The 72,089-nt window shown below is 41.9% G+C and overlaps 1 long non-coding RNA gene across 1 annotated transcript; it reads left to right on the top strand.

Annotated features, from left to right (window-relative positions):
• Positions 1–22,639: 22,639 nt before the first annotated feature.
• Positions 22,640–63,924, top strand: LOC135971955 (uncharacterized). Its single transcript, XR_010588399.2, has 3 exons — positions 22,640–23,371; positions 32,116–32,197; positions 63,789–63,924. It is a non-coding gene; the product is annotated as an uncharacterized lncRNA (long non-coding RNA).
• Positions 63,925–72,089: the final 8,165 nt, after the last annotated feature.

Here is a 72,089-nt window from a genome sequence, read left to right as displayed (position 1 = left end):
AGATGACTTAGCATTAGGGATGTCATAGATGTTGTAGAAGGGATTCCCGTATCAAATGGTAAACTGGAAGTTATCTTCTGCGTCAGTTAGGATTAGATTCAGTGGTGAGTGATGGAACTCCAAAATAACACAGACTTAAACAACATGGAAGTTTGTATTTGAAGTAAGAGTCTAGAAGGTAATCAATCCAAGATTTGTGAGAGTCTGCCACAATTCTCAGAGATTTCTTCCGTCTTGCCACTCATGTCATGAGCTCCACCTCATAGTTTAATCAAGTTGCTTAAGCTTCAGCCATCATGTTTGCATTCCATTTAGCAAGACAGGCAGATTAGCACATGCCCCCTGCCTTTCAGGACACTTTCTAGAAGGTGCTACTTCTACTTCTACTCCTAGTTACACAGAAACACCGAGCTTCTCAAGAGGCTGGCATATGCTTTATTCTATGTGGCCATGTGCCCAGCTACAAACTGGTGATTCTATTACCAAGGAAATAGGTGAAAATGAATACTGGGGAGCAATTCACATTCTCTGCCAATGTTTTCACTTTGTGATTTTAAATTTAATAATAGCTGCTACTTACTGAGCTTCCGCTGTGGACTAAGTCCTGGGCTAAGTGCTTCATGTGTTATCTTGTTGAATACTCACCTGTCTGTGAGTACTGATGGGTGCAGCCATATCCCAGGCCTGGCCCCAGCCATAAGGGAAGATGGGAAACTCAGTACAGATGGAGTATCCCTAACTCAGATATTCAAAATCCAAAATGCTCTCATGAGTGTTTCCTTTGAGCTTTATGTCAACACTCCAAAATTTTAGAATTTCTGAGCATTTTGAATTTTGAATTTTTAAATTAGGGGTACTAAACTTGGTGCAAATATTCCAAAATCCCTAAAAGAAGCCCAAAATGTGAAACACTTCTGGTCCCAAGCATTTCAGATAAAGAATACTCAACTTGTATCTAGTATGTTTGTTCCCTATGAGGAAAAGCTGTCCTCATTCCAACCAAAACTCCTAAGGTGGGAATTTTCCATACTCGGATAGGGGTTTAAATGCTGACATATGACCACCCCACTATTCAATTTCTGTATTGCCCTCATTTGAGGCTTAAAAAACTTGAGAAATGGAATTTGAACTGGATTATTTTCAAAAGCTTTGAAATCTTTGGTTCTCCTTCTATGTCTTTTCGTTTTAGAAATTCCTTTGAAAGCAATAGCATATTGATCCCTGGCCTCCATAACAGGGTTGTGTGGTAGGCATAGTAATGCCTTCTTCCGACAAGGTTTCCACGCCCTAGTCCCTGGAACCTGGGAATATGTTACCTTATATGGCAAAAAGAACTTTGTAGGTGTGATTAAATTAAGCATCTTGAGATGAGAGAGAATCCTGGATTAGCTAGGTGGGTCCTATAGAATCACAGGGTTATAAGGGAAAGAGGGAGGCAGGAAAGTAAGAGTCAGAGAGAGAAGCATGGTGACTGGAATTGGAAGTCGGGGTGATACAACTGCAGACTGGAATGAACCTGGGAATGTGGCAGCCTCTAAGGCTGGAAACAGCAAGGATGGGGCTTCTCCACTAGTGCTTCCAGGAGCAGTGTGGTCCTAGTGGCCCCTTGCTTTTAGCCCAGTGAAAGTCATTTTGGAGTTCTGACCTCTACAACTGTGAGATAATACATTCCAGTGTTTCTAATTTAATTGTAACACAGTATTTTTTGTTGTCTTACAAATGAACAGTTCAAATAAAATGTATCTAACAGTCTTACAAGTAAATGGTTCAAACAAAATTTATCTTCAGGCAGTGGTTTGCTGTCCTTGGCTATAAAACAGTATAATCTCCCACCTGTTCTTGTCATCACCTTAGGATGTTTTCCAATGGAGCTTTTCTTTCTTTTCTTTTCCTTTCCCTTCTCTTTCCTTCTTCCTTTCCTTCCTCCTCTCCTCTCCTTTCCTTTCTCTTTCCATTCTCTCTTTCCTTCCCCTCCCCTCTCCTCCCCTCCCCTTCGCTTCTCCTTCCTTCCTTCCTTCCTTCCTTCCTTCCTTCCTTCCTTCCTTCCTTCCTTCCTTCCTTCCTTCCTTCCTTCCTTCCTCCCTCCCTCCCTCCCTCCCTCCCTCCCTCCCTCCCTCCCTCCCTCCCTTCTTTTTGTACTCTTTTGTGCATGGAGTACCAGGCATTTCTCTCTTGCAGCCACCCTTGTTCCCCTCCCATCCAGTCACACATGATTGCATCATGAGGCTGATTTCATTTTTATCAGCATTCTCTTTCTCTCTCTCTTTAAACCATTTTACAAAGCATAAGCAGAAAAACTTCAGAAAGTCAGATTTCAAAAGTGGTGCACTGCCTAAAAAGTTATCTACACTTCTTATACTCTTTACTTGCTAGGACAATATTCAAAGAGATCTATAAGCATTCTATAAGTCTATAAACAAGTATTTATTGAGCATGTAGGAGGAATAGGGCTATACAGAATCTATGAGGACTACAAAAGGTAGGAGACAACAAATCCTTCTGAACATGCCACTCATATTGAAGGGACAGTGTGTCTTGGGGAGCAGCTGCCTGACTTGATACTTCTTGAGAAGTTGAGTCATACGTGAATCTCCTTGCCAGCAAGATATTTGCTCAGACAGACAAGCAAATCTAGTATTTACATCCCTTCTGCATCTTTCATTTTTGTGTTTTCCCTGTTGTTTTACCAGCAGCACTAGTAAATGCTGTCTTCAAGATAGGAGTCTGGAGTTAACTCTACTCGTGGCAAAATCACCACCTGTGCTTCAACTGGCCATGGCACCAAATTGACAATGAGCCCAATCTCCCTGTAGTTACGTGGAGTGACCAGGTGAACATGATTTTTTTGTGCCTTGGGGGTCCTCAGCTGCTGGAACAGGGCTCCAAGCTGTTAAAACTGTGCTGAGAGAAACCTCACTGGACAGTGTCTGTATTTTGAGTTCCAATTTAGCTGCCCAGTTCCCATGGTGCCTGGACCCATGCAGATAGTGGGCCTGAAGTTAATGTTAGATGAAAATGGTAACTATTATTATAGCTGAAATGTATTGAGTACTTACTGTGTGTCAGGTGCTATGCCAAGTTCTTTACATTGGTTAGCATTTTAGCCTCATAACAACTATTTACTCTTATTTTACAAACAAGAAGAATGAGGCTTAACATCACACTTCTGCTTATTTGCAGAGCCAAGATTTGAACCCAGGAATCCATTCACCAGTACATGCCACCTGGGTAAAAAAAAGTTTAATTAAAACCTATGGCATTAGATTTCAAAGAGTCCTAATGTGGTTTTGATGTTTATCAATACGCTCCTGAAACTTGAATTAGAAGATGGATATGAATATCCTAAGAGCATGGGACATGTCTTTATAACATCTACAGTACTTAGCACTGTGCCTTACACATAGAGGACTTGAAATAAACATTTGTTAAATGAATGGATGAAACAATTTGTAGAAGTTAATTTGAATTTTAAGTGTGGCCAGTAGACCAGTATTTGAAGGAACCTGCAGGTTTACTGAACAGAGTATCTTGGTTGATCCCATTTATTTAAAGTTACCTGTAAGTAGGCATTAATGCATAGAAGGATGACTGGATGGATGTCTGAAAAGCAGACTTTTACTTTATTTTTTGTACTTTTCTGCCTTGTTTTGAGTTATTAAAAATTGAGGATGCATGTGTCTTAGTTTGGGTCCCACTTTAAGCAGAGCCTCATAGACAGGAACTTGGTGTGGTTGATTTGGGATGTGATCTCAGGAAAAGAAGTGAGGAAGCAAAGAGATGGATGGAGATATCGAGGAGGAAAGTCAATGTCAGGGTGTATATAAGGCACTGGGAGTGGGTAAAGGGAGCTCCTTGCCACGGGGACTTGGCTAAAGGACAGGAGGCTGGAACACTAATCTACTGGGTCACAGCCTTCATTGGCGTGAACACCCTCAACTTTCCAGGCTGTTTTCAAAGGCCCAGTGGGTGCTTGCAGCATCAGAAAAGGCAGAAAGAAACTTGGCTCACAGCTAAGGTGGGAGGGACACTGGTGGCGCCAGGCGATCTGGGCTCCTGGAACTGCTTACCACAGTGGCTAAAAGCAGAGGTGAGTAAGAGTTGTGAAATAGGAGGCATCTGCCATTGTACCATTTTTCAAAAACCAACAAAACAATAGTGAAAGAAGTATCAAGCATTTTTTTGTGAAAACAAAAAATTGTTTGACTTTGCAAATCTGGACTTTCACAGATGAGGTTATTTTCAAAGAGATCCTCATGTGCACCATGTTGCAGGCCAGGTTCCCTCAGAAGCAGAACTCGAAGACCAAATATGTGCAGGAAGTATATTGGAGAGTGCTCTAGGGATCTGTGCTTAAAAAGGAAGCCCCACTGGGCATAGAGAGAAGCCATGCTGTGATGCAGCTACAAGACTTCGGCTGGCTCCAGAGGGAGCTCTGAAGCTGGGAAGGCCCTCTGGAAGGCAGAGTCATACTGAATTGGGCGAGGGGGCTGGGCCTTTAGACAGGAGCACCCTCTAGTCATTGCATGCCAGATGCCTCAGGAAGGGGATCCACCCTTGAGCGAAGCAGCTAGATGCAGTTTCAGGAGAGGGCTTAGAGCTGAAGCCTGCTCACTGGGGTAATGGGAATCTGGGCATCGCAGCATAGTAACTACTGTATGTGGCTTTTAGCAAACTCGCATTTGAACCTCAAGACCAATAAATAACATTGAAAAATTCAAAGCCAAGATAAAAAGCAAAACTTAATTTGACAACAAGTCTCCTTCCTTACTGTGTGGCAGGCCAAATCGAAAAGATACAAGGAATAGGACAAGGTTATTTTTTCACTTGTCAGATGAAGACTTTGGACTACATCAGGAATTACACACTAATGGTCCACAGGACAAATCTGTCTGAAAAGTCTGTTTTACTTGCATCAGTAGTTTTTCAAATCTGATTTCTGGTTTCTCTTAAAAATTTGGAATTCCTAGCATGTTGGGCCCACATTCTTTCATTGTAAGTGCCAGCCAGAGTGGAGTAGCAGGTGCCCTCCTTATGGGGGCATATCCTTTCCCTGTACCCCCCTTCCCTTCAGCCTGCTTCAGTCATTTTTGTTACTGGCTGGGACCTGCCACCATTTGAGTTTGTGAACTCCGATCTATGTATGAAGTTCTACTGGCTCCGAGGAGCTGTGATTCTGTGTGGTTAGTCTTGCATATTGCTAAAATAAGTTTTTACTTTCTAATGGCATAATGACAGCTAGAAACCTTTGGCTTTCTAGTCAAAGATATATCTCTTCCTGGAGTTCTCTTTGGGCAAGTCAGACCTTTTTTTTTTTTTTTCTTTTTTGTGGTCTAGTTTTGTGGCTTCACAAACAAGGATCTCAATGACCTTGATCTGGATCATGAGCATGAATTAAAATACTTTTGGTGGTTATGGTAGAGGCTGTGTGGGATTGTTTTAGCTTCTAGAATGTTATTTAAGATTCAGTGATTCCCATACCGGGCTGAATCTCAGAATTACCTGGGCTAGTATAGAAATAAAACTTTCAGATTCTTCTGGCCCCTCTGATTCACTAGATCTGGGTCTTATAGGTGGAGCCTAAGAATCTTTGTTTTTAATCAGTTTCTCAAGCAACCTCTAGGCATTAGGAGCCATACTGGCTTCTTCTAATTGCTCCTGGTATTCACTGCTTGGTTCATGTGCTATAAGCTTCTAAACTCCTGATGTGAAGGGTCCTTTCTTATCTTTTTGTTCATCCCATGGTTTTGTGCTGATACCTAGCACAGTGCTCTAGAAATCCTGCGCACTTAATGAATGTTCAGTGAATGAATGCTTGACGAAGTGAATGCACATTTCCAAATGCCTTTCTTCTTTAGGAAGTGAAGAGCACAAACTTCCAAGATAATATGTTGAAAATCACTGGATTTAGAGAAATTGACTTATAGATACGGTGTCAAATAAGGCAGAGATGGAAAGAGTCCTAACTTCATCTTAGGAGGTTTTCGCCTTGGGGATGTTAAGAAATAAATGACTCCTTCTAAAGATAACTTATACTTTTCATTGAAAGATAGATGATTTACCCCCCATGCAGTGTATGTGAGTTATTTGTATAATGTTTCAAAAATAGCAAACTGACTCAATAGAAAAGAAAACATTCTAAATTATGCCAAAATTTTGCCTTGAAATATAAATCTTGAAAGAATAAGATCAGGGGCTTGTTTTCATACTAGGAGATGGATGCCATGATAGAAATTTAATTTGTTGTGTTCTGGTTTATTTATCATGGACTTGCTTCCAAAGAGTTCAAAAAGCATGTGTCTGCAGAGCACCAAGGGGGAGGCGTGGCCAGCCCACGGTTAACTTGGATTGTAAATGGGAACAATCCAGAAAATTTTGGCTCAAAAATTTACATAGCCAAACAAGCACCAAGGCTTTTCTTTCCTAGAGGCCCTTGGTTTTAACCTCTAACTTCTGGGGTTAAGGTTTCAGAAAGGCTTCGGGTGGGTGAGATGGAGAATCTTTTTTTTTTTTTTTTTTTGAGACGGAGTCTCACTCTGTCACCCAGGCTGGAGTGCAGTGGTGCGATCTTGGCTCACTGTAACCTCTGCCTCCTGGATTCAAGCAATTCTCCTGCCTCAGGCTCCTGAGTAGCAGGGACTACAGGTGCATGCCACCATGGCTGGCTAATTTTTGTATTATTAGTAGAGACAGGGTTTCACCATGTTGGTCAGGCTGGTCTCAAACTCCTGATGTCGGGATTTGCCTGCCTTAGCCTCCCAAAGTGCTGGGATTACAGGTGTGATCCACCACTCCCGGCTGAGATGGAGAATCTGATTGGCTTGAGTGTGATTGACTGTGGTCTACCAGGTCTGAACCAGCAACCTTGGACAAGTGTGACACTCTGGCTAGAATGCACCAATTTTTCCCAAGTGCTCAGGAGTCTGTTAGTGAAGTTTGTGAGTTTATTTTTTGATACCCATAATGATTTCTGTCTTGAACTCAATTAGAATAAGTTTATAAAAATCTGTGTTTTGCCTCACTGGCACCTGCCCTTTGTTTTTCATTTTCTCCTTAAACAATAGGATTATAATGCAATAAACTACTCAAATTAATGTTGTACAGACAAAGATGGTAATGGTGCTGAAAGTAAACCATTGATGGGTTGCTGTAGCACTCTGCAGTATTTTGAAATGTTTGCTGCCAGCTGAAAGCCCAAAGATATGAAAAGATAAGAGAGAATGTCAATGTTTAAAAATACATATTGTGCAGAAGATACGTTTGCTGAAGTTAAGCTGGACTGTGCACTAATTGGGTTATAAATATCAGCATCAGCCCCATCGTTGTCTGTGAAGTTTGGACATCATAGGGCTTCTCATTTTGTGCCCTGATTTCTGTTAATAGATGTTATGACTGTTACTGCTACTTCCACCATTACTATTATCACTGTCCTTCTTGCTGGTATTGGCTAGTCCAGCCCAGCAGAAGTCTTTGAGGATCTGAGACCTTGAGAAAGCCTGAGATTTGCTGTGGTCATAGTCCCCAGAACTGTGACTAGATTTGGACAAAGTCATGAGAGATTCTATCACATGTTAATTTAATATTTGTGCAGTTTGTGCCGCTACCCAATAAGGATATTCAAATAAACTGATTCCATCTAGTTCAAAGGTTTCTAGAAATAGAGAAGATTTTAAAAAATCTTAAGGACCAAAGAAAAGCATGAGTGGGTAGGATAATACTAGAGTAGTGGTTGCAGACTTTGAGAAATGGAAGAATGCTTTGCTTCAATCTTAGACTTTCAGTGGTGAGACCTCTCCATTTTGAGAACAGTGATATGATAATATTTAATAGAGTTCAGGGTATCCCATTAAAGTTGTGGGCAAGAATGCAGTTGGTGTCCTGGCCAGGTTGCTCTCTGGTCATTAAGAAACCTTACTTTGCTGAGGAGATGTCTGCAAAATTCTTAGAGAAGAGAACCCAAAATAGTTTTGTGTGACATGTGATTTCTTTAGTGGGTAACCTTCTTTTTAACATTTGAAAAGATTCAGAATTAATTATAGAATTATTTAAGAAAATCAAACTTATGTTAATAAAATATTTTGTCTGTAAAGAATCAAGGACAACTGATCCAATGCAATCCCTATCAAAATATCAATGACATTCTTCACAGAAATAGAAAAAAAGTCTAAAATTTTTATGAAACCACAAAAGACCCAGACTAGCCAAAGCTATCCTGAGCAAAAAGAACACAACTGGAGGAATCTTGTTATCTGACTTCAAATTATACTACAGAGCTATAGTTACCAAAACAGCATGGTACTGGCATAAAAACAGACACATAGACCATTGGAACAGATTAGAGAACCCAGAAATAAATCCATATATCTACACTGATCTCATTTTGGACAAGCCTGGCAAGAACATACATTGGGGAAAGGACAGTCTCTTCCATCAACGGTGCTGGGAAAACTGGATATCCATATGCAGAAAAATGCAACTAGACTCCTATATCTGTCATATATAAAAATCAAATCAAAATGAACTAAAGACTTAAATCTAAGGCACCAAACTATGAATCACTGGGGAAACGTTGGGTAAACACTCCAGGACACTGGACTAGGCAAAGATTTATTGAATACCCCATAAGCACAGGCAACCAAAGCAAAACTGGAAAAATGGGATTGCAGGTTAAAAAGCTTCCACACAGCAAAGGAAACAATCAACAAAAGGAAGAGACAACCCATATAATGGGGGAACATATTTGCAAACTATCAGACGAGGGATTAATCATCATATTATATGAGGAGCTCAAACAACTCATTAAAAAAAAATATATAATCTGATTAAAAAGTGGGCAAATGATCTGAATAGACATTTCCCAAAAGACATACAAATGGCACACAGGTACATGAAAAGGTGCTCAACATCAATGATCATCAGAGAAATACAAATCAAAACTACAATGAGATATCATCTCACCCCAGTTACGACTTTCATCCAAAAGATGGGCAACAACAAATGCTGGCAAGTATGTGGAGAAAAGGGAACCTTCACATAATCTTGGTGGGAATGTGAATTAGTACAACCACCATGCAAAACAGTTTAGAGGTTCCTCAAAATCTGAAAATAGAACAGTCATATAATCCAGCAATCCTACTGCTAGGTATATACCCAAAAGAAAGGAAATCAGTATATTGAAAAAATATCTGTACTTTCATGTTTATTGCAACACTATTCACAATGGCCAAGATTTGGAGACATCCTAAGTGTCCATCAGCAGAAGAACGGATAAAGTAAATGTGGTACACGTATATAATGGAATACTATTCTGCCAAAAAAATGAATGAGATCTTGTCATTTGCAACAACATGGATGGAACTGGAGGTCATTATGTTACGTGAAATAACCCAGGCATGGCAATATAAACTTTGCATGTTCTCATTTATTTGTGGGATCTAAAAATTAAAACAATAGAACTCATGGAGATAGTAGAATGATGGTTACTGGAGGCTGGGGTGAGGTGGGGAGAGTGGGGCTGGTTAATGGGTATAAAAAAATATAGTTAGATAGAATGAATCAGATCTAGTATTTGACAGCACAATGGGGTAAATATAGTCAACAATTTATTGTACATTTAAAAATAACTAAGAGTACAAATGGATTATAACACAAAGAAAGGATAAATACTTGAGGTGATGGATACCGTATTTATTGTGATGTGATTATTATGCATTGTATGCCTGTATCAAAATATTTATGTACCCCATATGTACCCAATATTTACCCCATAAATACCCAATATTTACTATGTACCTGCAAATTATTCTATGTTTAGAAAAAAAATTTCTAAACAAAGAATCAAGGATATATTTTAAGCATTATCAAAATGATCAAAGAGTAACTTTCAGCCTGAAAGTGGCAGGACAGGAAATCTGACACAATGATGCTCAGGGTTTTCGGCTCCACCAGGGGCTTCCATCTTTGCCACCACTGTCTTGGTTATCACTGAGAGATACTTATTAAGGACTTATTTGTGTATAACAAAAATAAATAAAAAACTAATTAGCTCTGATCTCTTTCCTCTAAATCTAGGAGTTCATTTAGTTGATGAAAATTTTATAGGCAGAATGATATAATTTATACTATATGTAGTTAGAGTATATATACTAGTCATAATTATACAATTTAAGTTAACTATGCAAGTAACATTGCAGAGAAGCCAGGTAGAGATATGCTAGGGCACACCCTGAAAGACAACTTGATTGGTTTTTATCCAGGTGAGACATTCTCTGACCATTGAATTCGGCCTAGAATTCACAGCATCCTCTCTACAAATTAACAAATTATATGAACACATACTAATGATGTTTTGACATGTGCCACAGAAATTCCGAAAAGTAAAATATCGCATGAAATAATCTATTAGGCTTCAGGAGCTATTCATAAGACTCTAGCCTCTTCACTTTGTATCCTAGAAAGTTGCTGAATGGGACAAAATTGAGATATGATAACAAAATGAGTTAAGACACTCTTCACTGAGTTCTTTGGATATTTCACAATTCAAAGCAAGAGCTATCAATCTTTTCATTTTAGTTTTTGAAAGACTCAATTTTGTACATATGTTAGACAATGATAAGACACTAATCAAGCTGACTGTTCATCTTTCATTTAGTTAGTCAACCACATTTATTGGACATAAAAATGTGCTAAGCATCTTGGGAGATAAGAAAGGGAAGATGAGGTCTTACCCTGGACTGTAAGGAAATGGAGCTGTCTCTGGGCTTTTGTGACAGATGTTGGCCCATCCTGGGGTTCATGGTTGTAAAATACCTAGGAGTGAGAAGGACCTTTTCTTCCGTCTCTGCCAGTACTTATCTCGTGCTCTGTAGAATGCCACCTTCCCCAGGGGAGCCAAGCTATTCATTCTTTCTTCATTGAGGGTGGTGGCAGATTTGTTTGTCCCCATTTTGCTGATAGCAAAAGTGGAGCTAAGTAAATTATAAAGGTCACTTCACAAAAATGTATCTGATTCTATAATCTTCAGATTCCATGGCAAGGAACAGAAGGAAAAGTGTTATAAACGACGAGTCCAAGATTTGCCAGACATTAGGTCCTCTACTGTTCTGAGCTGTGCTTCCTGGAAGAGTGAGCATGCGCAGAGTGGAGTCTCTGTGCAGTTAGGAAAAAGAGAGATGTTAGAAAATTCGGTGCATTCACACCTCTCTCCTGCAACCAGAGTCCCCAGCCTTTCAGTGAGTTTTAAAGTGATGTACTTACTATGCGGAAAGCCACAGTAAAAGAAAAAGAAATCCCCTCGGACAATAGACATATTTGGTAGGATTCTTGAGAAGGATGTGGTAATTTCATAACGGAGAAAACAAACATAAATATTTAAGAAATGATAAGCTCTCCCAGCGGAAACCTCTTCCCCTCCCCAACGTGGTATGCGATCGCCTGCAGGCATTTCTAGTCAGAGAAGCCATCTCTGACTAGAAATTAACTCGCATCTCTCTCTCAGTGTGTCTGCTAATTTACGTCTGTGTGATTAAGATCTTTATTGAAAAATTGTGCAATATCAGGATCAATAGCCAGGCATTTGGAACAGTAGCATACACTCAGAAACCCCTCCGGTGGGATGGATGTGCACTGGAAAAGAACGCACTGCCTTCTGCCAGTTAGGTTTTTGGTTCATGGCCTGAGAAAACAATGAAATCAGTCAGGTATTTAGCAAGGAGGGGCATGATACAATAAAATGTCTCATAATGAATTTAACTCAATTCACTTGGAAAGCAAAGGGTAGGGGCCAAGAAAAAGAACGATTGCCTAGTTCGGACCACTCCAAGAAATAATAAATGGACTTATTTACTGTGTCTCAGAACAGCTACCTAGAATGTTTCATTCCAATTGTCCATAACCAAGTTATTAAAAAATAATTGAGAGCAGGATCTGGATGACAAAGGAAAAAAAAAAAACCCTACATTTATTTACATTACTTTTTCAGGGCATATTTTTGGCTCTTCACTTCTTATTTTTTGGCTTATCTTGTTCTCTGAGAAATCTATGCAGATCTCCAACTGGAAGATAGGGTGAAGGGAAACATGGAAAATGCTTTCATTCCTTTACACCTGAAGCTACACTGCCCTGAGACACATAGGATGGAAGAAAAACCCCTTAAACAGGACTTGTAGTCTAGACCTGGCCCCACCACCCTCTTCCACCCGCACTCAATCACTTCCCACCACCCACTTGCTCTGGTAGCTGCTGTAGGTCCTGATACGTTGCTACGGCCTGACATATATAGCAGTGTCCTTTTCATACAGTGGCTACAAAAGAAGTGGGGTAATGTTTGAAGGGCCACCGGGGAAAGCCAAACTTTCTATGAGAGGGCTGTGCAGGAGCCCTAGTTGTTGCTTCTCTGGTGTGTCCAGTTTATCAGTGCAGCGCAAAGGAAGCTTTCTTTGTGTTCAGGGAGTCTCAAGGTATTTTTTGCTTCTAGGTGTTAGGTTAGTATCGGCTTCCAGGCCGTAGGCTCAAGATCACCATGTAGCACACTGTGGATAGAAAGTCCGAAGACTTGCCTGGAAGTCTCTGGACTTGCCTGGAAGCACAGATGGTCGTATACCAACTGTCTATTCACAGTGGTAAATGGTTAGCTTGAGAAACAGGAAGGTGCTATGAGGAGGATCCGCAGTGGTGTCAGCTGCATGGGCTGGGCTGATGCTTAGTCTCTTTAGCCCAGAAGACTCAGCGGAGGTTGCTAAGCTGCCTTTTCCTTCACAGAAGGCAATATGAAGACTAGAGGTGGGCTGAAGAACTGCAAACAATATCCAGGGAATTGTAATACAGAAAAATTGGTCAACTTTCCTACTGTTCTGCTTAGGGAGTCAGCACCTTGGGTGTTGATACAGCCGATTTATTCTCTGTCAGCCCATTACCATCCCGAAAAGTACTGTTTAGGGGTTAATGAAACTGAGCTAAACCTATGTAATAGGTCTCAGGTGGATAGTTTTGTCCCCAGGATCTGTTTGAGCCAATTTGTACCTGTTCAGAAGAGCCAGTTTTGTGCACTGATATCATGTTGGTAGGTTGAAACTGGCCGTGGAGAGAGTATTTATGTGATGGAAATTGTCAAAGTTTACAAATCAGAGCCAGTTGTTAAACATTTACCAGCACACCGCTGCCTTGAGGCCTTCTGTTTTGGATAGTTTGGACAGAGAAATTCACTTTTCCCCGGGCAGACCTGCCTTGTGTCTCACAATTCTAGCTACTCACCTCTACCTCTAATGCCGCTCCTGGTCGGCTTGCCTCTGGTTGAAGTTCTCTGTCCCCTCTCGATTCCTCCAGCACTTTCTCTCTCTTTTTAAAAAAATTTCCATTTTTATTTTAGATTCAGGGGATACATGTGAAGGTTTGTTATAAGAGTATATTGTGTGGTGCTGAGGTTTGGGCTTCTATTGATCCTGTCACCCAGATAGTGAACATAGTACCCGATAGGAAGTTTTCCAGCCCTTGCCCCCCTCCTCTCCTCCCTCTCTCCTTTTTTCTTCAGCACTTTCTATTTGCAATACTCTTTGGACATTCATGCTTCATCTTATAGGATTGTGTGACTGTTGCTGTTTTGCTGTAATCCCTGTTTATATGTTCTTGTACCTTCAACTAGAACATGAGGATGGAGAGAGTGCATACTGTTTGGGGAATCAGCCATGGTGGTAACAATGGATGTATGGTAAAGGGTGTGTTAGTCCATTTTCACACTGGTGATAAAGACATACCTGAGACTGGGGAAATTATAAAGAAAAGGAGGTTTAATGGACTCACAGTTCCATATGGCTAGGGAAGCCTCACAATCATGGCAGAAGGCAAAAGGCACGTCTTACACGGCAGCAGGTAAGAGAGAGAATGACAGCCAAGTGAAAGCAGAAACCCTTTATAAAACCACCAGATTTCATGAGACTTAATCACTATGAGAACAGTATGGGGGAAACTGCCCCCATGATTCAATTATTTCCCACTGGGTCCCTCCCACAACACATGGGAATTATGAAAGCCACACCTTAAGATGAGATTTGAGTGGGGACACAGTCAAACCATATCAACAGGGGTGGTTCAACACAGGGCTTAGGCAGACTGGAAAGTGACTTGAAAGGCATATTGAAATATTTGAAGTCTGGGGCAGCACCCATTCAGTACAAATGACATGATGGAGAGGCTCATCACAGTTGGTTTTCAATCAAAGCCACTCAAGAATTAGCCTTGCCTATAGATAGGAGAAGAGATTGTGCAAGGAGTAAACTGGAGCAAGAAACTATGTTTATCCACATGCTGCACACACCAGGAGATCTTTCAGGAGAGTTCTGGAAGAGAAAGGAGGAGGGCGTATTAGCTAATAGTGTCTGCTGTTTACCTCCATGTGTCTGTTAGCAGGAAGTTTTTCCTTAGCTTCTTACACATCATTCTCTTCTCTCCCTTTCTCCTACAAGGATTTGGGGGTTTTATTCCCCTGGTGTCCGTAGAGTCCCAGCAGGGTCTAACTCTGCTTCTTCTGTTTCCAGAACCCATGATCTATCCCAAGAGGCCCTTCCACTGAAGATTCTAGATAAAAGTGACCTATCTGAGAAGATCCTCCATCCTCACTTTGAACAACTTCAAAGTTTGCCCTGGGGTCTTGAGTCTGTGATAGAGGAGGTCTGGGTGACTGTGGGATGAGGAACCTCCCTTCTGAGTTACACGGAGAGACGGTGTCAGAGTCAGGCTTTTCTGGGGGGCATATGAGCCTTTGGAGAGGCAGTTTGTATTAATGACTGTATCTCTGTGGGTTGAGAGTAGGTATGGAAAAGACAGCAGAGAGGAGGGGTGGTACAGGATCTGTAGGCCCCACTTTACCCTGGGGTTGCCAGTCTGTGCTCACCATGAGGTCTTATGCTCACTAAGAGTGCCACTTTTCCTCTGCTTCCCAGTCATCCTCGCTGGTTTCAACGACCCACTAATTCCACTAATACTTGAGAGACTCTCGAAGATAAGAAGATGAGTGAGAGAATAGAAATAATAAAAAGGTGAGGGCAAAGGAGCAGGTTTATCTTAAACACATTTTCCTTTCCCTGGAGGTGCCTTCCTGTCTACTTAGAGCATATGTTAGTGTCCTACACATGGGGCACTGGGGAGTTCATCTCTGGAAAAGCCTTTTGAGTTCTGGAGAGCAAGGATATCTGGAAAATAGGCTTCAGTGGTTACCCATCTGTAAATTTCTAGAACTCCTTTGTATGTATTTCCTTTGATGTTAACAAACTCCTTTGTGGTTCTACACCTCCATCCCTGTTTCATTTGCCTGCACTGCCCATCCCATCACTGCATCTGAGAAATCTGGCATCTGTTAAGACTTAGATGAAATGCCCCCATCTCATCAGTGTCAGCCACTTCATAGTTAAACTTCAGTTTCCCCATCAGGAAAAGAGAGACAATAGTATCTCCTTCATAGGGTTGTTGTGAAGGTTAAACCCATGTTAAGACATGTAGAACTTCTAGCAGATCTGCATTGTATGTGGCACTCAACCAAGGTTCTCGCTCCTTCCCCTCTCTTCTGCTAACCCTCTTCTGGGCTCCTGTACTCTTTGTTCATAGCTCCTAAGTTTACCATACTACCAGTTTCTGTCTCCATGTGTGTTTCTCCAGCTGTACCATCAACTCCTGAGGATAGAGGTTCTTTTCTTTTCTTTTCTCTTTTCCATTCCATTCCATTCCATTCCATTCCATTCCATTCCATTCCATTCCATTCCATTCCTTTCCTTTCCTTTCCTTTCTTTCCTTTCCTTTCCTTTCCTTTCCTTTTCTTTCCTTTCCTTTCATTTCCTTTCCTTTCCTTTCCTTTTCTCTTTTTCTTTTTCTTTTTTTGAGATGGAGTCTTGCTCTGTTGCCCAGGCTGGAGTGCAGTGGCGCGATCTCAGCTCACTGCAACCTCCATCTCCTGGGTTCAAGCAATTCTCTTGCCTCAGCCTCCCGAGTAGCTGGCACTACAGGCACCTGCCACCACACCCAGCTAATTTTTGTATTTTTAGTAGAGATGGGGTTTCACCATATTGGCCAGGCTGATTTCGAACACCTGATCCACCCACCTCAGCCTCCCAAAGTGCTGGGATTACAGGTGTGAGCCACCGCACCCAGCTTAGAGGTTCTTTCTTAATCATCTTTACAGCCTTAGAACCTAACACAAGTCCAGGTACATAGACGATCTGTAAATGTCTGTCAATTGAGTAAATAAAGGAAGGAATGTGTGAATAAACAAAGGCAGTCTGGTTCAGTGCAGGGGGATTAGTTGCCTGGGAGGCTAACCTAAAATAAGAATATAGTGCCAGTTAATTTAGGTTTTTTACAGATAACTCATGTCACTGGCAAAATGTCAATAAATGTTTTCATTTGGTAACTTTAATATTTATCACATAAAATTTGAACATTTGATAGAAAATAAAGATTTGTGGCCGAGTGTGGTAGCTCATGCTTGTAATTCTAGCACTGTGGGAGGCCAAAAAGAGCAGATTGCTTGAGCCCAGGAGTTCAAGACCAGCCTGGGCAAAATGGCAAGACCTTGTCTCCACAACAAATACAAAAAGTAGCAGGGTGTAGTGGCGAGCCCCTGTAATCCCAGCTACTCAGGAGGCTGAGGTGGGTAGATCGTTTGAACCCAGGAGGTGGAATTTGCAAAGAGCTGAGATCGTGCCAATGCACTCCAGCCTGGGTGACAGAGTGAGACCCTATCTCAAAAACAAACAAACAAACAAAAACAAAAAAAATTGTTATTTCTAACCTTCTTCTGCCTTCAAAGAAGAATGAATTCTTCTTATTAGAAGTTTTATGAAGCACAGAAAGGATCTCTTAAAAAAATACTTCTCACATGTCCAGAATTGGGTTAACTATACTCTGATTTATCACTGGCTCAAATATGGCCCTCTTTTATTTGATATATTTATTACACAATCAATACCTCGGAACCCTCTCACAACCCAAAGATGAGAACACTGACAATAAGGTAATCTGACCTGTGTGTTCTTCTCCCGTCCTGTACTGCTGTCTCCTCCACATTCTGCAACCATTAACCTGAAGTTTGTCTTTATCATTCCTTTCCTTTGTAAAAGGTTTATCACTGCTCTTTAAAGACGCCTTCATAAAGCTCAGTTTTTGTAGTGTTTGCTCTTTATTCATAGAGTATTGTGCTATATATGGTCTTCCAAGACTTGCTTTTGCCTTTCAGCATCATGTCACCTCTGATTCACCCACGTTGTTGCCTTTGACTGAAGTCATTCATTTTCACTATTGTATAATTCTCTGTAGAGTGAATGCACCATAATTTATCCTGTCGATGGGCCTTCGGTTTGTGTCCAGTTTTATGCTTTTACGAGAAGTATTGCTATGAGCATTCTGAAACATGTTAGCTAATGTATAGGTGCTGAATCAAAATCTTCATCTTCAGTAATAGGATTTCATAAATAATTAATGAAAATAAATACTCATCAGTAGTTGATGGAAAACATTCAAACGGATAGTAACTACGGCAGTGGGGCAGAGTGGGTGGGAAGTGAAAAGAAAGAGGGGAGAGAGAAGCATGGGGACAGGAAATGTTTGGTAGCTGCAAGGCCAAGAGGAGCCATTTGATAGGACAGACAAATCTAGGAGGTATTTTTCAAGTAACATACTGTCTGTTGTTCAATATAAATACCTTTCTATATCACCATTTCAAATGTGTCAGTAAATTACATTGCTCAGTTACACAAGTGGAGTTTTGCTTTGAAAATACAGGATGAGAGGATAGCTGACATGTGAGTTATAAACAAAGACATAATTCATCTTTTAGTACTATAAAATCAGCTTTTCTCACCCCGCTAAACAAATGTTGAACAAATAGTAAAGGAATATTGGTGTAAGAGATTCTAAACTATTAGCCTATTCAAGGTAACCACACGTTTTGACCTGACCTGAATGAATGAGTGAAGATACCTTGGAATGAACGTGACTTGGGTCAGCTATTCCAACACCAAACCCAGAGGGGTAAAATCTCTAGTCTTTGGATCAAGGAGGTAAAATGTGGGTGTGTAATGGATCTACATTCCAAAAATTTGCTCCTCTCTTAAACTTTGGAAACTCTGCTTAATTTTTATTTAGTCTTTTACATCTACTAGGGCTGCTATCACCTATGTAAGTGCCATGAAATTAAGATTTGGAGCAGCCCACTTCTCCACCAGCACAGATTCTGTACTTGAGAATTTTCCCTTCTGTCTTTAGGCAAAAGCAAATGCTGATATCAAGGCTGGTGGTTCTTTATTCAGGCATTTGGATCCTTAAACACCGTAAACTGAAGCATGCCCCGAAACATAGGGTATGATAAACACAAGTGTTTTTGCTATCAGGACGTGCAATCCTGTTCCTACATGCTCCACATAATTGGACAGCAAACAGTACTCCTTTTCTTCCTTATGATCCCCTGTATTGCTGTGGAAATTGGAGCAAAATGTGATAATTGGAATGATTGTGCACTTAACATTCCTGAACTCAGCAATGATAAGAAAAGGGTAGCAGTCTCTTTGTGATTTTTATGAACAGGAGTAAAACCTGGGATGTGTAGTGGCCAGTTTTAGTAGTTGGTACCAGGTGCTATACGGTTAGTTTTTTGAAAAAACACATTTACCAGTGAACTTCTACACTGACAAATTTCAAATAACAGTTTCATCTGCCTTTGTTGAAAAAGGGGCTTGTCAGTGCTCTTAGGGGCTCCATCGTGTGTGGCGTTCTAAGCGGGCAATGCACTACTTAGAAGAGTCCACAAGGCAAAGACACTGGCTGTTGAGTTTTTTGGCTGCCTCCCCCTGCCCTAGCCCTAAAGATGGAATCCAGGATCACCTATGTAATTTGTGAGGCTCCCTGCAAAATGAAAATGCAGGACTCCTTATTTTAAAGAAATTCAGAATTTCAAGACAACAACAGAACAAGGGTTGCTGGGAGGCTCCCTGTTCCCATGCTCATGAAGGCAGCCCTGGCTCTGATCTTAAATAAGAAGTGGGGTAAGAGAAGTTCCCTAATCTCTCTGGCATAGTTTACAGTATGTGCCAGATACTCATGGGGAAGAGGTGATGTTTCACTGAAGGCCCAGGGATACGTTCTTCCAGCCTCTGGTGAACAGGAGAGAGAAAAGCCCAAAGTGAATGACTGGGTCACCTTCAAGATACTTTCTGTTCCTCAGAGTCTGTAACTTAAAAGCCCTTATCCTGAAGGGACTCTAATTCTAAGAGGCTGTGCTTTTCTTCCCTACTCTTCACAAACTGAGAACTGCAGCTTTACCACTTATTAACTATCGTGACCTAGGGCTGGTGATTTGTCATCTCTGCCTCAGTTTCCTTATTTGTAAAATGGAGGCAACAGTACTTAACCCATGGAGTGGTTGTGAGGATTAAACTAAACAACTCATGTAAAGTGCTCAGTAGAGTCCAGGTGCGTGGTCAGCTTTCAGTAAAGAGTGATCATTATTGCTATTATTGTGATAAATCCTTGCTTTTGGAAAAGCTTGTATATGAGAAAAAGGCCCTGGGGTGACAATTCGGTTGAAGGCATATGCTACCCCAACAGACCTTTCCTAATTCCTTTTTCTCCAGCTTAACTCCTTTTAAATGTAGAGTCTTTTGAATATGATGAAAGTCCACACACTAACAAAGCCACTGCTGCCAGCAAGGTCACCCAAGGAGAAGCAGCCTTGTCCTGTGGGCGTGCAGAATTGTATGCATTTATGCATACACTCTGGAGGCTTGTACTGCTGTGCTGAACCTCCATGTAGGTTTGTCTCACTGCCTCATTCCAATCCAGGCAGAGGGAGTCTGTTAAATTCCCAACTCAGCTTGGAAGGGTCATCAAGATTCATTTGTTGGAATTGCTGGTGACATCTGAAGCTTTCATAGAAGAGCTTGTTCTTTCCAGAAGAGTATAGAGTCCCTGTCAGTTACTGCTTCCTCCTCTGGCCTCACAGAATAAGGCCGGGGGCGAGCCAGGTCAGTGCAGTATTTTAGGGCAGTTGGCCATCTCTTTATTTGGAACCTTTCTAATATCCACACTCTGGACCTAAAGACTCCCTTAGACCTGGAAAAGCCCCTCTCCCACTCCTCAAACGTTTACTGCTGTGAAAGTGTAGCTCAGCCCCTAGCCTCAGTGCTCTCTGTGGGTCTGGCTTCTCTGCCTCCAGATGGTTCAGGCTGCAGACTGGAATGTTCTATTTCAGCAAATGGAGCATGTTGTTACATTATCTGCACCTTTGCTTTCATCTTGGGGTGGATGACTGAGTATGGACTTGGAGGTTTTGCGTCATAGATTTGTAGTAATAAAAAGAAAACTGACCTTTGTGGAGCACTTTCTGGGCTCCTGGCACTATACTAAGGTGGTTGTTATTTATTCTTACAAGGTGGAAATTATTATCCCATTTTTTTGTAGATGAAGAAACAGAGGTTGTTTTAATGTATTGCCCAAGTGCACATAGCTGATAAGTGGCAAAACCAGCATTTAGGAGAAGCAACTAAGAATAAACATCAGGATAGTGCCAGAGACATGGGTAGAGAAGGCCTGATAGAATCCTGTAACACAGGGACTAAGGGAAGGTATAAAGACCAGCTCTCTGAAAACCTAGAAGTAAGGAGAGCCGAGCCAGATACATCTCCTGCAACGTGTAACTGAGGCATCCTAGTAAATAGGGTGGGAACTGCCCCAGCATGGATGGCTCCTGTGTCTCCCTGGGAAGCAGCACATGAGCTGGTGGAGAGTCCTTGGGCAGGTGTGTGTTGTAGGAGACCTGACCATGCCACTTGGAAACAAGGTTCATGCTGCTTTACAAGAGGCCTCCTAACAGGACCCACTCCAGACCTCTCCCATTAATGGGGATGGTGTCCCATAGCTCCCGATGTCCTGTAGGGTGGGTGGGTTGGACTAGGGAGCTGCTAGGGCTGCTTCAGGTAGGATTCCTTAGCAATGAGCTGCTTAGGGCTACAAACACAGGGACTCACACTTGTATTTCAATGCTTCATGGTTATCCATGAAGGGTAGGGATGAGTTTGGTAGAGGGCAGGAACATCAGTGGGACTTAAGGGTGACAGCGAGCTGCCTATCCCTGACCTCCTTGAGTATGACAATCTCTTTGATATACATACTCGTAATACCAGGTAACTCATATCATAAGTTGTCATTTCACTTTTATTTGTGTGATTCTTTTATTAATATCAAATAATATATCTTCCAATCCATGTCTGCTTTTGCTCATCATTGATTCCCAGTACCTCATACACTGCCTGCCACCTTATAGTGGGTATTCAAATAAGTATTTTTAATTGATTAATTAATGAATGAAAAGAAGTTCTGGAAGTGTGAGAAATTGAAAAAGTGCTTCGGAAGTAGTTGAGTGCTGCCTTTCCTGACTCTGCTGATTAAGTATGTGACAGATACCGTAATTATCAGCATTCCAGATAAGAATCCAGAGAATGCTATCTTTGGCAGTGTCAGAAATACAAGCTTTGTTCTTCTTCACTTGCTGGGAATGCATTAGTCTTTGGATGAAAGGAGGCGTTGGGGCAGTCAATATGCCCTTTGGCTCTGGCCCGGGATTTATCAGTCACAGTTCCCCCATTGAAAGCACGGGGGTCATCAGGAACTAGCCAAAGTAAGAAAAATAGAACTTCAATCTCTGCATGGGGATCTCAGGTCAAGGCAAAAGTCTTGAGGAGGCTGAGAGCAAAAAGATCTGTATGGTTTGAGGGGATCAGAAAGCCCAGCTTGACCCCAACTACTCTCTTATTAGCCTACTTGGAGGGTTGGAAATTATTGTGTTTAGGAATTTCTCTTTGGGCTAAGGTTTTGATTCTTGAAAAACTCTATAATAAAACATTTTCCTGGATAAAGTGCTGCTTTTACCCAGTTCCCACCCCATTTACCAGGATGCCTCAATGACATGTCGTGTGAGATGTAGCTGGCTCGGCTGTTCTTACTTGCAGGTGTCAAGCCATGAGCATGGTAGCATGAATTATTTTGATATATTAACCAGTTGTGCTGAGTAGAGGCATTTCAAAGGCCAGAAGGAAAGTGACAGGTGAAGTTGAATGGGTATTGGGGTGTGGGAGTTTGACAGCAGGTGGGTGTTGGGAGGAGAGATTTTGAGAAGGGTGGTCTCATGGAGTATTCCTGTGGTGGTAAGCAGGAACTTGGTAGAGAAATGTTTCCAGGGCCCTGGCAAATACCCGAGTATGCTCAAGTTGGAAATTTTGAGGAGAGTTTAATGAAGAGACTGCTATAACCATGTGATCGGGTTTAGAGAAATCACACCAAGGACAGTATAGTACTTTAGACTAGCACTAGCATGGTTCTGCCATGCCCCAGGCTGGACGGAGCAAGGAGGGAGAGCAGTTATTAGAATCTGGAGAAGTTATAGGAGAGGCTACTTACAAGACATAGTGGATTAAAGATAGTTTGAAGTTCTTTGATATTCCTTTAAGATTGGGGTCTATGTTCTCCCACCTTGAATCAGAGGGGCCTCGTAACTACTTTGATCAACAGAATGTGACAGACATGATGTTCTAGTTTGTAGGCCCAGGTCTTAAGAGATGGCAGCTTCCACTTCCTTTCTTGGAAACTTCCATTTTCTTTCTTCTTAGAAGACTACTTGCTCTTGGATATAACCACCTTGCTGAGAGGAAACCCTTTGAACCTCAAGGAGAAGCCTACCTGGAGGAGAACTGAAGGCCTCTGCTGACAGCCTTGACGAAGCTCCCAGTTGATGCTGGTTGCAATCATCATCAACTAGCTAGCCACGTGCATAAACCATCTCAGATGTGGATTCTCCAGCTCCAATCAAGCTGCCACATGGAGCAGAGATGAGTCGCCCCACCAAACCCTGTCCAAAGAGTAGGTTCATCCATAAAATAAGTGATCATTGTTGTTTTAAACTGTTAAGTACTGGAGGTAGTTTGTTGCCTACCAATGGATGCTGGAATATAGGAGTTGTGGCCTCAGTAAAGGGACGCAGATAACCTATACTGTGGCAAGAAGGAAGCCAGGAGGACAAACAGCCTGGCCCCTCTCTCCTCCTGCCTACTTATTTACTACTAGTGACCTCCACTGGATGAACCCAACCAAAGCCAGAGGACAAGGAAGCTGTTGATGCTGTCCTTATAGGCCAGCTCCCTGGGACATGCCAGGTTGGAGAAATGTGAAGGGGTGATCTGGAGGGATGAATGGAAGACATATGGAATAAGCACCAGGCACTTTGAAGCTGGACTCATGGAGTTGAACCCAGTTGATAAAGCTCAACTGCCCAACTGCCCAACAGAGCAAGAACAGAAAATTTCTAAGACAAAGGCCAGAGCCTGTTTTACAAGGACTCCAGGTATGTGATCAATAAGGCAGAAAGGAGAAAAATTTTCCAAAGCCATTACTTAAAGGAGTAAGCTGTCAGATGGGATAATCCCCTATGAATGCCAGCCCTGGGCCATGCACTCCCCAACTTCCTGAGCAGTCAGTCTGTTGAGGGGTCTGGGGGCCTGATACACAGTGGAAGATCAGGCTCTGCCTTTATGGCCCATAAAACAAATACTTGTACTTCTAAGGAAATTGGAATAATCTAGCTAAGGAAAAGGGACTCTTCCCTGGGGCTAGAAGTTCCAGATAGACAAACCCAGGTGACGTGGGCAGAATCAAGACTGATGTTGCCTTGCTTGTTAGAGGCTGGTGGCAATGAATCCACTAGCACCTGAAGGGACTCCTGGAACAGTGGAACAGTGGCAGAGAGGGAGGAGCCCCTTCAATCTGCTTCTAGGAGGGCAGGCAGGCCACTCCCTGGGCTCTGGGGCCAGTCACAAAGCCAGAGTGATGCTCCCCAATGTCCAGTAGGAATTTGGTCAAATCTAGTGAGAGCTTTGGAAAATTGCCCTGTTAAAGGGAAATGATAGAGTACCATATTAGAGCTGGGATTCTGTAGTCCAGCTATTTGGATTCAAATTCTGACTCTGCCTCTTGCCAGCTGTATAATTTTGTTTAATTCCTATATGACTTAGTTTTCTTATCAGTAAAATGGTGATAATAATAGTGCATACTACGTGCAGCTTTTAAGGATACATGAGTTTATACTACATACCTAGAGAAACAGCAGGATGAAGTGTCTAAGAGCACAGGCTCTGGAGCCAGATGGCCAGGGTTTGAATCCTGGCTCCACCACTTACTATGTGCATGATGTAGGGCAAGTTATTTAGTTTCTCTGTCTCATTGTCCTCTTTCATGGGGATAATGGCATACCTCCTTCATTTTGGTCATCATAAAGATTAATGAGTTAATCTATGTAAAGGGTTTAGAATGGCACCGATATTTAGCAAGCACTCTGTTAGCTGCAATTAGCACAAGGCCTTGTACATGTTGGTGTGATTGTGTGGCATGTAATAATCATGCAATAACATTTTCTTTCTGCTGGAAGCAGAGACAAGAGGGGGAAACTCACGTGCTTGTGACAGAGTTCTGCCCAGTTCATATTCAACAGATCTCAGAGCTGCCCTGTCTCTTGGTTGATGACACTGTGGGTAGTGAAGTTTTGTCCATTCTCACAGGTGTGATCACACTGGTGTCCGTTTTGTACTCTGCCCCAATCACACCTTAGCTTCTAGGCTGCCTACCAAAGACATTGTCTCCCCAGTGGTGCTCTCAGATCCAGTCTGGCAGCCACCGCCATTGTTGGGTGACTGATGGCTCACGGGAAATGGGGCTTCCCTTCTGCCCTGGGGCCTGGCTGTGAAAGCAAGCACAAGAAAAATGGTATCAATAAAGAAGGCTGCTCCTGGTAGACAGCACCTCTTTTTTTCCAACTAAATGATATGCCTAAGGCATAAACCACAGAGTCTGAAATCTGAGCCAAGCTGGTTGTCTTTTCAGCTTCTGGAACCCACTTGGGACATTGCTACTCCCCTGTGCCTCAAGGGTACCTTTCCTTAAGACCTTGCCCTACAAAGGCCTCATCGTGATTTGCCTATCGGAGCTTGGCTTGCTCTGATAGACAGAGTGCAGGAGTGGGGTGTGGTTGAGCCGCAGCAGCTGCAGGGATATCTTTCAGAGAACTGTGGGCAGGACACAGAACTCCAGTCCTGGCCCTGGCGCTGGCAGGCTGGGTGAAGTCTCTAGTGCTTAACCTCTTTAGGCCTCTTTTTGCAAAATGAAAGCAACATCAACGGACTTCGGGGAGTCTCCTGAGACTAAATCCTTAAAGAGGGAGTTAGAGAAAAGCAGGTGCTGGTGTTCACTGTGTTGACAGAGCAATCATGCTCATCAGAACCCCTGGTTTTAGCGCCCGGGGGGGGCCGTGGAGAGAACTGGGGTGGGGGGGCTCCATCCTCACGCGGATAGTTCTCCTTCCTAGGGCCTCTCTTCCTTCCTCTCTCCCTTCCTATCCCCCAACCTGTCCCAGTGCTTCTTTAGAGGCCAGGAAGATTCTCAGGAATGCTTGCCCCTTGGGCCGGTGTTAGAGCAGGAATCTAGAAGGAAGGTCACGTGTTAGGCCTGCAAAATTTACCCTTCTCCCCAGATGCTTCCATTCCTTTTTACCTCACTGCTCTCCCTTAGATTTTTATTTGGCCTAACTCAGGTCATTTTTTTTTTTTTTAACAAAAAAAGGGGGGAGCTATTGGCATAGTTCTAGCTCAGCAACTCTCCAGGGAGCCTGGCCTGGTCCAGGCATGCATTGGGTTTTCCTTCAGAAATGAGTCTTTTGAGAGCCCGGAGAAGGGCAGCCCTGAGCCTGTTCACTCAGCCTGACCTGGAAAAACTGCAACCCACTGAGAAACTCTGTTCCTCAGCTCTGTCCTTTCTAGAAGGTACCATTCCTCCTGAGAGGACAAAGTGACTGTTCAGTCTCAATCTATCATGTGATGAAAGGAGTGGTACCAACTACAGCAAATAAACTTACAATTTCCAACATCCAACCAAAGAGGCTGACTACAGAATAAAGCTATTCCTATGAAACTGCAATTTTTGCAGATGAAATTTTCAGCCAGCCACCAGAGGGTGCCCATAGAGCTCTCTAAAAATGACCAAAACCTGAAGAATTAGAGGAGAAAATTTCCAGTGCATGGAAGACCAGGACAGAATAGAGCTTATCCCCGCCTGACTTGAACAGATACACAGACCAGCCAAGGAGCTGTGAGGCTGTGGAGAAAAAGAACCAGGGTGAGAGTAACCCCAGATTTTACCTAGATAGGAGCGAAGCAAGTTGCTTCTTGATTTTACATTGGCAATTGTGATAGGACTTTGAGGACTGGCCCAGAAAGCATTTTCATTCCCTAGTAAAACTCTTCCCATTAGCTTCCCATCCATGTGTACAAAGGAAATGCAAATACATGTAAATATTAGCCTGAGTCAAAGTCTTCTTGGAAGGTAAGGCTGCTGTGACTGCTGCTGCTTTAAAAAAATAAAAAAAAAATCCTATAATGCAAGTGAAAGGATAGATTTCCTGAGCCACTGCTTCTGCACCAGGGTGAGGGTTCAGAAGGAAGAAATGGAGGTGCCATGGTTCTCTGAAGAGATGGTCTTGTGTGGAGCACGCCTGGAATGAAAGAATGGGGACAGCTTCCACCCTCTCCCCAGCAGGGCCTGACAAGCAGGCTGTATGGCATTCCTGTATTTCCAGGGCTGGCACAGTGGCTGACACACAGTAGCTACCTGTAAGTGTTCGTTGAATGAGTGAATAAACGACTAGGAAGGGAGCTGGAGTGGGTGTGACACTGTCTGGGCTGGCTGGAGCTTTCACCAGGTTGAGGGATGACGGGGAAAGGAGTAGGTGGGTGTGGGAGGGTAATTTCCCAGTGAGGAGAGATCCTATGTTTCATCTGGGTCGCCTCTGTCTGACGTCATTTTTTGTGGGCAACCAAGGCCCTAAGACAGAGGGTGTGGACTCTGCCCTAATGATAGTCAAACTGCCCAATGGTCCCATTCATTCACACATTTGTCTACTAATTCACAGCTATTGAGTACCTAATGGGAACAGGGGCCTTCATCCCTCATCCCTACGCAGGCGACCCCAGACTGTCCTAGCCACCTTGGTGAACTGGGGATGGGAATGCCGGAGGAAGTGAGCATATGGCTAATACTGGGCCGGGGCTTTGTCTCTCTGGAAATGCAGCCAGCAGGGAGCTGGATGGAGGCAGTTGGGCCATTTGTCTCTCTGGACAAGTGCAGGCAATAAGTGTGTATGTGCTCTGTGTGTGTGTGAGACTATGCAGGTGTGAGTGTGGGTTGCAATAATATTTCACCTTTGCCTGAGGGTCTACCATTTCACAACCGGTTGGCAGCACCCGGCCTACCTTGATGCTGCATACAAGGGAGAGAAGAGGTGATTAATATTTAAATTTGGAAATAGCTGTAGTTTGGAGACAGACATTATCATTCTAATTCATCATAGGAGAAATTATTATGTCCATGCCTTGCAGAGTATAATGTAGCCTCTATACTTGCTCTCTTCCTAATTTTTCTCCCTTGGGGCTGCTTTAATGACAACTTTGGGAGATTACAGCCTTCAGATGAACCAAGGGGGATGCCTGACTTGGAAGAAAGAGAATGGTTTTGGGAATCTTCTTGTTTCTCTCCTCCCCTGCCCATGGCTAAGTCTGTCCTTCTGATACTATAATGAGCATCTTTTCCCCAGCAGACTGAGAAGTGTAGTTTCTTGAGCTATAACCCTTTTAGTTTGCAAATCTCACACTGATGAGGTGCTGATGATTCCTGGGCCCACTCCCAGTAGTGGCCCAGCAGGGTTCACCACACTCTGTGAGCTGTTTGATGGCATAGATTATGTATACATCTAGTCCTTTTAAATTTCTGATCTCCTACAGTTCTTGGCACAGTCCTGTGTACTGGGCAAGGTTAGACCCAAGTGAGAGGCTATTAGGAAAGAGCTTCGACACACCAGCTATAGCTAAAGCAAAGGAAAATGTTCTGGAAAGCTAAGCAGACTCCTGAAGAAGCTTCCATTGGATTTTCCCATCAGATTGCTTTTGTCACAAGATCTTCTCTGGGGAAAACAATCCATTTTTTTTAAAAGGGAAGAAAATAAAACCCATACCTAGAGGCAAAAGATGGCCCAACGTCATCTTTGCCTGAGCTCTCTGTCAAGGAGAATCTTAGTGGAAGCCAAAAGATTATGGAGTTTAGACGTCAACAGAGAGAGTGTGGGTCAGGGAGCAGCTTACCTTAGATACACTCAGCATGGACAGAGGGGAGTCATGTGGATCTGTGAGTGCCATTTTATCAAATACATAGAGATAACCTCTTTTCTATTTATAAGAGCGAACTAATGGGAAGAAGCCAGCTTTAAAACTACCATTTCATCAAGTAAGAATAGAGCAAGCACGATAAACATTTACCTTTTTTTGGGGGGGTCTGTTTAGTAGACACAATTCTACAAGACTCAACTACTTGTTATTAAACAAACTTATCTTGAGTATCTCCTATGTCTCAGGCACCAAGACCTGTACTCATTGGAGACTATGATGGACAACACAACATGAATTTCTTGCCCTCAGGTGGTTTACAATCTAGTGAGGGAGGCAGACAAATGACCAGATGGCATCCGAGAGACCAAGCTTTGCCCGCACTCCTGTGGCCTTGGCTGGGGAATCCTCCTGTGGCCCATGGAAGAGGCAGTTCTCTGAACTGAAGGACTCCACCTCTCTTATGATATAACTGTCCAGAGACGGGCCTCCCTTAGCTGGTCAGAGATTCAGCCCTTGGTAACTCAAGCCAATCCAGTTTCTTGCCTTAAAATTTGTAATTGACATGCTGACAGATGAAGTTAGTTACAGATGGTGAGTGAGCTTAAAGTTTACGGAGGCTTCGGACTGAAGCCACTTGATGAGCCATGTATTCCCAGAGAGTGTGTAAAAGCAAAGGAAGCAACCAGAAGAGAGGATGACAGAGGGGAAGGGGGCGGACTTGGAGAGTCAGCTCCCCTGGATGACAACAACTCCCCTTGCTCCTTATCTTTGTGTCCTGTGAGATTACCATTCTTTAAAATAAATCCCTCTCTTCCTGAGACAAGTAGAGTGAATTTGTTTTTCTTACAAGCAAAAGTTCTGTTTTTAATTCAAAATGTTATAGAACAATGTGCAGTCAGCTTTTCTATCTGCAGGTTCTGCATCCACAGATTTAGCCAGCCTAGGATTGAAACTGTAGTTAGGCCTGTAATGGTTGTGTCTGTAGTGAACATGTACAGATTTTTTTCTTGTTATTATTCCCGAAACAATACAGAATAACAACTCTTTACATAGCATTTACATTGTACCGGTATTATATGCAATCTGGAGATGATTTAAAGTGTACAGGAGGATGTGCATAGATTATATGCAAATACTATGGCATTTTATATCAGGGACTTGAGCATCCATAGATTTTGGTATTTGTGGGGGTGCTCGAAGTAAGCTCCCACAGATATCGACAGATGACTGTATTAGTTTCCCAGGACTGCTGTAATAAATTACCATAAATGTGGTGGGTTAAGACAATAGAAATATGTTCTCTCACAGTTCTGGAGACAAGAATCCAAATTTAAGGTGTCAGGAGGGTTGATTGTCTCTGAGGTTGTGAAGAGAAACTGTTCCATGCCTGTCTCCTAGCTTTCTGGTGGCTCTCAGCAATCCTGGTGTTCCTTGCCTTGTAGACACATGGCTTCAATCTCTCAGTCCCACTTCACATAGCTTTTCTTCACATGTCTCTGTATTTTCCTTTTCTGCTTCTTATAAGGAATGCTTATCATTGCAGTTAGGACCCACCCTAATCCAGGATGATCTCATCTAGAAATCCTTACCTTAATTACATCTATAAAGACCCTTGTTCCAAATAAGGTCACATTCTGAGGTACCATTCAACCCACAACAAACAAGGCACCAATGTGTTCATTGCTGGGTTACTCAATTGGTGGATCATACATGTGCTTACACAACCGACAAAGCAGAGGCACTCAGGGAGGAAGTGGGGAGAGAGAGGTATTTTTTTAAAAAAGAATTTGATATTAAAATACAATTGAAGTTCTTATAGGAAAAGTTATGATTTAGGATTGTTTTAATTTTACGGAAGTGGAAAAATAACACCATACTGTTCTCTGTATCTGGGGTCTCCAAAGCTATTAATGTCCTTAGTGAATTGTAAATAGTTGAGTGTTGTTAGAAGGTAGAATGTAGAAGAGTAGAAGAGTCATTTTCCCTGCTGGTGGTGGTTTGTTTGTTTTGTGTCTTGCAGTTATTGAGGCCACAGGTGACTGTAGCAGGAACAACAACTATGTTATCAACATAAGTGGTAGAGGATTAAATGGGGATGAAGAAGATTGTTAAGTGTAGATTACTTTTGCAAGAAGCTCAATTGTGAGGTGAAAGAAAGATTTCGGAGTCTCTGAAATGTGGTCTATGACCTCAGAAAGTTGACTGTTGTTTGTGACAGATCTGGTGTTTCTGACTAAATGCTACAATTAACTCTAACTGCTGTCAGAACTTCTCAGGGATGGCATCCACTGATGACGTCTCTTAACCAGTACAAACTGAGGTTCTTAGCCAGGCCGGAAGCCCCCTGACCCTGTACCATCATGCCCTGAGTAAAACAGCACCTTACCACCATGTTAATCCTATAGCGTGACACACAAGAAACTTACTGTAACCTGAGCATGCCATGCCAATGCCCTCTTGGTCCCTTGTACAAGCTATTTCCCCTGCCTGGGATGTCCTTCCCCCTTGTTTACCTACTCATCTGTCAAAGCTCACCTAGAATATTCCCCATGTGTTCTACCCTCCTTCAGGAAATTGCTCGTTCTTTAGAGCCCCATAGCACTGTTAGAAGTATGTAACACTCATCACTGTATTATGGAATTCCTTAATTTTCTGCTTCTCCTATTAACTCATTGAAATCAGGATCCCCATTTTTCCTTCTTCTAGTCCTCAACTCCTTGCACAGTATTGGGCAGATGGTAGGACTTCCATAAACATGTATTAAATAAGTGAATTTACGGTGAATATGTCCAGATACTCAATACATATTAAGGGGCACACTTGGATGTCTAACAAAGGAAACCAGTCCGGAGGGGGAGTGAGAGAGGGAAACTGGGAGACTCATTATCAGCATCTATCAACTACCTCCATTACTACTGGAATCCAGGTTTTCAGCAGTATCCACTCACTTCCAAGCAGCCATGTGCTTAGGAGAAACTTACCCTTCCCCAGCCCAAGGGTGGGTCTGATTGATCTAAGAGCAATTGTATTTCCTTGCCAGTGACTGATTCAAAAATAGGCATGTCACCAATTCTGGCCCACAAGACATGGGAGACTTCTGAGAAATGTTTTCTTGTTCCTAAGAAATGAAAAACTGCTTTTTACTATAGTTTGGATGCTTGTCCCCACCAAATTTCATGTTGAAATGTAATCGTCAGAGTGACAGTGTTGGGAGGTGGGACCTAATGGGAGGTGTGTGGGTCATGGGAGCAGATCCCTCATAAATAGATTAATGCCCTCCCGGGGTTGGGGTAGGTCGGGGGTGGGGTGAGTTCTCACTCTATTAGATCCCAGGGTTGCTCATGGTTAAAAAGAGCCTGGAACCGGCCGGGCGCGGTGGCTCATACCTGTAATCCCAGCACTTTGGGAAGCCGAGTCGGGTGGATCACGAGGTCAGGAGATCGAGACCATCTTGGGTAACACCGTGAAACCCCGTCTCTACTAAAAATAAAAAAAAAATTAGCCGGGCGTAGTGGCAGGCGCCTGTAGTCCCAGCTACTCGGGAGGCTGAGGCAGGAGAATGGCGTGAACCTGGGAGGCGGAACTTGCAGTGAGCCCACACCACTGCACTCCAGCCTGGAGGACAGAGCGAAACTCTGTCTCAAAAAAAAAAAAAAAAAGAAAAAAAAAGCGCCTGGCACCTCCTGCCCCCTCACTTGCTTCCTCTCTTGCTGGGTGATCTCCGCACAAGCCAGGTCCCCTTTGGCTTTTGCCATGAGTGGAAGCAGCCTTAGGCCCTCATAATCAGGAGCCAAATAAACCTTTTTTCTTTATAAATTGCGCAGCCTCAGGCATTCCTTTACAGTAATACAAAACAGACCTGACACTTTCTCTTCTTCCTCAGGGTGCTGTTATGTCCGAAGCCATCTTGCCATGAGCAGCCTGAGAATGGAGCCAATGACTGAGGGTGGCAGAGGAGAAAGAAGGTAAGAGTCTGAATCTGTAATAACGGGGCTGGCCACTGAACCTGTCTACCCAACCCTATTCCCCTTGGGAATTACGGTTATCCCAATCAATGAATTTTTAAAAATTGTTTAAGGGTATTTGAATCTGGTTTCTATGACTTGAAGCCAAAAGCATTCTAGCTAAAATAACTTGCCATGTGGTAAATGTTTATTAAACATTTTAAATAAACATTTATTAATGTTTATTAAACATAACTTGATTTTAAAGTAGTGGTCTTAGAAGTGAAAAAGCATGTCCCCTGTGAGTCTGTCATGCAATGGGATTTGGAAAAGTGAAATACAGTATTCTTATGGTCATCTCCTTATAAGTCCACACTTATTTTGTTTATTCGACTCTACCACTCAGACAGTACAGGCTAAACTTATTTTCCTGGAAGATTAAGAAAAATCTGGCCATGAGTTATGCAAGGGGAAGTAAACAAAGTCACAGGACACAGACAGAAAACCTCGTTTCCGCTCAGTCTCTGACCCAAAGGAAAAGTCACTTTGGGGAGATACATAAAGTTTTAAAAATTGAAGTGCAATTAAGTGTAGTTAAGTTTTAAAAAATTAAATCTGGGTTCCACTGGCACAGGAATAGACCAATGAAATGGAATAGGAAATCAAGAAGTAGACCCAGATACATACAGGGATTTAGCATATGATAAAACACTCATTTCAAATCAGTGGGGGAAAACTGGATTTTTTATCAATGGTGTCTGGACCATAGGGCAGTCAGCTGTAACAGTAAATACATGTTAAAAGTTAGAGCTATACCTCACACCTTGCCAAATAAATCTCAGATGGGTGGGTCAGAGATTTTATAAACATGTGAAACCGTAAAATATGAAAGAAATCATAAAAGATTTTTTGTTGTAATTTATAGCTGGAAAAAACCTTTTAAAACATGACACAAATTACAGCAGTCGTAAAATAAAGACTGAAAAATTCAACTGTGCTTTAAAAAACATCTGCATGCAAAAATGACAATAGCAAGTCAAAAGTCAACGGACAAGTTGAGAAACATATTTGCAACTCATTGGTACACAATGAATCCTAGCCAGTAAGGAAAAGACCAAGAAACCAACAGAAAAATGAGCAAAGGACATTATATCAGGTGATACAGATTGGCAATTTAGCAGTATTTATTGAAATTATAAATATACATACACATTGATTCAATAATTTCATTTCTAGAGATTATAATACTCAAATATTCATAACTCTATTTATAGCAATTATATTAAATTACAGACACACTCTTATGCATGGAAATCATTTATGAATAAGGTTAATCATTGCAGCATTGTTTGTAGTACCAAAAAATTGGAAGTAACGTAAATGATCATCAATCGAAGAGTAGTTACACAAATGATACCATTTGTCTAATGTAATGAATTACTAGTCATCAAAAAAAAAAAAAAAAAGATTGAGGGAAAAGATTGAAGAGTTCTTTGTATAGTGAAATGATGTGGCATCATCTCCAAAATACATTAAGTGAAAAAAGCAAGGTACAGAACAGAATAGTGAGTTACTATTTGTGTAAATAGAAGATGATGGATGGTGTCTTATACAAATTCACTTGTATATTTCTGCAAGGAAAAGTAGGAAGTCAGTGACACTGATGCCCTCAGAGGGGAAACAGGGCGGCTGGTGCCTGTGGGTGGGAGGGAGGTTTCACTATATATAATTGTATACCTTTTGAATTATGAACTATGTGAATGTATTACCTATTCCAGTTCCAAAATAAATATATTACCTTTTAAAAGGTATTTTGAAACCGAGAAAGAGAAATAGAAAACCCTCAACACTTTACAAATGAAAACTAAAGATGAGGAACTGCAAATCTGATTCAATAAATGCAGCCCCCATATCTAACATGATTAGGGCCTAACATCCGCACAAACATCTTCAGCCTTTCTACCAACCTCAGGTAGACTAGGATTTGATTTGTCAACCTTAACCCCTCCCTGCCACATCCCGTTCCTCCTGCTTTAAGGTCAGGTCTGTCTGCCTGGGATTTGCCTTTGGGCTCTGTTGTCCTCACACCCTGCATTGATGACCGGCAGCGGAGCACCAAGCCGAGGGCCTCCTACATTGCTCTTCTAAGCACAACTCATGGGCGTGATTGTTTGTCTGAAGGATGCAAAGGTAGTTGAGATGTTTAATGTCGAAATATTAGACTAAGGTTGAAGAAAATGAAGCAGTTCAAGGTAGGAGGTTTTTACCTGTAGGTGTCGTAATGGGATGGTAAGAAGAAAAGATAATAAATCATAGAGAGCAGGAGAATAAACTACTTGCCATACTTCAACTGGATTTTTCTCTTGTTGGAGCTCTGTAGTTGATGCCTTATTAACATCAGAGGGGATTTGATGACTTGTCATATTCAGTCCTGACTATTGAAATGAAAAGGATAGAAAATGAAAAGTATGGAAAATGAAAATCAATTGCATTCTTTAATTTTAGTCATTCCATTCCTGGAGCATATTGAATACCACTTTGGGTTCTTTCATTGTTCAGGTTATTAATAACAAAGAGCCAAAGTATTTCACATTCCTAAAGAGTCTTTCATCTCAAAGGAGCCAATGTAATTCACTAATTCAGTTACCTGAACTACATTTGGTAATTATTTGAGGATCACTTCACCCAGGGGTGAATTTCGACGGGTTGTGTGACACAGCCGACAGTCACTTCATTCTCCAGTCAGTGCAAAAGAAAAATGAATAGCTAATGGGGGATGTCCTCCTAAAGGATTTTCCCAGTGAAAACTTCTGGGAGATGGATGCTGAAAGAATGTAATTAATTGCCCGAAATTAATACCTCCAACCTTACTCAAGGTTTTCTGACCTCTTTACTAGTGTCAGGGTGGAGAGGTGGCTTATCTCAGAATGGGGCCTTCTAGCAGCTGAGAGACCTGTGAATAGCAGGCAGTCCATTGCTATCTCGTTTTACACTCATGTATTTTTTTTTTTAGTGATTATAAACGGTATTGTATTTATATATTCCACATATTCACTTTTAGAATATAGAAATACAATTCACTTTTTAATTGTCACAATTGATTTTCATACGTTGATCTTATGTCAGTGACCTCGCTGAACTCAGTTTAAGGAATGTTTTTGTAGATTCCTTGAGATTTTCTATGCAAACTATCACTGCATCTGCAAATAGAGTTAATTTTAGTCCTTCCTTTCTTCTCTGTGTGCCTTTTATTACCTTTTCTTGCCTTATTGAGCCGGCTAGATCACAGTTGGACAGCAGTGGTGACTGCAGACAGTCTGGCAGACATGCTTGCCTTATACGTGATCTCAGGGGAAAAGCAGTCTTCTATAATTATAATGTTAGTTGTGGTTTTTTCGTAGATGTTCTTTATCAAATTGAGAAGGTTTCCCACTATTCCTAGTTTTCTGAGAGTTTTTATCATTAATCGGTGTCAAATTTTGTCAAGTGTCTTTTCTGTGTCTACTGATATGATCATGTGATTTTTTTCCTTTTTAATTTATTAATATGGTATATTACATTGATTGGTTCTTGAACATTGAACCAGCCTTGCATCCTATGAACAGCCATCATTCCAATGTTACCTCATTTTAAAGTTCATATATAAGAAACAGTGTCTCAGTAATATGACCCTAATTTGGAGGAAGGGGATAAGGGATGAGAAACGAGCTCATCCAACAAAGGCATTTGCCTTGGTCCACCTGACTGGATCAAATAAGCTTTCTGGCCAGGCGCGGTGGCTCACACCTGTAATTCCAGCACTTTGGGAGGCTAAGGCAGACAGATTGCTTGAGCTTAGGAGTTTGAGACCGGCCTGGGCAACATGGTGAAACCCTATCTCTACAAAAATACAAAAATGAGCTGGGCATGGCGGTACATGCCTGTAGTCCCAGCTACTTGGGAGGCTGAGGTGGGAGGATGGCTTGAACCCAGGAGGCAGAAGTTGCAGTGAGCCAAGATGGTGCCACTGCACTCCAGCCTGTGTGATAGAACCAGATCCTGTGTCAAAAGAAAAAAAAAGGTGGCAAGAGGTACTGAGGTCCAAGAGATGATATATCTAGCACTCCCTTCCGCCTCAATGAATCCAACAAGAACCAAAGACCTTCCATCTTCTCCATACTACTTATGCTGTAAATACTTTCTCTTAATTTTTATGTCATCTTTCCTCTTTTATTTCTCCCATCATCATTCCAAAACCCATTCAGAAGGATGTATTTGCAGGCATGTTGTTGGGGTGGTACAGTGGAGTGGGGAAAGAAAGAGGTAAGATGTGATGCAAATAGAATATATTCTGTCTGAATGATCCATTTTAACGATCTGTGTTTGTGTAGAGATGTTTGAGAGCATGAGAAAGGAAGTCAAGGACAGCTTGACCATCCCCGGCAGAGTCTGGAGTTTGGCAGCCGGGAATGGAGATAGTGTGCAGAGTGAACAAAGATCCAAGATGGGCTGAGAGCCACTGAGTGACAACACACTTTCTGAATGGACATGACTCCTCAGATTCCTCTGGTCTCTCTCTGACACCTCACAGAGCAGCTGCCACGCCTCACCACTCTCAGGCTCATTAGTTATTCTTTAGGGGGTTAGAGCACAGCATGAAGGAAGCAGGGGTGATTGGTTTTATTCCTGCAATGATTAGGGCATTTTGCACCGCTTAGTGGCCCTGTCCTGCTCCCTGAGGCTAGTCTACAGGAGGGAAATATTTGTCCTGCAGAGGAACCAACAGGTGGGAAATGTTGGTCCTGCAGAGGAACCAACTGGCATCACCAGATGCATTGGCAACGTTGGAAAAATACAATCTCATGAGCAATGGTATGCCCCATGTGTCCTAAATGTTTTTCTGTGCCAGTGATTTTCAAATATTTTAGCCTTTAAGCTTTTTTCCCCCCTCCAACTGAAATCTTACGGGGAAACTCATCAAAGAGAAGAGCAGCTGTTCTGATTCAAGTTTAGCAGAATTCAGAGATCCATGTAAAGGATTCCTTTCCTCCTCTGAACTCTGCCACAACATTTTCTGCCACAATCATCTCAATAAGCAAAATTTTAAAACTACTGTATTGTGTGTTCTTTAATGCTGGTTAATGTTCTTACCTAATTTTAAAGAGGAAGAGACTGAGGCATGAAGGGGCTAAATAACCAACTTTTCCAAGTCAATGCCATGAGTTTGCATCAGTCAGGAACTGTGCTTGTCTGATCTGAAAACTGGTTTAAACAAGGCAGGGCTTTATTTTCCTCCAACCTAAGAGGACAGTGTAGGGCAGTGTAGGGCCGATGTGGTGGGGCTTATGAGGTCTTTGAGGACCTAGGCTCTTTGCAGCCCAACATTCCATAATCTCTAGGATGGATCCTCATCCCATGTTTATGATATGATTTCTAGAGCTCCAGCTACCTGATCAGCACACAGAAGATGTAGAAAGAGGGAGAATAGAAATAGAAGGGGCTTTCTAGAAAGGCTTGATGACTTTCGCTTACATCTGAGATGAGTAACTTAAAAAATTAAGCTGGCATAATGACACCCTGATAGGGTTTGGCTCTGTGTCCCCACCCAAATCTCATCTCGAATTGTAATCACCACGTGTTGAGGGAGGGACCTGGTGGAAGGTGATGGGATCATGGGGATTCTCACGAGATCTCATAATTTAAAGTACGTGGCAGTCTCCCTCCTCCGTCTCTGGCAGTCTCCCTTCTCCGCCTCCTGCCACCATGTAAGACATGCTTTGCTTCCCCTTCACCTTCCTCCATGATTGTGTTTCCTGAGGCCTCCCCAGCCATGCAAAACTGTGAGTCAATTAAACGTCTTTTCTTTATAAATTACTCAGTCTCAGGTGGTTCTTTATAGTAGCGTGAAAATGAACTAATACACACCCTTTCCCCAAGCAATATAGGAGCTCTGCCAGTGAGGAAGGGGAGAGCTGACATTGGTGGATAACTAACAGTTTGGCACAAACATATGTGTAAAAAGTATGCCTCTAAGTGAGCACATGTCCTGGATTTATCCCAATTGCAAATAAGCTGCCTGTTCTCATAAACACACCAAGTCAAAATTTCAGCACCTAAATGTTTTTTTCTCATTTTGTTTCTTATTCAGAAGAGGCTCAAAACTCCTTTGTCAGATTAGTGTCCTGAATTTTATTTTAGAAAAGAAGGTGTTCATAAAGCAACCTAACTTGTTATTTGTTAAAATTGCTTGACAAAGGAAATTTTATTTTCAAAATATTGTATATGTTTTGGATTGTCTTCAGACCATAATCCTGCTCTATGAGGGCAAGTGGCAGGTAGGAAGCTGTAGGTTAGCAATATGTAGTTTGTGACTGAAAGTGGAAGTTGGATTACACTTCAGGGCGCACAGATCCCTGCCCTTTGACCTTTTACCACAGGAGGGTCTTTATTAGCTTCTCACTAAGGCATTCCTGTTCTCCACCTGCTTTCCTGACCACCTCACAAGGGTGATGGGGGCATTGTTGGTTCAGAGTGGACCACCACTGCCTGTGGTGTGGTATGGAAGACAAAGAATGGACCTGGATTGAAAAGACCTGGATTCAACTCTGCCTTCGTGACCCTTTGACAAGCCACCTCAGTCCTCCAGGACTTGTTTCCTGTTTAGTAAAATGAGAGGATTAGACTAGATGGGCTCTATGGACATTTCCAAATCAAACATTCTGATATTGTGTCTCCTGCTGCCATCCCCTGTCCTTTGTCCTCACATGGGCTGGAATGTGAGGTACAAATGCTGCCAGTCACTGGATAAGGATTCTTAAAAGTCATCTGCTCACTTTCTTCCACCAGGAAGAATTATAATAAAAATTAGCCTGTTTCCTTAAGTTTCATGGATTTGTTTTCTAGATCCTAGAAGGTTTTCCTAATGTAGGTCTTTAACTAAAATGCCTCCAGTTAGATTTAATGCCCATTTTCTCTTGCCCTGTTGATTATATGGCTGTCTGGATGTTCATAGGAAAACACAAAATCACAATTGCAATAGGATGAAGAACAATTCTCAAAGGAATGGGATCCAGATTGCTCACTGTCTATTTATGAGTTCACTTTTTTTTTTTTTTTGAGACTGAGTCTCACTCTGTTGCCCAGGCTGGAGTGCAGTGGTGTGATCTTGGCTCACTGCAACCTCCGCCTTCTGGGTTCAAGGACTCTCCTGGCTGGCTGGGATTACAGGAGTGTGCCATTGTGTCTGGCTAATTTTTGTATTTTTATTGGAGACAGGGTTTCACCATGCTGGCCAACCTGGTCTTAAATTTCTGTGATTCACCTGCCTCGGTCTCCCAAAGTGCTGGGATTATAGGCACGAGCCACCGCACCTGGCCGAGTTCACTTTTTAACTGACTCAGTCAATCGAGAAAACTGGGTGCCTGCTATGTGCCAGTCTCTACACGGAAAATATGGGCTCCAATGCTTGCCTGATCTATTTTGCAGGTCAATGTGCTACTATGTGCTAGTCTCTGTCTCATGTGTATCACTTTCTTATGTAGTCTTAACCATATGATGTAGGCATTTGCCATTGAATTCTATTGTTTCTGTCTGCTGCTGCTTTGACAGGAAACTGTGCAATACCCTTTTCCCAATCATTTATTTACCTAATCTTTTTGGTAACTATTATGTGCTAGGGACCAGAGATATAACTGACCAAGACAGACAGGGTTTATCTGACAGGACTGTCAATCTATTAATCATAGTGCCCTACTTACTCCCAAGCACAAGCCTGACCAATCATGAAATGTCATGTCCCTTAGGCCAGTGATTAGACCAGGGTCTGGGAGAATGACCAAAGTAGGACCAGTTAGAGTCCTCATATGCCATATGATCCAATGTTGGTTGCTGGAAATAGAGGGCTTCTCTTTATTCATTTGAGCCTTGGATTCAGATGTATATACTACCTACCCCCACTAATGTACTTTGCAGTTTTAAAAACCAATACATTTCCTTTTTGCTTAAGCTATTAGATTGAACCATATGAAAATGTCATTTTTGCAGGTTGAATGTCAGAATTTCATCTGATTTAACCTTGTAGTTTACATTTCTGCTGCCTATAATTGAATGAGTCCTGACTAATATGGGAGTACTGTTATCTCCAACTTAGATGAGGAACATGAAGCAAGGGGTATTTGGTCAAGGTCATTTTGCTATTAAGTATAGCAGGAACTAAAACCCAGGTGGCTTCAAAGCACATGTTCTTGATGAGTATAATAGCTAGAAAAGTTGCTACCTAAACTGGGCCTCCCCTCATCCCCCACTGTCAAACGGAAACAAAGATAAATATAGTCAATTAACTCTGATTACTAAAGACTCTGATAAGAATTGAACATCTTAGTTAAAACAAATAATCAACTTTTATCTGTTTAACTATAGATAAACAGAAACCAAACGAATGAATTAACTCATTGCTAACATTAGGAACTTCAGCCACTTTGGGGCTGCAGCGCTGACATCTGCCCATCTAGCTGGCTTTGAAAAAACCATTTGCTCTGGGAAAACAAGCATCATCTCAACCACCTAAAGTCAAACAACAGGTCCTTGAATTCAAACTTGTTTTGAAAAAAAATTATGATGGAGACACAACTTGAGTCCTCTTATTACCCATCCATTTCTCTTTAGAAGTAATATATGAATAAAAAAAAAATACTTGGAAATCTCCTAAGATTTTCTCACTACTTGAAGTAGGAAGTCCCAACAGATAGTTCATTCCCATTTGGTGAAGAAAGCAGCTAAAATGGAGGTTTGAGATGAATGCTTAGCAGCTGGAAGTTGCTGCATGGGGCGATAGCAGGAGAAAGGAAGCAGGTGCAAGTTCCTGCTGCTTTTATTTGGGGGAAGATGCTGGGGGAGGGCTTACAAGCTTGATGCCTTGATCATTTATTTCTGAGTCCAGAATAATTGTCTCCCACACACTTACCTAGAACCTCTGTGGTCTTGGTTCTGAATAGGTTCATCTATTTTTAATGGCTACCCAAATACTATTAAGCTAATTCTTGCATTCCTTTGCTCTTCCTATTTAAAAATAAAAGTTCTGATAGTAATAGATGTCCCTGCCATTGTGACGAAGAGGATCACCTACAGATGCTCTCTGAACAGAAAAAATGGAACGTGAGATTCACATATCTATGCTTATAATTCTCCACATTTACAACCTCTTCTTAGTCTTTAAAAAAAAAATCTAATGATTTAGGTGCAGAGTTCTTTTTTCTTAATTGTATTGCTGGACTTATCTTAAACATAATCTGTAAGACTCTCAACATAATATCATTTATCCAGTATTTTTTATTGTACTAAATTTCAGGACTAATCTAAGTTTAAACTCTTTATTTTAGAAAATCAGTAACAGCAGCTAATTAGCACATCTCATTGCGGATGTATTTGCCAACCAATTTCAGAGACTCATTTGCCTGTTAAGAGATTTTATTGAACACCAGCACCACAGACTCTCCTTTTTTTCTAGTAAACAGCTCATGCTTATTATCTTATTACAGGAATGCCACTGGTTAAATCAGGCTCTGAATATAAATAGCCATATTACTGCCATCAGGCATCAATGTTTATTTAGTGGCTGTGAGTCATGCATACCTCTTTGATCGGGTTTGGAATGAGCCATTGCCGTTTTTGTTCAAAAAGGTTATTTGCAAAGGCTACAGAAGTATCAGTTAGATTAAACATGAAATTAATCAGCGTGGAATTTTATCAGCCATTTCTGCCACCAAACACCAGGTGTCAAGAGCATGTGCAAATGAGGGCTGAACATAATGAAACTGGGGACAGCTTAGTAGGAAGGTCAGAAAAGATTCCAAGAGGTCTGAGGGAGGAAAGGTGGAGGGAGGCAGCAAGGGAGGTGGGAAGACAGGCAGGCAGGTAATACTGAAGGCCTGCTGAATCATCTGGAACTACTTGGCAGTTTTACACAGCATATCTCATAGCACAGTGTGTGGAATGGGAGTTAGGTGACCTGCAAGCTTGAGCTCTGATCTGCCCAGTCTAGTGATCTTAGGAAAACAACTTAATGCATACAGGCATTACAAAGCATACAGATAAAACATACGACAAACTTGTACAAAAGCAGGGAAACCACCTCAGTGTTTCTCTAGACTAAAAATATCAGAGAGAAATAGACCCAAGGCAGATGCGATGTGGCTTTTTGTTGATGAAACTATGATGGCAGAGAACATGTGGCCCTTTAACTGGAGGGCTCACTTAAACTGGGTCTGTTCCGTCGTTCAACATTTAGTGTATCCTCAGCTTGTCAGGCACAGTGCTGAGCAGGCCTGTGAGTAATTATACCATGGTTAGTGCAATGATGATTGCCACTATAAATTCCTGTTGACCTCATTCTCAACCCCGCTTTCAGCACTGCTCGGCAATTCTGATACATTCCTCCGAGCGACTCTCCCCGCCATTGTCCGCGAAGCCAATTTCTAGCATTCCCTGCTGTCTTCGAGCTTCTGTCTTCCCAGTCTCCATTCTGCTTACTCTCAATGAATGATCAGACCTTTCCTACAGTGAAAATAAATTTGTCTACATTCACACTGATCCACTCCCTCTCCCATATTCTCATCACAGGGAATGTCTTTCTTCTTAAAACAGGCAATCTTTCTACCTGTGATTTGGATCCCATTCCCTCTAGGTCGTTTTCTACCTAGAATCTTAAATTCTTCTCTCTCAACTAGCTTCATCTTTCCAAATTAAAAAAAAAAATCCTCCTTCAACCATACCCCTCTTCAGGAATCCTCCTCCATTGTCAAAGGCAAGCTTCCTGAAAGAATTGTCTACCTAGAATTTTCATTCCCTTGAGTTCCCTGGGAGACTCTGACACGGACCTTCGAATGCAGGTGGTGAACTGGGAAAAGCTCTCAGAAGCTACACCAGCGCTGGCATGAAGGAGGCTCTTGGAAACTGTGACTTTAAAAGATGTACAGCAGGCCCTCCAATAAAGTTGTTTGGTGCGATGTTCTTTCTTTATAACATTGATGAAGGGAAAAATTGTTTTGTTGTACATCATTTCATTTAAAGTAGTAGTTTCCAAGAACCTATTCACTTTAAGTGAGGACCTACTGTAGATGCAACAGTGGCATCATCCAATTCTAGGGAACTCTAGGGCTGGGATGGCCTTTAGCGATGACTTGAATTGAAGCAAAGGGGACAGGCCTTTGTAACCCTACGTCAACCAGCCATTGGATGCACAGGGCAGGCACATCAACTCAGGTAAGTCAGTTTCCTTTGATAAAAGGTCATTCTTGCAGAGGAATTGAGCTGTGAGCCATCAGCGGGCTGAAGTCCTGGCAGCTGGGGAACAAGTGCTTCAACTCTAAAAGGGGGTTCTGGGTGGCACAGCCGAACACACGCTCTATAATGACAACCATCTTTCTGTCACCTGGCTTTGTCTCTCCTGAGCTCCAGACTCCATTGACATTCAACTGCCTACTGCAGATTTCCCTTTCGGCAACATGTGAGAGTCAATAAAACATATACAAAATTTAACGCTCATCACCACCTTCTACAGCTCTACCCCCGCTTTAGGTTCTCTGTATTAGTCTGTGTTCACACTGCTGATAAAGACATACCCGAGACTGGGAAGAAAAAGAGGTTTAACTGGACTTACATTTCCACAAGGCTGGGTAGGTCTCAGAATCATGGCAGGAGGTGAAAGGCACTTCTTACATGGCGGTGGCGGCAAGAGAAAAAACGAGGAAGATGCAAAAGCAGAAACCCCTGATAAAACCATTAGATCTCATGAGACCTACTCACTACCACGAGAACAGTATGGGGGAAACTGCCCCCATGATTCGAATTGTCTCCCACTGGGTCCCTCCCACAGCATGTGGGAATTATGGGAGTACAGTTCAAGATGGGATTTGAGTGAGGACACACAGCCAAACCATGTGGCTGCCTTTGCAGATAGAAGACAGAAGGACTTGGCAGTTACCCCTCATTTCTGTCTCTTGTTGATTACTTCAGGGTATATTTGTTCTTTGCAGGCCTTCTGAGGAGTCTTGTGTGCTGAACAAACTCTTGTGTGCTGAGTGACCCGCTCTCTCTCTTTTGCATCCTGCTGTGAAGCAGGAGCCAGAGTGATGATGCAGCACACTGCATTTCCCCACAGCTTTCCTTGCCCACTTCCCTCTTTTCCTCATTCTCACTGCTCTGGGCTTCTACCTACCAAACGCATTCTTAGCAGCTTAACTCTGACCTCAGGCTTCGCTTTTTAGAGGGACTGGGAGAAGATACTATCTTTTCCTTTATCCCTTACTTCCAGGGAATTGCTACCAAGTCACATCAATTCTAATTTCTGGAATTAGAATGATCTATCTCTCTTTTTCTCAGTGTCTGCATTGCCATGACTCGAATCCAGGCACGATCATTTCCACTTGGATTGGTACTTTAGCCTCCTAACTGGCCTCCTACAACCAGGCTCTTTGCCACCCTGTAGCCTGACACATGTAAGAACTTAATATTACTTGTAAAAGTAAATGAATAAATGAATAGGTATGTCACAGGGCACTGTATTGTAATTAGACTACTTTAGAAAACACTGAAGTGCTAAGATAAGAACTTTTACTAGATTGTGATAGCCCACACAACACCTTCTCTTCTTTGTGGTTCTTCTACTTCTAAAATTTGATGAGGTTCTCAGGAGATTTAAATAAATAGTATATGTAAAACATTAGAGCTGGCCAGGCACGGTGGCTCCTGCCTGTAATCCCAGCACTTTGGGAGGCCAAAGCTGGTGGATCACCTGAGATCAGCCTGACAAACATGGTGAAACCCTGTCTCTACTAAAGACCAGCCTGAACAACATGGTGAAACCTCGTCTCTACTAAAAATACAAAAAATTAGCCGGGCGTGGTGGCGGGTGCCTGTAATCCCAGCTACTCTGAGGCTGAGGTGGGAGAATCACTTGAACCTGGGAGGTGGATGTTGCAGTGAGCCTAGATCGCGCCATTGCACTCCAGTCTGGGTGACAACAGCAAGACTCTGTCTCAAAGAAACAACAACAACAACAAAACATTAGAGCCATGTGGGGTACATACTAAGCACAAAGTAATTTTTAACTATATTCATCACATTATCCTCCATGGATTTTTTGGTTTGTTTCTCCCATCTCCTGAGAGTTAAAATGGTTTAAAAATATTTAATTAAAAATTGAGTAAATTCCATTTTCTATACCTAGCACTCCTCAGAAACAAAATACAGTAGAAATCTAAGTACTCATCCACCTAAATATTGGCACTGTCAAGGCGAGTTGTTTAGTGACTGTGTAATATGTTTTTGTGAACACAAAATATAATTTAAACCTCAAGATTTAAAAATTAATATTCAAGTTAGAAAAGTTAAAAAGTAGGCCGGGCGCAGTGGCTCACACCTGTAATCCAGCACTTTGGGAGCCCAAGGCGGGTGGATCACCTGAGGTCGGGAGTTTGAGACCAGCCTGACCAACATGAAGAAACCCCATATCTGCTAAAAATACAAAATTAGCTAGTGAGGTGGTGCATGTCTGTAATCCCAGCTACTTGGGAGGCTGAGGCAGGAGAATCACTTGAACCCGGGAGGCAGAGGTTGCGGTGAGCTGAGATTGCACCATTGCACTCCAGCCTGGGCAACACGAAAAAGCGAAACTCCATCTAAAAAAAAAAAAAAAAAAAGGTGAAAAGATAAAGAGTAAAACTCTAATTTTCCTTAACCTTTCAAGTTCAAATTATAATTCTTATTTTATAAATAAATACAATAAATTCAGGGAGTTGATTATGGTTTGATTGACTAGGTGAACAGGTTAAATTTCCTTGAGCAATTTTTCCTATTTACATCTTAATTTATAAAAATTATTTTGAACATTTTAGACTGTATTTTAAAATTAAGTATATTTTGATTTTTTAAAGTGTTTTTACTGCCTAACCTACCTACCAAAACCTTCCCCATCCAATAGCTCAATTAATGAAGGTACTCCATCTCCAATGCATTCCACTTTTGTTTACAAACTTTGTATCATTCTTTCTCTTTCAACTTAAAATTCAAGTCTAAAATCACTCCATTATATATTTTAAATTTGAATCAAAGGCTAAATCGATAACATTCCCTGAAATCTCTTAAACTCTCCAAAAACTTAAAGTATAAAATATACACAGATCATTCCTAAACATATGAAAAACTATTAATAGCATGATTCCGTTTCTTTCATCATCTTCCTGTTTACTTAGAAATATTCTAAAGCTGACAGACAGCTTTCACCATCTCAAGCAGGGTGGGGTTGCTTTTGGTGAGGGGTTCTGATTGGGATACAATTGTGAGGTCTGAATGCTTTCCATGGTCAGTTCACTGAAAAAGATGCTGAGCACCTTTTTAATAGTCACAGTGATAACAAGGGACTCCTTGTTCATGCCCTACAAATGGGGCTATCTTCACAGCTGACCTTGTTTCAAATTAGACCATTATTCAGTCCTTTCTTCTGATTTGAACCTGCAGCTCTGGCTAGTTTACCTCTTGATTGGAGTTAATTTATCTATTTACCATGTTGGATTTGGAATTTTTTTGACTTGCTTTTCATGTGTGAATATTGGCCACAATCCTAAAGATATTTATATGATCAGGCAATGAAAAAGGAAAAAAAAATTGAGCACAATTTGGGTTGGACAAATGTCATACGTGAGTGTGTATATATATTATTTTTTTCATAGTTGTATGAAGTGGGCATAATTATGTCCATTGGGTAGATGAGGAAACAGGTTCAGAAAGTTAAGTAGCTATTAAGTTGCAGAGCTAGGATACTAAACCTAGTTATGACTCTGTAACCCACAAGCTGTACTCTCTGGGGACCATCACATCATCACCCTGGGATTTCTAGCTGGAAAACAAGCCTTCACGTGTGCAGGTGACTCTTGAGATTGTCTTTTTAAAAAATTATTTTTCCCTATTTTTCCCTCTGTCTTTTGCAGCAAAGCAAAGTCGTGGGCAGTTTGGGGTCATGGCGATGAGTTGGGCATCTGACACATTCTCTTCCCTTCCATCAGGTATCACACATTAGTGGGCCAACTGGTGACCTCAGAGACAGAGGCCTGAGGGCTTGGGGGCAGGAGGGTTCAATTTTTCATGACAGGCTCTTGCTGGAGGTGGCCTTTTCATGCCAGGGATTTCCTGTAGCTCAGTAATTCTCAAGTTCCTCAGAAAAAAAAAAAAAAAAAAAAAGCAAAGAATAATACCCAGCAGGTTCCACTGTTGGCTTGGGGGGATGCCCAGGTGATGGCTTTTATTTCTCTTTTAAAAAAACCTTTTATTTTGATATAATTTCAAACTTAGGGAAAAATTGGAACAGTTCAAAAAAATCTCCATATATACATCACTGAGAATTGCTAATTGTTAATATTCTGCCCTGTTTGCTTTATTATTCTCTGAACTATTTGAGAGTGTGTTGCACACATTGTGCCTCTTTACCCCTAAATACTTCACTGTAAATTTCCTAAGAACAAGGATATTCGGTTACACAACCGCAGCACAGTTATTAAATCAGGAAATTTTGAAATTGACATAATGCTATTTTCTCGTCTACAGACTTTATTCAATTTTCACCAATCATGTTCTTTTTAACAATTTTGCTTTCCTGGTCCAAGATCCAATATAGAATTAAGCATTACCTTTATTTATATGGATTTTTAATTTGCATAATCTGTAATGATTCCTGAGCTTTATGTGCCTTTCATGTCATTGACTTTTTTTTTTAAGAGTACAGACCATTTATTTTCCAGACTAGCCCTCAATTTGGGTTTCTCTGATGTTTCCTCATGATGTATTCATTTTTGACAGGAATCTTAAACCAGTGATATCATTTCCTTCCCAGTGCATCCCATCAGGAAACACTAGATATCAGTTTGACCCATTATTGATGCTAACTTTGGTTACTTGGTTAAGGTAGTATCTGCCAGATTTCTCCACTGCAAAGTTATTACTTTTCCCTCTGTAATTAATACATAATTTGTGGTGAGATATTTTGAGACAATGTAGATAAACTATTCCTCATCAAAACTTTTAACCATTAGTTCTATCATTTATTGATGATTCTTATCTAAATCAATTATTACCATGATGGTTATAACATGTTGATTTTTCTAACACCTTCATTTTTCTACATTTATTAGTTGACATTCTGTTGTAAGGGAGTAGTTACCTGCATCATTAATTATCAGTATGGACTCATGGATTCTTATTTTTATTTATTTGGTTATTGTCCATTACTACAGTTTTTAATCTTGGTGCTCTAATTGTCTCAGATTTGACCAATGGAAGCACCTTTAAGTTGGTTCTTGTATTCATTTGACATGTCTCCATTATTTGTTGAGTACTTGCTTCCTTTCTGACACAAGATAGTCCATATCATCTTGGACTTTTTCTGGCCATGCCCTGGAATCAGTTATTTCTCCAGGAAACCCTAGTTCCTTTTAGTGGGGAATGGTATTTAGAAACCAAGACGAGGGTGCTGGGTGTCCTTGCTGCTACTGATATATCAAAATTTCTAGGCCCTTTCAACACACAGAATTAAGAAACACACACACCCATCCACACCCCCATATACCCCCTTATATATATGTGTGTGTGTTGGGGGGGGTATGTGTGTGTATATATAAAATAAATTTATACTATATCCAATTTCAATCTAGCAGCACAAGATTTTTCACAGCCTACCCCCTCCTTATTTGTATCTCCCTTCTCTAATAGTGAGAGACCTGGTTCACAACATCCTCAAAATATTTATTTGCCCAATTCTTTATGCCTAGAAAATAATTTCAGAATTATCTGTACCACTGTGAAAAATGTACATGCTAAAGTATAGTTTGCCATTTGTTTGTAGTTCTTTTTGTCTTTAGATCAAGGTTATATAAGCAAAATACTAAGTTCAACAGTTATTTAGGGTGTGGACCTGTAGTCCCAGCTACTTGGGAGGCTTGATCTCGGGAGTTCCAGGCTGCAGTGAGCTATGATGGTGCCACTGCAGTCTAGCCTGGGTGACAGAGCCGTACTCTATCTCTGTTTTTAAAAAGTTATTTAGGTATTTTTCTCCATTATACTTATTCATTTGAGAATGTAAGGCTCATTTGTTTTCATTTGTATTGCGCTTTGGGTTTCTCACCTACTTCCATTTTTGTTGGCTTAACTTTATGGTTTTGAGTAAGTGAAACTGAGTAAATAAAATAGTGACATGCTTTCAAAGCCAAAATGGTACCAGAAAAGTATATTTCAAGATCTGTCACTTCCTCCTCTATCCCTTTTACCCTGTTTTACTCACACCCTATGGGTAACCAAAGTTAGTTTCTCATTTTTTCTTCCTGTGTTCCCTTTTGCAAAAATAAGCAGATACATGCATATTTTCTTATTTAATTTTTATCTTCTTACACAAAAGGTAGCATACCATCTTTACTCTTTGCACTTCACTTTAGCTTAAAAATTAAAGAGTATACTCCACTTTTTAATTTTAGCTTGGGGTGATCTTCTGTAAATCACTCCGTATCATCTCATAGAGATCTTCCTCTTCTTTTTTATACCTGTACTGTACTCCATTGAATGGATGTACCATTGTTTATTTAATTACCCTCTTATGTATGAAAATTTAGGCTGCTGCCAAAAGTTTGCAATCACAAATATTGCTATTATGATTAACTGCTATGTATTCTCTTATTGGTAGAGTTGTAGCTGGGTGAAGTCATGAAAGTGGAACTACCGGTCAAAAGGGTAGTTTAGTTGGGTATTGCCAAATTCCCTGCTATAAGTGTTGTGCCATTTTTGCATTTCCAGCAGGGATATATGAGGTGACTGTTTCTGCACAGCCTTGCCCACAAAATATTTTGTTAAGGTTTTTAATTCTTGATAAACTTTGATAGAAAAAATCTATTTCAGTATTATTTTAATTTATATTTCACTCATTTCATCTTGGAACACCTGTTTTTACATGTTCATGATTTTATAATGTTTTTTCTGTAAGTTATCTGTTAATATTTTACTATCAGATTTTTGGCCATTTATACCATTTTTTAGAGTTCTATGTATATTGGGTGTATTTGGTTAACATCCCTAATACATAGAGATCTCTTTCTATTATTGTCTTCATTTCCATCTTTATCTCCATCTTCTTTTTTAAAGGACACAATTCTCTCTTTTACTTTTTTCAACACCTTTTTATAACAACATTGTTTTAGAGACATTTAATGACAAGTGACTTTGCCTGGATAATTACTGGTGAATAGAGACCCTTGAGTGATGATAGAGGCTGGGTGTGATGGCTCACACCTGTAATCCCAGCACTTTAGGAGGCCAAGGCAGGAGGATTGTTTGAGCCCAGGAGTTCAAGACCAGCTTGGGCAACATAGAAAGACCCTGCCTCTACAAAAGAAAGATGAGAGAGAGAATAGAAAATTACATTTCACTTTCCAACTTGGGGACTTTGCTAAGCCACACATTGCTTGTCCAGCAGACGGTTAAGAGATAATACCCACTGGAAAGGAAGGAATAATTTGAAACCCATAGAACTAGAACACAGACCAGAAAACCTGTCAGAGACCACGCGGTCATCTGGAGAGGAGCCTGTGTTTTCTGCAGCAGTTTGCCTCCTCTGCCTATATCCTCAGGCTAAGCCATAGGCAGGGCTTGTCTTAGGGAAGGACTGGAGGATGTGAGGCCACGAGATTCCAGGCCAATGTCAGCAGCTGGGATCCCTGTGTGTGCATTAGGTAGAGATGGAGAAGTCATACAACCACATGTGAGACTTACAGGAGAGCCTATGATCGTCTGTGCTCAGAAACAATCTAACCTCTTCAGTTTACAGGCAGGAATTAGAGGCCCAGAGAGGTAAGTAACTTGCCCAAAGTCACAAACCAAGTTACATTCAGAGCTACATAAGCCTTAAAGCTAAATCTTAAATATTAATGCTTAAATACTTAAAACTAATAAGCCCTTTCAAAAGTAATCCACGTTGAAACATCTACATTCAGATGAGTTTTATATTTTAAAGTTGTCATTCTTTTTATATACTTAAGAATACATGAATATACTTAATTATATTAAGTTACACTTAATTCTAGAAGCTGCCACTGCCAGAAGTTTTCTGAAATTCTCTTATCAAAGGGAGGCTGAAAACTTGTTTTAGCTGGTCTTTATAGGCCTTCATTCACTGTAGTAGTACTGATCCATTTTTCTGATTTTTTTTTTGTTATTGTTTTTTTAGACTTGAGTCAAGCACCATACTCTTCTATTAGCCCAGGGTTTTTTGTTTTGTTTTGTTTTTAAAAATACATTTTAGTATAAATAATTCAGTTTTTTTCTTTAGTTATATTCTAGTTTTAAGGATACACCTGAATTAACTTAATTGGACTCCTGTGTTTTGTAAGTCTTTGAGATAACCCATTTCTACCTAGATTAATCCAATCTGTTATGTTAGTATTTCCCAAACTGATAAACACGTGGGGTGCTTGTTAGACATACATATTCAAATCTATTCCAGACCTCCATAATCAATCTCTACATGACTGGAAATGCACAATTTTAACAATTTAACATGAATGCAAATTTTGGAAAATGATTCAGTGTTAGTTTGGGGAGTTGAACTCTCAGCTGGCAGCTTTAACCCCAAATCCTCTTACATGTGGATTATCCCCAGACTCTGAGGGCAATGCCAATAAAACTTTTTGGTCGATGGCAGAATCACTAGAATAAATGTATAGTTTCCTAACAGAGGCAATTCATCAACACTCTCATGGCTCCTTTGAAAGGGAGAGAGCTCCTCAGAATGATTAGGCTTGTGTATGCCAAATCTGACACAGTATTTTAGAGTGACAGTCATTATTTGGGAAAGGAGTGAGGCAGTGGTGGTCGGCTCTCAACGCTGGCATTACAGAGTTAGATGATTAAGGCAGTCATTCCTTCAGTCTCCAACATCTGCTGACTAGAACACTTGACCAAGTACCAGGGCTGATTCAATGACACCAATAACACAGGTGCTATTCTGGACAGACTGATATCTCAGTTTTGGCTACTTATCACTCCAGTTGCCTTCCATTACTACCAGTAGTGCTGTCTGTTTCTGCCTCTGATGAATTCAATCTTTTTATTTTCTATCTCTTTGAACATCTTGCTGTTTCTTCTTTAACACTTAAAATTTAATAAATGAGTGATTACTTTGTGAAAATCACCATGGGGTGGAGAAGCAGGATGGAAAGCTACTAAGAAAAATAAATACTCAGCCAAGTTGTTGAGGCTATAAAAATGCTTAACCAACAGTTCCTGCTCTAAAGGAACTTAGGCCCACTTGGGGGATAAAACAAATAAATAACCATTAAAACTTGGCAATGAGAACAGCCCAGGAAAGGCAGGTATAAAGAAAGCATTTTTATGCAGTAATTAAAACAATGTGGTCCTGGTGTAGGAATAGATATGTCAATGAAATGTAATTGTGAGCCTAAAAATAGAGCCATGTATATAAAAGTAATTAATATTTGATAATAATTTTATTTCATATTGGTAGGGAAAATACAGATTATTCAACAAATCATTTTGGGACAACTGGCTAGACTTTTGGAAAATAAGCTGAATTCTTACCTTCTCATACCAAATTAATTCCAAGTGAATTTAAATGTAAAAAATTAAACCATAAATATTTTAGAGAAAACACAGGTAAGAGGCTTTCTAATCTTCAGTGCACGGGCTTTTCCAAGCATGAAATGAAACCTAGAGGCTTTTCTAGAAAAGTAATTTTAATACCTAGAAATCTAAAACACACCATAAGCAAAGTCAAAGACCAACAATGGGGAAAATATTTCGATCACATATGACAGATGAACGGCTAATATTCATGATAACCAAAGAGGGCTCACAAGCTAATAGAAGACAAAGAAGTCAACAGAAGGATAAAAAAGGAGTCATGAGTTAGGAATTCATCATAGAAGAAATACAAATGGCCCATAGGCAAATAAAAATATTCTTCAATAATTTAGAAAATGTAAAATAAAGCACTTTTTCACCAGTTTGATCAGAAATGAGACTTTAGTGAGATATTTTTTGCCTATCTGATTGATAAAGTGTCCAGTAAGATTTGCTACAAGTGGAGAATAAATTGGCATCTACTTTCAGGAACAACTTGACAATACTTGTTTAAAATATGGATTCTCTGATTCAGAAATTCTGTATTTATAAAATTACAGGCTTCCTCAAATAACTGTACAAAGATGCGCAAGGTTATTCATTGTAGCACTATTCGTTATGCGAAGGACTGGCAACAATAAGTTTATTTTGTTCTCTTTTTTTCACTCTTCAGCAAGCTCATCCTTAAGCAGTAAGTAGACTATAGTATATCCATATGATGCAATAGAGTCAGACGCCTCTGAGCTGATGAAAATTGCAACGGGTAGTTGTTTAATTGAAAATTTTGTTAAAATTGAGAATCATAAAAATGGATACATTTTAAACGAATATTTTGACCTAAACTACCTAAATGTAGAATTATTCATTAATCTTTTCATGCTAGGACCAGGCTCTTTGAGTGAGGGTTTGCTGATAGAGTCTACTCACCTTTCTTGCATAAGCCACACCTCCAAAGTCTCTGCGCAGCTTCCTGATCTTGTCTCTTTCTTCTCCCTTGTGCTTACACTGGCCTCTGTTGCTCCGGCTTGCTAACCTCTTTCCCACTTCATGGCCTTCTCACTAGTTATCCTCTCTTCTTCCCTTCTGCCTCTACCCCCTTGGCTCTTGTGTCTTAAATGTGACTTCTTCAGACACCTTCCTGAGAGATACCTCAGGAAGCCATGTGAGGTTACAGCAAAAAGACAGTCATTTATGAACAAAAACATAGGCCCTCACCACATACCAAATCTGCTGGTGTCATGATCTTGGCCTGCCTTCGCTCTAAAACTCTGAGAAATAAATTTCTGTTGTTTAAGAAGCCAGTCAGTCTATGGTATTTTGTTGTCACAGCCTGAGTGGACTAAGGCACATAGCAATAACAGGATCTCAGGTCAACTCCAGCCTTGGCCTGATCTACAGAGGGAGCCTAAGTCACAATGCAGAGTTGGCTCCCTTGGAGGCAACATGGCCTTTTGTACCCACATATTAGTTACCTGCTGTGGGCTACCTTCAGGTGGGGCAGCTTCTGTCAGCCAGAGTAATTCTCTGGAAAAAATGAGCAGCTGGAAGCGTTTGCTGTCAATACTCATAGCAGCTGGAGGGTGTGTACTGTGCCCAGTAAAGGGCATCTAAGCTTTTTTAAAGGGCACACAATATCCACCCCACCGCTGGGCCAGAAAGATTGTTGTGCCAATTGGTTTAAGCTAGTTAAGGCCCACCTTTGGAGCTATGGGTTGTGCTATGGTCTGAATGTTGGTATTTCCCCAACATTCAGGTATTAGGTATTGGAACCTAATACCCAATATGACAGTATTAAGAAGTGGAACCTTTGTGAAGTGATTAAGTCACGAGGGCTCCACTCTCATGAATGGTATAAGTACCTTTGTAAAAGAGGCTTGAGAGAGCTCCCTTGCCCTTTCCTCCATGTGATGATGCAGCAACAAGGTGCCATCTATGAAGCCCTCACCAGACAATAAATCTGCCAACGCCTTGATCTTGGACTTCCCAGCCTCCAGAACTGTCAGCAATGAATTTCTGTTGTTTAACAATTATCCGGTCTAAGATATTTTGTTATAGCCACCCGAATGAAGACATGTAGGGTCAATCCCACCCAACCAATGTTACCAAGAACCTCATGGTAGTGTAAGAATGGGGAGAATGTATGGTGATCAGGCACCCAAGAAATGTTCATATACCTCCTATCCTTAATTACTCAATATTATATTACCCTGTTTATTTCCTTCAGAGCACTTGTCATAATCTGTAATTCTCTTATTTATTTATTCATTTATTATCTGTCTGACTACTAGAATGTAAGTTAAACGAAAACAGGGACCTTATTTCTTTTGCTCACTGCTACAGACTAAGAACCTATTGGTATGTCTGGTACGTCGTATTAACCAATACATTCTGACTGCATTCCAGATAGGACTCTAACTATGCAGAGGCATGGAGATAAAAAGGAAAATAAATATGTCGATGAAGAAGAGAATTCTAAATCAGTGATTCTCAAACTATAGTCCCTGGACCAGCAGCATCAGCATCACCTGGATACTAGCAAGAAATGTAAATTCTTGGGCCCCACTCTAGCCCTAGTGAATGAGAAACTCTGGGATGAGGCTCAGCAATCTTTATTTAACAAGCCTACCAGGTGATTTTGATGTACAGCGAGCTTGAGAACCACTGTTCTGGACCAATTTGACTAAAACACGGGACTTGTGCAGGGTAGTTAGTGGTTGATAAAGTGGTAAGAGAAATTCAGGACCTTATTATTATGGTAGGGCAATATGTTAAAAATTTTCGTGTGGTGATTGCCCTATGTGTTGCTGATTTATTTTTACTTCTCTGAAACACAAGCAAGGCAAGGGAGACAATGTAATTTGCCCTTCTGTTTTATTGGAAGAGCCATTAGTTCTTTGGATTCTGGATACCCTTGCTGGTGGTTGGGAGAAAGGAGTGGGTACATATAATGGCGTTTTGATTTTTCAGTCAGGAGAGAAATGCCACCCTAAGGACACTCCTCATTATCCCCATCCTCACCCTCATCCATAACCAGCTTCTTGCCCTGTGCACACACAGCTTTAAAAAATAAACATAATTTCTGAGCACAGTTTTAGATTTATAGATAAATTGCAAAGATAGTACAGAGTTCCCATACATCTTGCACCCAGTTTCTCCTAGTATTAACAGCTGACATTAGTATGGTATGGTTGCCACAGTTAATAAACCAAAGGATATAAGTAACTAAAGTCCACACTTTATTCAGGTTTTCTTGGTGTTTATCTGACGTCCTTTTTTCTGTTCCAAGATCCACGCAGGATACCACATTAAATTTAGTTGTTATGTCTCCTTAGGCTTCTTTTGGCTGTGAGGTATTGAAACTTTTCTTATTTTTGATGACCTTGACTGTTTTGAGGAGTAATGGTTGGATATTTTGTAGAATATTCCTCAACTTGGATCTGTCCAGTGTTTTCCTCATTAGATTTGGGTTATGGTTTTAGACAGGCAGACCACAAATGGTAGCTGCTATTTTCATCACATCATATCAAGAGTACATACTATTCACATGAATTATCACTGTTGATGTTGACCTTGATCTAGAGCCCAGGCTAGGGCAGCCATGGAAGGAGGGTGAATTTGTGAAATGTTACACAGGGATTTCAGAACTTGACATTTACTTAGATTGGAGGAGAAGAGTTGGAGTAAAAGGAAAAGGAGAGAGAAGAGTGAAAACTACTGCTGAGGTTTCAAAGGTAGGTGACTGAGCACCTGGCTAGTATAGGGCAAATCCAGCTGAGTGTCAGTGATCTATCCCGGTAGAGAAATCTAGTCTGCAGTCGACCTTCTCCTTTTGGAGCTGGGGAAAGTTTAGGGCAAGGAGGTTCCATGGCTGAGGCTGCCATTGCCCTAGAACATGAGGGTAGAGAAGTATGATTGGCACATAGTCCCTGCTGGATGCATCAGCCAGTAAGGCCACCTGAAAGAGTTCCTCCCAGAATAATTTGCACAGTCCCCTGGAGGTGATGGCAGGGACATCATCACCTTAGATGACTAAGACCTCCGGCTCTGAGTTTGGGGGTATGGTGGGAGGACTCAGAGGGCATTCCTCAGTACTCTCCTAGCTACTTAGTTATTTGGAAAAGCAGTAGATGCTGCCTGAAGTCAATTAGAACTGTACCTAAAATTCTCCCAAACCAAGGCAACTGGACACCTGTGGAGGCCAAAGCAGTTCCATGGATGCTAATCCATCATGTTGGCTTCTGATTAACCCCGGTTCTGGGAAGGCCTCTGGGATTTCCAGCTTATCTATTGTCCCTTGTGTAAGAACACCTACTTGTTATAAATCCTGCCCTTAGGGCAAATTCCTAGGCATGTCCTCTGCAGCACTTCTGCCTCTCCCCTACTGTATGTAATCCCTGGTTCTGGGGGATAAAGGTGTTGGGATCCACCATGGCTTGAGACATGGCTTCTGTTCACAAGTCCTTATTAAGGCTGGGCACAGTGGCTCACAACTATAATCCCAGCCCTTTGGGAGGCCAAAGTGGGTGGATCACCTGAGGTCAGCATGACCAACATGGCAAAACCCTGTCTCTACTAAAAATACAAAAATTAGTCAGGCATGGTGGCGCATGCCTGTAATCCCAGGTGCTCGGAAGGCTTAGGCAGGAGAATTGCTTGAACCCAGGAGGCAGAGGTCGCAGTGAGCCAAGATGGCGCTATTGCACTCCAGCATGGGCAATAGAGTGAGACTCCATCTCAAAAGAAAAAAAAAAGTCCTTATTAAATGTTTCTTCCTAAGAAACTGGATTTGTCAGCCTGTGTTTAGCCTCTCAGCTTCCTCCGACTTTGGGATAGGTTTGCATAGACTTGCCCACCCTGAAACAACACCGATTTCATAAGATGCATTTGGCTATAGAAAGAATTGAAGGACATACATTAAAATGTAAACAGTGTGTAACTTTGGTTGGTGGATTTAGGGGCTGTATCAGTTTTCTAGGGCTGGTTAATAAATTACCACAAGCTGGGTAACTTAGAATTACAGAAATTTATCTCACAATTCAGCAGGCTAGAAGTCTGAAATCAAGGTGTTGGCAGGGTCATTTTCCCTCTGAAGCCTCCAGGGGAGGATCCTTCCTTGCTTCTTCCTAGCTTTTGGTGGTTTGCAGCAATCCCTGGTACTCCTTGGTTTGTAGCTGCAGTATTCCATTCTTTGCCTCTGTCATCACCTGGCATTCTGCCTGTGTGCCGGTGTCCAAATTTTCCTCTTCTCATAAGAACACCAGTAATACTGGATTCAGGGTTCATGTTAATTTGATACATCTGCAATAATCCTATTTCCATTCACAGGTTCTGGATGGACATAAATTGTAGGGGAGCACTATTCAATCCTGTACAGGAGTGATGATATTTCCTTCTTCATATATTTCTATTTCATCCAAGTTTCTTTTTGAAAACTATATGTATTATTTATATACCATGTGTGTTTCTAAAACACGCATGAAAAATGCAATCTTCACCACCAATAAAATTTCTTCTCCTTTGAAAAATACAACAAACTGCATTTGTTGAAGGGGTTAGTGCTGTCCCAGAACATGCGGGTAAGGTTACTTGTGCCAGTCATGGTGACTTTGCTGGGAGCCTCCCTACACTCCCAGACAAACTGTGTTGAAAGGACAGGGAGGAGTGTTGGGTTGCAGGTGCCTGGGGAAGTGTCTGGGCATCTCTGCTCAGGCCAGGGCCAGGGATGGGGGAGTGTTCTGTCTTGCTCTGCGGTGGGCTGCTGGCTTCCTTGATATGGGGCTCACCCGGAGAGATTGCATAGACCCTCTGTGGCAGCACCCCTTCCTGAACCAACACAGGAGGCAACTCGGAAGAGCATGGCTGTGATAACTGAAGCCACATGCAGCCTGGCAGGATAAACACTCTCTGGGAATCAGATGCTATTTTCCTGGCCTCTCTCAGGTACTGGGGCCCAGTGGGGAGGTGATTTCTTTTATGACAGACACACCCCAGGCTGTCCTCTATTAGTCACAGCACATGCTTAACTCTGTTTGGTTATGTTCCCCTGACGTTCTGCACGTCCCATCATCCAGCAGTGTGTGTTTACCCCTCCCCACGGCTAGTTGAACTGAACAACATCTCTCGTGCAACACGTTCTAAAGGAGCAGCTGGGAATCAGGTTTAAATCTTGGATTTTCAGCATAACTGAGTTAAAAATCCCTGAGACATTTTTCGTCTATGGGTGCCAGAGAGAGAAAGCAAACAAGAGAGAAAGAAGAAATTCTTAGTGTGTTTGACTTAATCAAAAGCTCAGTCAGCTTCTTTCAGAAGGCACTGGTGTCAGACTAATTTTTTAAATGTAAGAGAATCCTGTTTGGGGCTTTCAGTGGGTAGTTTTAGCTATTAAGAAACAAAAACACCACTGGTTTTTTTTTTTTTTTTTTTTTTTTTTTAAGGGGGGGGGAGAGTGGGCTTCTCCAAACAACAGTTCCTAGTCAAACTCTTGTAGAATGTCAATTTCAAGCTCAGTCCCACCTCACTGACAGACACAGGCTTTCATTCTTTTCCTACACAGCTATTTATCCCTTTACTAGGGTAAAGGATAGTCATAGGATAAGAGAAAAAAAAAAATCTCCTCTTTAAAACAGGATCCATCTGTTATCAAAAGATCCCACTTCCTGATCGACATTTAACCACCATTTACTGGGGGTTCCCTGGGGGGGGGCCACTCTACTAAGTGCTTTGCATATATTATCTATTCTGTTCTCCCAGCACCACTCTTATCCCCATTTCACAGAAGAGGAAACAGAGAGTCAGAGAAACTGAGTAATTTGCCCCAAATTGTAGTCATTGGCTACTTGAGCCTAGGTCTGAGTAACTACAAAGCCTGGAGTCTTGACCAATCCGTTGAGCTGCTCCAAAAGAGGGCAACACCTATGAAAGGGTCCTCCACAGAGGCTGAGAATAGTAGACATTCATAGATATAAGGTGGATATCGTTTCCATTTCCACCTTTACCATTACTTGCTGCGTTGCATTCAATGACTCAGTTAATTTTCAGAATTGTAGGTGACCCCCTTGTAGAGCATGGATGGTTCCCTGTCCTCAAGGGTTCTACTATCATCTGCTGTTTCCCTCTCAGGCACCATCCAGAATGCCGTATTTTAGGGAGGGCAAGGATTGAAAGAAGAACCTGCAAAACATGGGCGCCAGCAGCATCGTGCTCAGGACAGCCCTGGTCTGGAAACCCTGGCCAGCCATGGCATTCCGGAGGCACCCGGCCCGCCACAGGGTGGGGTTAGAGCAGAGGGGTCTTGGGGAGCTTGCTCCATTCTCTGTTGTGACCCAAGACTGTGGGTGTACAAGTGTAGCCTCACCCGAGACATGCTCTCCACGCCCACCCCTTTTATACCTTTAGCATAGCACTTAATTTGCGAGGTTGTAATTATTTTTAATTTGAATATTCAGAAAAGTACAAATGAAAAAATAATGATTACTCATATTCCAGCAACCCACAATTAGCCAGTGTTGACATATTTGCTTCTAATTTTATTTTATATCTATTCCTTAAAATAAAAAACTGTATGATATATAAGCACATTATTCTTTGAAACAATTATTACAATATGAGAAGAAGCTAAATTCCTATGACTACCATTTCAAATCTGAATTCCTCCCCTTCCATTCAAAGGCAGCTTTAAGTTTGGCGTGTATTTTTCCAGCATATATATATATATATATGGGATTTTTTGTGTGTATGTACATTTTCTTTCTATAAATGGCATCATGCTACATGTATCATTTTGCAACTTGCTGTTTTTCATTCAATATACTTTTGAGATTTTGATACACATAGATGCAGCTTATCCCTTTTAATATCTCTAATAGTACTCCACTGTGTGAATGTACCACATTTATAGATATGTGCATTTGAATTTTCCATTTTTTCCTATTATGAACTATGCTGAACTAGACATCACTCACTCAGGACCATGACACTGCACAGTTCCAGAAAGCTCCATTCACGTCTATGAACGTGTCTTCTGGAGTTGTACAGCATACAGCCTGCCCTGCTACGCTTGGCAGCCCCTGCCTGTATCTCCTCCATTTATTCTTTTAACAACATTTATTCAGTGCCTACTTGTATTCCAGTGCTCTGCTTGTATTAATGTATTTAGACCTCTGAAATGTCCTAAAAAGTAAGTCATTTTTACCATTTTTATTTTCCAAAAGAAGAAAGCGAGGGCAGATGGGGTACTCACTTGGCTAAGATCACACAGTCTGTAAATTGCAGAGCCAGCATCAGAACCTGCACAGTGTGGTTCCCAAGCCTGGGTGCTGAACCATTATACTAAGTCTTCCTTATGTTTCACTGTCTACTTAGTTAATGTCTCCCACTTATCTGTAACCCTGAGAGCAGGGACCATGGGGAGCCACGTATTTTGCATCACTGGTGCCCAAATAGTGCCTGATCTCCATGACAGGCTCAGTAACGTTCCGTCAGTCACTTTACTCATTACTGCATGGTCCTTTCCTAATCAACGTTTCCTCTGCCCCTTCCCCATGTATCTCTTTCCCTTAATAAGCACCCACCTCGTCTGCCTCCTCACACATTCCAACGCCTGAGCAAGGCTTTGAAAAAGTGACATAGGCACATCACAGATGTGCCTTTGGCTCTAATTTGTGAAAGAACATTTTACCAAGGGGCAAAGGAGGGCTTGGAATTTTTTCCTGCCCCCAGGAGGCCCAGGCTTGCAACCTTGTAGGTCTAGAACTTAAGCGGAGGTCCTGCTATTTTCACACATTTAGTAGAGAGTACTTCTAATTCCGTCATTCAGCTGTGAGGCACGTAGGCCACTTCCTTTTATAAGCTGGTTGTCGTAACTAAACAGGTGCAGATTTGAGGAAATGCAGACCGACTGGAATGATAAATCCCACTGCATGTGAGATTAGGTTGATAGAGGACTCCCCACCCACCCTTTACTGGTTTTAGTCTCCCCAGTCAGCCTGGGCGCCACCCGCTGAGGCTGGACTCTCGCAGCTACATTTCCATCTACCTGCATGACAGCTGCGGGGGCCGGGGGCAACTAAGTCGGGATAAACGTGAGCGAGCGAGTGTGTGCCTCAAAGAAGGGAAACGCAAGGGACAAGGAGAAGAAGGTGGAGCTCCGGCTGAGGAAGAGCCACGGGCCGGGCTCAGTCCTGCCCCTCACGCCTCGCGCCCCTCCTTCCGGGCGGGCAGGCACCGATGCGGACTCCGCGGAGGGAAGGCGAGCCCCACGCCCACGTAGCTTTCGAGGGGGACAACCCGGGGCGTGGGGATACTGCAGGGCAGAGAGCGCCCGCGAGTGGAATCACCTAGGCGCCCCCTCCCGGGGCCGGTACGTGCGGGCGGCCGGCGCTGCGCGCGGGAGCCCTCCCCCCGCCCGGGGCTGCGCTGGAACGCGCTGACTCACGCTTGCGCTACGTGAGCTGCGAGCCTGCCGGGCGGGGCGAGCTGTCCAGCCCCCGCCGCCGCCTGCGGCGCAGTGAGTTGCAGACTACCTTCGGGGCGGCCGCGGGCGCAGGCACAGTGCGTGTGGCTCGGTGTCCGCCGCGGCGCGCCCTGGCAGGACTTCACCCCGCGCCCCGCCGCGCGCTCGCCAAGGCTGCCCGCCGGGCGTTTTTGATCATTTCGATTGTCCCTCCGGCTCGAAAGCTGCAGCAGAGCTAGGATCTTGCATCCGAAGCGAGGGCACCAGCCAGTATCTGCTAGGCAAGAGGGGCCAGAGTCGCGTTAGGGCGGCCTTGGGCAGGGCGCTTCGGTTAGGCCTCTCTTTGGCTCCTGGGGGAGCCTGCAGAGGCCCAGGTCAGATCTCTGTCTCTGCACTTGATGGCCTCCTATCTAGGGGAAGGGCCAGTTAGTATCCCACCTGCTCCCTCACCGTTGTAGCTCAGTTCATCCCCAAAGAACACCGTGGAGTGGCAAGGGCAGGCACCATCCAATCCCTTTGGCAGAGGAAATCAAAGCTGAGGTTTAGGTATTCATCTGTTGACAATGATGACAGTTCATCATAACTTTTCTATCTTAGCTCTCAGTTTATCAGTTCTAGTGCTAACGTGGCCTGTTTTAGCGGTGTCTCCCATACTGTGTTCTCTGGAAAGAACAAGTTAAAGGGGAGAGTTTGTATTAACAGGTGTCATGTCTTCCCACTCGCCATATCCCTGTACTTTCTGGTAGATTTAAATAGGCACAACTGTGCTTACAAAACCAATAACTGGCCAGCCTTCCTCAGGTCCATTCAAGATCATTTGAGTGGGTCCTTGGGTGCCATGGACAGAAATCTTGTGGGGACATGGATGAGGGGGGCCTCCAGCCCCTGAGGACTGTCAAGGCCAGGGTCTTAGGGAAGGGCAGCCGAGCTTCACATTGTCCCCACGTAGCCACTTATCAGGGTTGCTGTGAGCCTCCAGATGAGAATACATGGAGTTTCCTTAACTACCGTGGCCCACAGAAATGACACATGAGATTCTTTTCCTTGGTCGTAGGATACTGGGGACGGGGGCAGTGAGAGACACTGTCCGCCTCAGAAAAATCTGTATCACTCTTGTTTGCTCGTCTTGAGGAAGCCATGGAGAGCACAGTTTCTATGGAGTCAGCAGAAACAAAAATGAGATTAATTCACATGTAAATTCTGCCTTTAGATACAGAGACCTAAGTTCTAGGATCTTGACTGTATACACAGTTAAGCCATTTGTAGAGTTTTTCCTATTAGGGGGTAGTGTTTGTTCTGATTTTTTTTTTTTTCAGAGGGGATGTTTGCCAAATTCTTTCTAGATTATAAAATTAATACAAACTCTCATAAAAGTGAATAAAATATAAAGAAAAAAAATCCTGTAATCCAGCATTCATACACCAATAAAATGTTAGCATTTGAGGCATATTTCTTTCCAAATATTTCATTTTGTTTTATTTTATTTTATTTTATTTATTTTTTTTGAGACAGGGTCTTGCTTTGTTGCCTAGGCTGGAGTGCAATGGTGTGATTACAGCTCACTGCAGCGTCGACCTCCTGGGCTCAAGTCATCCTCTCACCTCAGCCTCCGGAGTAGCTGGGACTACAGGTGCATATCATCATGCCCAGCTAATTTTTGTATTTTTCATAGAGACAGGGTTTCACCATGTTAGCCAGCCAGTCTCAAACTCCTGGACCCAAGCAATCTGCCCGCCTTGGCCTCCCAAAGAGCTGGGATTACAGATGTGAGCCACCATGATCAGCCACCAAGTATTTTAAAAGTTTATTTTATATAATGTCTAATATAATAGCGGCAACATTCTATGTCTTGAAAATATTATTTGCCTTGCTTAATATTATGTCGTACACATTTCCCATGTCATTAAACCTTTTACAGTCAATTTATGAATGTTTTATGTATTTTTTAAGCAATTCCCATACTGTTGGAAATTTAGGTTGTCTATTTTTTGGCTTAAGCAATACTCCAATGAATATATTTGTGTATAAATATTTGACTAGCTTATTATCTCCTTAACATAAGTTTCCTAAAGTGAAATTTTTAGGTTTAATAATATAAACATTTTCATGACAAGATCACATTACTTGGTGGCAATTTCCATGAAGACAGGAACTATCTCTGCCTGCTTTATGCTGTATCACCAGTGTCCAGCATGGAGATGGTTCTTAATGTGCATGTTTTTTTTGTTTGTTTGTTTTTTGAGACGGAGTCTCACTCTGTTGCCCAGGCTGGAGTGCAGTGGCGTGATCTCAGCTCACTGCAACCTCTGCTTCCTGGATTCAAAAGATTTTCCTGCCTCAGCCTCCTGAGTAGCTGGGATTACAGGCTCGTACAACCATGCCTGGCTAATTTTGTTTTGTATTTTTAGTAGAGACGGGATTTCACCATGTTGGCCAGGCTGGTCACGAACTCCTGATCTCAAGTGATCTGCCCACCTGGGCCTCCCAAAGTACTGGATTACAGGTGTGAGCCACCGTGCCCAGCCTTAATGTGCATTGTTGAATGAGTGAAGAAAACAAGGAAGAAATTTCCCTTCTTGCCTAGGAAATATCAAAACTAAAGACTGTGCTTTATCCCAGCTGGTTCTAACCTGCTGAAGCTGGCCATGAACTTTACGGAACCGCCCCCAGCCCCACCTACACACAGGACCTGATTGAAAACTCTTTCCTGACCAATGACAGTGACACTTCTTTAAACGACTGACTGTCTAGAATGCTAGTTGTCAATGCTTAATTAGAGTAATCATCAGACTTCTCTTCAGCACTTAAAAAGCAACCCCTGACATTTCCCTAACAGGGATACATTGCAAATTTCTGTTTTGGTTTGTGTTCGCTTGCCTGGTAAATTAGTAGACTCAGCTGTGATGAAACAACAACAACAACAACAACAAATCTCTAATCTTATTCTTTGACAAATGAATATTGCCAAAATGAAATATATAAAAGTTGTAGCAATCTACAGTTCTACCATCAGTTTATATCTCACTGCTCTTTTGGTGCAGTGTGTCTTATCTTAACCTTTGTTATTTAATGGATTAAAATGTGGGATAATTTTTTACATATTAAATGAGGTAGACTGAACTTTGTTTTTTTTTGAGGCAGAGTTTTGCTTTCATTGCCCAGGCTGGAGTGCAATGGTGCTCACCACAACCTCTGCCACCTGGGTTCAAGTGATTCTCCTGCCTCAGCCTCCCGAGTAGCTGGGATTACAGGCACCCATCACCACACCCAGCTAATTTTGTATTTTCAGTAGAGACAGGGTTTCTCCATGTTAGTCAGGATGGTCTCAAACTCCCGACCTCAGGTGATCCGCCCGCCTCGGCCTCCCAAAGTGCTGAGATTACAGGAGTGAGCCACTGCGTCCGGCTGACTGACCTTTTAAATACAAATGTGATGATTTACATTTTTACTTATCTATTGAGATCTTAGTGATTTTCTTATTAGTTTGTATGACCCTTTTATACACTAAGAATTTTGCAGAGTAAATTCTTCATAATACTTTCAAAGTGAATCCCCGCCAGGAAGATCTTCCTGCAACACATAATTTTGATGTATTAAATTTTTGAAGCAATTGTATATTTAAATTACTGCTGGAGGTGTTCTAAGATGGAATGGGTAGTTTCTAGCTACTGGAAACATCTATGTAGAGGCTGTTTGATCCCTTGGGAGGGATTGAAACATATGATGAGAGGTTGGGCCAGTGCTCTTTCGGTTCCCTTACAACTTTGAGATTTTGTGATGCCATAACCTGTTCAAAAATAAAAGGCTAATAAGGGTTTTTGGGGGGTGGTAATTTTCTTTCTATTAATACTCTGTAAGATTGACAGGCTCCTACAGAAGTCTGACAACTAAGAGAACCAAAGGATGATTTTCGAAGCTACTGCCTTTATTTACACTTTTAAAAAGCCCAGTGTAGTTGAAGAGTGTGAATGTGCTTTGCCTTGCAGCTGTATCCTGGCCCTTTAGAATTTGTTATCAAAACAAAACATGCATTTCCACTGGAAGTTTTTAGAACATTGATTCTGCAAACTTTCTGATTTCACTTTTGGTTTATTCTGTGTAGTAAAATCTGTAAACTTATGTTTTGCATATTTATTCTTTATTAAGTATCTGTTGTAGATTATTACATATTTACATGCACACAGCAATACATACTTGTACACCAAAACCATATATACTCTATTTTATGGATAATTTAAGGGATTTTGTTTTTAAGTGACTGCTTTCAGTTTTGTGCTAACTTTGGAAACTACCATCAACATAAAAATCTGCTCCATTGAGGTATCCGCCTAGATTTTTATTGTGGAAGTGCTTGATTCCTATGTCTTGACACTTAACATAAATTACATAGAGCTCATTTTACATCTATTGTGTAATGTGAGAGCTATCTGTGTTCTGACACTTTCTGTATTTCCCTTATTGGAATGTTCATTGTTCATTTGTAACTGCCTATTTAATCTTTAGTTTCCCCTATAGGCTACAAGTTTTGGGGGACCATGGGGAGCAAGGGGACCTGATCCTCTGGTATCCCCAGAGTTTAGTGCTTGGCATCCTATAAAATCTTTGTTCAATTGAACTGAATGTAATAAATTACATGTAAAAACTAGATAGAAAAAAGTGCAAGAGGCTGTGGACTTAGAGCTGGCTGAAAAACTAAATGATCTGAGCACCTCCTAGAAACTGTGCACTTAGCTGGCCTGTCACATGCCTTATCTTATTGAATCCTCACAACTTTGCTTTGAGAGTTTTTCTGTTTCTGTTTTGTTTTTACAGAGGAGGAATCCATGGTTCAGAAAGGTCAATGGACTTAGTCAACTGGTAAATGGTAGGACTGGGACTTGCTCTGAGTTTATGCTGGCTTGAAAATCCAGGCTCTTTTCTCTTGAGTAGGATGCCTGCAGTATGCAGTCTAGTCTTCACTGGGGCAGAGGTGGGGAGGGAAGAAGTGGCTTTAGGAAAGGACCTGGCTCCATCAACTTAGTTGAATTTTGTCTTCGTAATCACTCTTCTCCACACCCTTTCCACTTCTCCATGCCCTCAGCTTTGCTCCCTTCACCCCGTCAAGGGTCCAGTGCTCTCATGATGCCTCCCCTTCTTACACTGTGAGCTTCTGACCTTCTCTTCTAAACAAGCCTCAAACTCTGTCCTCCCCGTCTAGCTATGGTCCCTAGTATTCTACTTCTATTTAATCTGATAAACTCTTCTGGAGAGAAAAATGGGATAATTGTTGTAATGTTTCCCATCCTCCTGATGTGCTTTTTTCTTTTCTTTCTTTCTGTCTTTTTTTTGAGACAGAATCTAGCTCTGTCACCCAGGCTGGAGTGCAGTGATGCAATCTCAGTTCAAGTAATTCTTGTGCCTCAGCCTCCCAAGTAGCTGGGATTACAGGCATGCACCACCATGCCTGGCTAAATTATGTATTTTTAGTAGAGATGGGATTTCACCATGTTGCCCAGGCTGGTCTTGAACTCTTGGCCTCCCAAAATGCTAGGAAATCAGGCTGAGCCACCGTGCCTGACCTCATGTGCTCTTTTTAAAGACAGATGCTGGTTGTAGGACTTTCAAGTTTGTTAGGGGAGCATTTGGGCAACAGGATAATTTGTCTCTTCAAATAAAATCATAGGTACAAATGACTCTCAGATCTCAGGGACAATAATAAGGGCTAGCATTTCATTCATTGAATATATTCATGTGAAGGGCTACTGTGTACTGGTGACTGTTCTAGGTGCTTTGTATATATTAATTTGGTTAATCCTTCTAATATCCCAATGAGGTAGGCACTAATGTTGCTCATATAGTTGTTGAGGGGAGAGTTGGGGCTGGGAAAGGGGCTAAGAGAAAAGGGAAAGCTTTTAACAGTGGCTTAGGAATTTGACTGGAGATGTAACAAAAAATCAGGTTAGCCAGTGAACTGTTTCTCAATCCATTAAATAAAGACATAGTTTAGACTAATGAGAGTAGGGAAGAATTTGTGTGAGTGCCTGTGCCAAGCGGGCAGCTGCCAATTGTTGAAGCAGGGCCTGCTCAAGTGTGTGCCCCGAGGAGCAGGGGACCACTGGAGGGATCTGCTGCTCTGTGGTTCATTACAGGTAGTTTATTATTGGATAGAACTGGCCGGAAGCTCAGCCAGCCAGGAGGGAGTGCAGAAGAGGAGTCTGCCGAGGGATATTGTGGGGGAAGGTTCCAGGCTGGGAGAGTGAGCCAGATGGAGGGAGGAAATGAGCTTTTCCTGTTGGGTGGATTCCATCCACATGGAAATCCAAGTATGGGTCTCTAAGAGTGGGAGGGGTGTGGGAGAGGGCCTGGATTTGACTGGGAATCCCAAAGCCAGGGCTGCTTCTAAAGTTAGTGGGTGTGGATTCCTGGGAAGTCGCCTCATCATTACAAAGCATTTACTGTGTTCTAAGCTGTATTAATTTCTCATGAAGGAGTGTTTCTGGAAATGAGATTTAGAAGGTGTGGGAGAATCATTTTCTGGGTGAGTGGTTGAAGCAGGCAGCATACTATGCTAAGGTAATCAACTGTCCTGATTTGCCTGGGACTGTCCTAACTTTTGCAATAAAATTCAGTCCCCACTTCAGAGTACCCAGGAGTTGGCTTATATGCCAGATCCCCGTAAAGGCCTTTCCTGACCATTGTCTGAGATACTCTCCTACCCCGTCCCCAGTGCTCACATCCTGTTCCCTTCAGAAATATGTTCTCCATAACACTTATCCTTCCTTGCAGTCATCTTGCTTATTTGTTTATTGTCTCTTATCCAAAACTAGAATATAAGCTCCAGGAAGGCAGGGATTTTGGCTTTTCACTATTGTATTCCCAGTGCATAGAACAGGGCCATGCACACAGAAGGTGCTCATTATATAGTTGTTGAGTGAGTAATTTTTTTTTTTCAAATTTCAAGTGCTATGCTCATCTCTGGATATACAATGGTGAGAAAAATCAGAAATGGTCTTTGTACTTATGAAGCATAGTGGAGGAGAAATACATTAATAACATATTTCCACCTACAAAAGTAAAATTATACCTGGGATGAAGGAATGGCTGAAGAGGGGCCTGAAGGAGAGGGGCCGATGCTAGGAGAAGATATGATGCTGGGTGGAGTCGGGGCCCCGGGGCCAGTGAAGGCTTGTCTAAGGAAGTAATGATTGAGTTGAGTCTAAAGGATGAAGAAGAAAATGCTTTCTAGGAAGCAGGAACTGCACATGCAAATGCCCTGCAGCAGGATGGAGCAGGAGTGTTTGGAAACCACAAGCAGGCCCTGTGGTTGCAGTGCCCAGAGCAAGATAACTCATGACACTGCAGGAAAAGGCCGAGGGGCAGGCACAGCCAAGCCACTCAGGGCCTTGTGCATTAGAGACCTTGCTGAAGATTTGACTGTTTTTCCTAAGAACGGTGAGAAATCACTGAAGGGTTTAAAGTGTGTATGTGTTGGTTGGGGGTGGCAGGGGGCAATCAGTCTTTGACGTGACCATTCCGTAGACTATCAGGATTCCTCCATCCGAGTGGCTAAATGGTTAAAATAGTTAAAATTAATTAGGGAAAGGATAATGAAAATATTAACAATTATAAAAGGTTAGCTCTTATAGTCTTAGTTTTCTTCTGTCTGCTGATGGAATAAATGTGGTATTAAGGACAGAAGAGTGGGGAGCAAAATTTATGGCCAAATAGATTTTTGAGGAATCTTTCTAGAAGTTAGTACTCAATAAAGAACATAAACTGCAAAGCCAGTGTATTTAAAGCACTCTTCTAGGCTCTGTGGGCAGAGAAAAACGAAACCACAAGGATGTTCTTCCCCCTTAGGGAGCTTAGATGTTAAATGAGAGAGCACAGGACAGACCCAGGAACATGTTCAACAAGTACTGCTGCTGAGAAACCTAGGCACATGGTAATATACAACCTTCCCTGAGCAAAGTCCATGTCTGAATCATTTCTGTTCCTCCCACAGATGTTAGCCAAGTGCCTTGCCCACAAGATGTGCCAAATGAATGAAGCTGAGCCTGATCGCTTCAGGAGAGAAAAACAATGAGTCAGTAGGCAAGTCAGGTCTCTAGTGATGCTTCCACTATAAAAAGTACTTCTAACAGTATATTATTAAAAGTACTTCTAACAGAATGTAAACTCCATGAAGACAGAACTTTGTGTCCATTTTTTGGGTGTTCCTTGGTGTGTCTTCAATACCTAGTACATTGTTGTTCAATAGTATTTGTTGAGTAAATGAATTTGTTAGCCTAAGTTAGAGCCTTTGGAATGATCAGAGGACTTTGTGAGGAATTGGTTAAGAAATGAATTTTCCCTTCATATGATGGGGGGTACTATTCAGCATCTAGAGCGTGTCATGGAAGAAGGCTTACTGATGAGGCAGTGTAGCGAAAGTACAGGGCGTGGAGGCCAAGGACCTGCAGCAGAAGCCTAGTTCTGCCACTCCCTAGCGACGTGACTTTAGGGAGCTTATTTATTTAATCTCTCTGTAATGCAGTTTCCTCTGTAAAATGGGTATAATAGTGCATACCTCCAAAGTCTTTTTTTTTTTTTGAGATGGAGTCTCGCTCTGTCGCCCAGGCTGGAGTGCAGTGGTACGATGTCGGCTCATTGCAAGCTCTGCCTCCTGGGTTCACACCATTCTCCTGCCTCAGCCTCCCGAGTAGCTGGGACTACAGGCGCCCACCACCACGCCCGGCTAATTTTTTTTGTCTTTTTAGTAGAGACGGGGTTTCACCGTGTTAACCAGGATGGTCTCGATCTCCTGACCTCGTGATCTGCCCGCCTCGGCCTACCAAAGTGCTGGGATTACAGGCATGAGCCACCGTGCCCGGTCACATATGTTGATTTTTTAAATCCTCAAAACAACTCTATGAAGTAGGTGTTATCATGATCCCCATTTTTTTTTTTTTTTTAAATTTATTTATTATTATTATACTTTAAGTTGTAGGGTACATGTGCATAATATGATCCCCATTTTTATAGTGAGTGATACATAACAGTAATTTCCTTGAATGTGATGGGTAGAAATTGGAGGGTTTTGAGGAGAGGAGTGACATGATCCAATGTATAGTTTAACAAGATCACTGCATCTGCTATTTGAAAACAGACTGAGGAGAGTGGAAGGGAGTGAGGGCAGAACCAAGGATACCATTTAGGAAACTCCAGCAAGAATCCAGGTGAGATTTCTTGCTGCCTTGCCTCAGGGCAGTAGTTGGTGATGCAAAAACAATCCAATTTGCGTTATCTTTTGAAGATAGAAGTCAAAGTTTGCTGATGGAATGGAAGGATGGGAGGTATGAAAGAGATGAGTCATGAATGACTCTATGATTTTGGATCCAATCAACCAGAAGGATGAAATTGCCGTGAGCTAAACTAGGAAGACTGCAGGCAAGCAGGTTTAGAATGTATAGTTTGAGGTGAATATTTGGCACCCAAGTTGAGATGGTGAATAGACTGGTAGAAGTATGAGCTTGGAATTCAGAGAATCCTGGGCTGGAGATATGAATGTGGGAGTCATCAGCCTATAGATGATATTAAAACCCATGCGACTGGATAAGATCACCAGTGGAGCAAGGAGAGAAGGAAAGCAGAAGTCCGGTTAAGCCCAATATTCCGAGGCTGGGGAGAAGAGAGGAACCAGCAAAGAGACTGAGGAGGACCAGGCAATGAGACTAAAGGAAACCAGGAGCATGTGAGATACCGGAGGCCACGGAAGAAAAAACTTCTAGTGTTTCATGTGCTTTTAAATCTATTCTTGGCAATGACCTTAGCAATTGCTCCCATGTCCATGTC

This window comes from Macaca fascicularis, chromosome 7 (genome assembly GCF_037993035.2).
Source record: "Macaca fascicularis isolate 582-1 chromosome 7, T2T-MFA8v1.1".
Lineage (NCBI taxonomy): Eukaryota > Metazoa > Chordata > Mammalia > Primates > Cercopithecidae > Macaca > Macaca fascicularis.
Note: the sequence above shows the minus strand (reverse complement) of the source record. Positions and strands in the feature narration are given on the sequence as shown.